Source organism: Lolium rigidum, chromosome 4 (assembly GCF_022539505.1).
Source record: "Lolium rigidum isolate FL_2022 chromosome 4, APGP_CSIRO_Lrig_0.1, whole genome shotgun sequence".
In the NCBI taxonomy this organism is placed as follows: domain Eukaryota; kingdom Viridiplantae; phylum Streptophyta; class Magnoliopsida; order Poales; family Poaceae; genus Lolium; species Lolium rigidum.
Window position 1 is genome coordinate 48190310 of NC_061511.1, and position 72089 is coordinate 48262398.

Here is a 72089-nt window from a genome sequence, read left to right on the forward strand (position 1 = left end):
GGCGGCGGCCGAGGCGGGCGCCGGCCAGCAGCGGGACGGGAAAGGCGGGCCGGGCGGCGACGGCCGGAGGCGGCGGCCGGCGACGGACGGGGGCAGGACGGGCGGCGGCCGGAGGGCGAGCGGCCGGGGCGGGCCGGCAGCGGGAGGGAGAGGCGGCGGCGGCGACCGGCGCGGCGGTACGAGACCGGGGCGGGCGGCTGCGAGGAGAGGAGCTAACCTACAGCTCTGATACCATGTTAGGGTAATAGACTTGTTGTATTACAAGGGGGCCAAAGGCCACAATATATAGTACATGTACAGGTGCAAATATGCAGGAAGCCCCCTAAGATATGGGAAAACTACAATATATAAATATATACATCTAACAACAATAACCCCGAAAAGATGAGATCATCCATCCTTGTGAGGCTACTCTTCTTGCTTTTGTTCTTAAGATACTCCTTAACCTTCTTGGTTTTGTCACACGTATCCTTCCCTGACAGGAAGCGCACAATCTTGTCGCTAGATGCAGAAATAGTGACCACCAAGCTGTTGAGAAGGTCGCATAAATCTTTTGCAAAGAAAACCTTATAGTCAACGAAGGCAAGCGACTGACTCAACTCTAGGATGGTGGCATGAAGACACCGCCGAGGGGGCAAGCGAGACCACCGCCAAATTGAACATCATGAATCTGCAACCCACCTTAACAGAAAAGGACCCACCTCGATAGAAAATATCTGCAGCCTCCTGCAATTCCACGAATGAACATGGGTTTCTAGTTATCTTTTACTAGTCAAAATCCTTAAAAATATAATTGATAAAGTTAAATGGAGTAAAGTTAGACGAACAATAATACCACTCATGCATGCATGTCATTGCCAGAAAATCATTTCTAAAAGACATAAACAAGTACATATTGACAAATATGTCTGAAACAAAACACCCTTGTAACTACTGGGTTGCTTCAAAACTAGGTGAACAGGTGATGAACATACATGCACGCAAATAATTCTATTATAGTACACATATGCGGGGCACAGTTGACTTCGAAGATATTATGAAATTGCCACTTTTGGTCTTACAACATGGCCTAGTCATATGATCCTATCATTGGTTTGAGATCACTGTTCCGCTTGTCGAAAGGATAGAAGAAGCAGATCAGAGAGAAGAGGGGCCCATCATGGATCTGTGGTAGGTCATCTTAGTAATATGCTAACGAACTTATTAGACAACATGTAAATAGCACTGAAGGACTTGTTCAAATTAATGATTCTTCAGCATTAGAAACAAGCTGGTAGCATTTCGGTGGTTGTCATATATTGGTTTACTTTGTAGGTTATGGTATCAAAAAAAATTGTGATTTAGAGGGGTGTGAAACCTTTGCTAATTAACATGGTTTGGATTTGTAACTGAATTTAACATCGTGTTAGCAATCTTGAATACGGCAATAGACCGCAAAAGTCTATCAGGGTCTATATATGGCTCAAGTTTGCTAACGTTAATATGAGTGGAAGCTTCCTTAGCTTGCACCATATATATACTGCAGTCATCGCTCATTAGAACATGTCAAAGTGGTACAAAGTCGTGGCTATATCATTACGGTATTTCCAATTAATTGACAAGTTCAATGTTGTGCCACCTAGCCCATGTCTACAACGTACGTCTATTTTATAAAAGTATAGAAATGAAGTAGAAGTCACGGTGCATATTTTCAAAAATAAATCTAAATGTGCATATGGGTATATATATGTGTTGCCAAAGCTTTTGAAGACTTCAATGCTATGATATGAAGGTCGTCGATCTGCATCCTACGATTTTGTTAAGAATATGGTACTCTATAGGGCTCGGTCTACTGAGAATTAGCTTAGTACTCAATAGAATGATGTTAGCACCTTTTATGGTTGTTTCTTTTATGTTTTATTTTTGCTTTTTCCAATCTTTTTTTAAAAGACAAACAAGTTAAATTGTCTCTCTCTCATATTCGGTAAAATAATATCACGCGATAGGTAGCATTCTCATAATTTGTATTTTTTTAAAAATTCTCGGTTGCAACTCCGTTTGCAACTGAAAAATTATCAGTTGCAAGCACACTTGCAACTGGAGAAAATCTCGTGACAAATCTTAGTTGCAACCACACTTACAACTAGCGAAAGTCTCAATTGCAACCACACTTACAACTGGAGAAAATCTCAGGAAAATCTTAGTTGCAACCACACTTGCAACTGAAGAAAAATATCGGGATAAATTTTAGTTGCAACAGACACTTGCAACTGAAGCAAGTCCCACTTGTGACTGCACTTGCAACTAGAGAAAATCTCGGTTACAGCCACACTAGCAACTCTACTTGCAACTGCAAAAAAAATCTCAGTTGAAACCATACTTACAATTGGAAAATATTTCAGCTACAATACAAAAAATCTCAGTGGCAACCTCACACAACTGGAAAAATCTCTATTGCAACCATAATTGCAACTATAATAAAATAATGATAGAACTACCGTATGTGCTCTCTGTAATAACCAGATCAACGGTAGGCCTCGGGGTTCGCGGTTTACTGGTCAGACCAGTGGTTCAACTACTGGTATCTAAAAGGTACAAAAAACAAGACAAATTTTATAGCTAGCCTACATTAGTACAAAAACAGTTAGTATCCAGTTCTTACACCAAGCGATATTGGATGAGTTGGTTAGTTTGTGTTGTCTGCTATGCAACTTGCGTCAGACGCAGGGTTTGAATGCCGCCGGCGCGTATTTAGTAGCTTTTTTGCAGCACCAAAAAAGGTGCACGAATCTCTGTGTAGTATCTAACGGTTATGTAAAATCTACTGAGCTCTAAGCTTTTCGTTAGTATACTGAGAACTGGAGGATGACATAATATCCCTGTAATTTTGTGTTGCCTACTTTGGGCATCCACATATCTAGACGTGGAGTTGATTTCCTAGATCCGTTTGTGTTTTCCTTTTTCTTTTGCAGGTTTATTTCGTATTACCGGCTGTCAATCGGTTGCCTCTTTATTTCTCCCACATCGTTTCCGGTTATTGTGGGTCCTTCCGTTTCTTAGATGGTTGCTGCCTTCCAGTTACCGGTTATTTCGGTCAAAGCGGTGGCCAAATTTCCACCATCGAGAGTAGATCTGCTGCATTGGTTTCCACAAAACGTGAACGAAGTGGTTACTTCGCCCCCGAGCCTCTCTCAACCTCTCCGTCGTCATCCTCACAGGGGGCAACCGCTCTTCTCCTACCTCCTGGCCGCCGTTCTGCTTATCAACGTAGATTGCCGAATGGCATGCCTCCAATCTGGTTTTCGACCACGACGGTTGTTGTGCCTCCTTTTCCTCCGCCGTCAGCCATCTCTCTGTTGGGTGTAGGATGGCGGCCGGTGACGACCGCAACGCCAGTTCTGCCTCCTTTTCGTCCGTCCTCTACCCATGATTCTCCTAGCGTCTACCACCGTCGATCTGGTTCCCCACATCGGGGACGATTTGTTGGCCCTGCGTGCCTGCCCGGCCTCTCCACTCCATGTTGTACTCCGGATTTAAGTGGAGAAGAGGAGGGCTACTGGATTGGAGGGGTGCCCGTGCCTCACCGCCTTGGTTCCCGTCTCCACCGTTCAGACGAGGTCCTGGTTCCCGTGCCGGAGTCACCATCGACCTTGATTCTATGCTGACTTTTTATATCTCTGTACTGCGTCGGCGTTGCCTCAAGCAGGGGAGAAAGGGGCATGACACAGGTGCACAACCAACCGTACTACAGTCTTGCTGTTGTAGACCTTCAACACGTTTGATGGAATGTCCTACAGGTAGTAAGGTTCAATTTTTTTGGGTTGCTCTTTTCCCTTTTTATTGTTGCAGCTAAATTACTCATCTTCAGTTTGCCATGCACGAGTGTACGCTGCAGCTGGCAATGGTGTGCTTGGTGCAACAGAGTGGTGTTAATATTACCAGCAAATAGGCCTTATGTAAATTGTTCTTCAGGTCTATTTTCAAAGGGAGATCCTATGTACAGAAGGTGAGTTATGAGAAACCATGGTCACTATAAGTTTACAGTATTTGAGTTACATGTGAGGTCCCTAAATTTAACTTTTGGCCATGGTATTTGCAGACTAACATTTACTCAAAAGCATGCTTTTGTTGTACCTTTTCTTCTTTTGTTCAGATTTATTTGATGACCCAATGCTATATACTATGTGCAGATGCTCCTCTCTTGATAAGCGCGGCGTGTTGCCACAACTTATTTACTTCGCTTTCTACACACTATTTTAGCTTCCAATATTGTCAGCAAATAACTGTCACAAATGCTCATCCAGCAATGTTTCCAGCTTCTTAAATTACACGTTGCTCAGAGCGTATGTTTCCCATTCATACAGATTACTTTCAGTACAATATTGTTAAAAAATGATTCTCACATACAAGATAATGTTTACATCTTTGCTTCTCCTAAAATGTGGATTATTTTAGCTCCAAATACTATCAGAACATGATCATCACACTTTCTGATTTAATGATGCTTCCATCTTTCTGGACCACATGTTGTTCAGATACACTTTCAGATATATATGTATTAAGATGACCAGCGCTAATTAAAATCATTCAGTTTTCTTTGTATACATTTCTTCTGGCGAATCTTGGTTGCATTTTTGGTACAGGTAACTTTCAATACCATTTCAGGGTCATGTCTACTTCATACACTTCGTGTACTTCCTTACATACTAAGATTGTCTTTTGTTCACATGTTGTTACTGTTACTGCCGCTTAATAATGCATTTTTGCTAATATTATTCTTCCCTAAAAGTTCTTCATCCGTGTTGATATTCTCTGGTATCAACATTAAATCGCATAAAAATGACCTTCCTTCTTTCACGCAATTATTTGCTTTTCACCTCTGCATTATCTAGGAGGTATATGTTACTGCTGCTTCAAATATGTTCATATCTGTTTGATGCTCTACAAGGTTGAGGAGATACGGCCCTTCAGGGCTGCTTGCTTCTCCAGCTAATGGTTTTTTTTTTTTTGTGGGGAGTATTCTTGATGGAACACTTTATGCTTCCTGCTTATAATGCTTGGAACCAACATTTAATTGATGCTAGCAATATCTATGTGCACATGAATTTATTTACTTTGGATTTCCTCTATCAACATTATCATTTTCGATTATGACTAACCGTTATATTTTGCCTCTTTCAGGTTGGGTTGCCTTCCCTCATTGATTTCTACTTCTCTCTTTTGCCCAGATATTCAGGTCTATTTAAAGAGACCGATACCAGAAATCTATGTATTTTCAATACATTTGGTAGACACGTGTGGCAATGAATGAGGCCATAGAGCATTTTCACAGCATCTTCAGGGTGAAGCTTTGTTCCCGTGTTGTGTTCTTCCATTTACCCCGATAAGCATTGCAAGCAACATTCTATGAACAAGTTATGTGGGCTGGAGCTCCTGTGTGCACACAACAATAGCTTTTTTGTTCTCTTCATATTGGTTGCCACATCCACTTATCTGCTTAGGAAATGCATGAACCTGAGCAGTGACGTGATAGGGTAAGTTAGCCTATAGAAACTATAATTCAGCACGTGAATTCTCAGTAGCTAATTAGGTGTATTCTTCTACATGGATTTAGATCTTGGAAAGGTGCTCATGAAAGCAAATGTTCAGAGTAAATTTCGTTTGCGGGTTTACCAAGAAAAAACTACAGCGATTAATCATAAGGCATACTCCCTCCGTTCTTCTTTAATCGACGCAGAGTGGCGCACTTCTGAGAAGCAAACAGGTATGTACGGGCGTCGATTAAAACGGTACAGAGGTAGTACTTTTGATCCTAGAACAGGAAGCGTATTTAGGATATAACTCACCAGTTTGTTCATAATTGCCTCTAGAAGGACTATTAGCTAATCAGAATTGTACGTATTGTACTTAAAGTTCAGTGTTGTTGATGCTAAATCGATCAGATGAACTGACGAAGTAATTGCATATCATCCGTTTTACGATTTGGAGCCCTAAAAATCTATTGAAGGAATTTATATGGAAAGAAGAAAACGTTTCTGCATTTAGGGCTATGTGTTTCTCCTCTTCTCTTCCATTGAGTTTGTTGACCATATGAATGAGGTCCACATGATACACATTCGGGATATGGATGCAGTACCCATGAAGTACTCTCAGATTACGAAGGAGTGATTTGAAAGGTGAGTTTTTTCTCCGTTCTGCTTCGATTGGTGTGGATAGACAGATTCGTACAAACATAAGTTCAGATCATCATTGCCAACTGTAGTAATTTTTCTCTAGAATGATGTAATTGCTAGACTTGATCTACTTCTAATTTCGTTGAATTCAGTTCTTACAGTTCGCCTACTTTTTAACCATGACTGCAAACCTAGATTTCTAACGAAAAAAATACTGTTTGTGTACCGACCAGCGAGCAGGTATGGACGAGTCAAGTAGGAAAGTGTCAGTGAGTCAAGGAAATTTTTCTGACCAACAGTCTGATTTTTTTTTAGCATAGAATAAGTGAGTAATTCTGCATCTTGAAGAATGAGATAGGACGCTCACCCCTATCCTTTATGCTTACTTTTTATCTACAATTTTTTCCACTGTAACGATTCTTCTCTCTACAGATTCAAAATTCTCCAGATTTTGGGGACTGTAAATTCCCTATGTTCAGAGGACAATAGTAGGAAAATTATGTTGTTTGGTCACAAAATATGTCATGCAGTGCAAGTTCCTGCATAATGTGTTCAGCAAGATGGTCTATGTGGTACATGTGGCCCATTCTGAGGGGTATTTAGTGGGACTTAATTGTGTTTCTCTTATAGATATTGGCATGACCGGTGCAGGTATGATTAGTATCTATGTCCCACGTACGACTTTGTTTCTACTATTTGGATCAAAACATTCGACTGATGTGCATTCTCTAATTCTGTCTACATGTTATAATATGCACAGATACATTGTGTGTATGCTCAGAAAGGGCAGGCTTCGATGAGCTAAAGCCAAACTAGGGGACATCTAAGGGGAAGAAAAAGATGCACCTGATGGAGATGGTGACCTGGTATAGCAGCACCGCAGTTACGTTGGAAGCCGTCATCGACATCTTCAGCCTAGAATGTCACCTCGCCACCGGCGTTGCTAGCGACCCAGTTGCTGCAGCCTTGCAGGTGGATCACGGAGCAGGGCGAGCGACCGCGCCCTTGTGACCCACACGCTCTTGCCCGAAGGCCGAAGCTGGGTCGACTCCTACTTTAAGCCATCTCCACACCGATGCGGCGTTTGTACCCGTGTTCTAATGGCAGCATGAACCACCTCAACCAGCACAGTAGATGTCTCGGCGCGCTGCCTTCGGTTGCTTGCATCAACAGAACTGGCACATACCAGCGTCGAGACCATCATATGGGGAACCACCACCGGTGAACAGCGGCAATGCCATCATTCATGGACTGTTCGGTCTTCGATTCACCATGTGCAGAGCAGGAGTAGAGTGCAACCGGTGGTGATTGTTGATTTGGTTGGGTGAGAGGACGAGAAACCACTCGGCAACATCGATTTCTGGAGGAGATGGTGAATAATCAGCAAGATGCTGACAATGGAGGAAGTGAAGAAAAAGGGGATCGGAGGAGAAAGCAAGACGGTCTACAAAGGCATGGACGCTGGAGAGATAAGCATCAGCCACTGCAGTACGCGTGTGGTCAGTTATCTAAGATGGGCCCAACATTGTATTTCTTTAGTACTACATACAATGAGATAGGTCCTACCTAGATGTGTGCATCGGTATGTGGAGAGAAACAATAATCCATACACTACGGAACAATGAATTGACTGAGACACACCGTTACTTAATTGTTATATTTGTTAGTTGTTGCAAGGAATATATTGCATCCACATCCTCCTCCTCACACATGCATACTTTATTCGTATTTTTGTAATTCGTGGCTAACCAAGCTCAGTCCCAAACTTTTCTTTACTTCACCGACACAAGATTCTTGCAGCTATATATGAATGTTTCCAGGCTTGAGGTGTCTATAGTGACAGTCAAGCAAGGAGACGAGGGAGGCTACGAGCCAGTCCCAAGAGATACGTTTTCTTGCGAAGTAGTAGATCAATCGATGTCAGTATCCATCTACCAAGTCTTTTTGTTTCGCTGACACACTTTTTTATCATTTTATAACTAGGGGTTGTACTAGCTTGACATCCATACCCAGAGAAGAGAGGGCCAATGAAGCATCATAGTCTGCATTGAAAGGTGCGTTTAGCGGTGAAGACCATGCTATTCGACAGGACAGCTGTCGAAAAATACTTCTTTTGTTGTCGTTTTCATCACAGACGGTGAATATTACTTTTCCACCCTTGCTGATATCATTGCACACAGCGAGAGACACATACACATTTGCTTGCGCGCAAAACTACTGAAACCAAGATAATACCTCCTCTACTTTGGTCAGTCTCAGCCATCAACCTCACTATACACCGTACTACCCCTCCACTTTAGCCAATTGATAAATATAGAAACGCTGGATCTGAGGCTCTTTCACTGACATCCACCTTCAGCGCAATGGAATGCAGCATCACCCAAATAATTCAGCTGAAAATAAAGGGCATGCCAGTGCCATGCAACCTACCAGAGGATACCAGGCACACTCAACATCAAAGCAACTCCTAGCATACCTAACTGATCTGACTGAAATATCCAGCGACCCCAACCATGAACGCCCACTGTTTGAGGTTTCGGTGATAGTCGAGCAAGAAGCCGTTTAGAATGCAACAAGAAGAGAACCATCTTTCCAGAAATACTACCGCAACTGTTTTACCCTCCCATGTAAAAGGTACCTCCTCTCATGTATCACACTTTATTGTACTTGCTCCTATGTGCAACTTCGCCTCGCACATAAATCTTTTGTAAACAAATCAATTCCTCTGTGATATAAATAAATCTGCCGCAAGCAACAGTCTCTTCTTTCTTAAACTTATTTATGCTTTATCTTCATATCACCATCAGCGTTCCTCTTGAAACGATAAAAGCCATCAACAATAAAATCTCCCGCACCGCCCTCCCCCTAAGACACACGGGGCGCGGCGTGCGCCGCGCCGCACACTTCCTAGTATCTTATATACACCACCGTTGGCTCCCTTGTATGAGCCATTGACGGGGCTTTTCCCATCACACTATAAACACATAACCGAGCTCCCCAAGCCAGGGCATCGTTTCCTCCAACAGCCACAGCTCTCGCGGCACCCTTTTCTCACAAAGTGCCCCTTGGACATGCCCTCGGACCACGCCCCTGCCCCGGACGGCCATGAGCAATATGTCATCGTCATCATCGGACAACGTAACAATGAATTTTTGAAGAAAAACACTTCAAGCTCGTCTGTCGTCATCTACAAAGCAAAACAATGGAAAACCAATCATCACCAAAGTTATCGGATAGAGTTTGCGATATGATTTTACCTAAGGCTGGTGCCAATGGGGGCGGTATCGCCCGACGCGGGGCGGGAGGCGGGCGGGAGAGGGGCGGGAGGACAGCGCGGGGCGGTGGCGCCGGGCGGTATCGCCCGCTCCCGCCCGGCTACCGCCCGCGCTGGGGGTGATAGGGGGGCGGGAGCGAGGCGAGAGGCGGGGCGGCGCGCTGGCAGAGGGGGGTGAGAAGCGGGGCGAGAGGGAAGGGCTGAGGTGGCGCGTTCTGATTGGTCGTTGGGGTAGCCGTTGCTTGTTCAAAAAATCCGAAGAAAAAAACCCCAAAAATTCATCCCCACCCCCTATAAATACCCCCATATGGTTTCACTCATTCCACACCTCACTTCATCTCCTCCACTCTCCATTTTAACTCCTCTCAACGCCATGTCTTTGTCTAGCAGCAGTTCGAGCGACAAAATAGAGGGTGATCTGATCGATGCATTCCAGGCGGAGTATGAGGAGGAGATGCTGAACGAGGAGGAGGAGGAGCCAAGACGGCCGCGACGCCGCCGAGAGTTCATCAGACGTGATCGTCTGGGTGCAAGCGATCGGCTCTTCGAGGACTACTTCGCCGACGACTGCAATTATCCTCCGAGCTTCTTTCGGCGAAGGTATCGGATGAGGCGATCCCTTTTTCTACGCATTGTGGATAGATTGGGTGAATACTCTCCGTATTTCACCCAAAGAGTTGATGCTCTCAACCGTCCTGGTCATTCTCCCCTACAAAAGTGTACTCGCGGCTTTGCGTCCGTTAGCTTATGGAGCCTCTGCAGAATACGATAGATGAGTGGCTTAAAGTTAGCTAGACAAACTACATCAGATTGTCTAGATAGATTCCGTGAAGGCATCATTGTCCGTTACGGGAGACGTTCCGCCGTCGACCTACTCGTCGAGGATACTCGCGTCGTTAGCGAAAGCCGAGGAGCGTGGCTTTCCGGGCATGTTAGGGAGCATCGATTGCATGCATTGGCAATGGAGGAACTGCCCAGTGGCTTATGCTGGTCAATTCACAAGGGGAGACATCAAACACCCTACCATAATCTTAGAAGTCGTTGCGTCGTATGATCGTTGGATCTGGCATGCCTTTTTTGGAGTGGCCGGGTCCAACAACGACCTCAATGTACTCAACCAGTCGCCGTTGTTCACCGATGTGCTTAGGGGAGAAGCACCCGTAGTGAACTTCACGGTGAATGGACACGAGTACAACTATGGTTACTACCTTGCCGACGGCATCTACCCCTCCTGGCCGGTGTTCATGAAAGGTGTTACTCTTCCACAAAGTGAAAAGCAGCGAGTGTTCACTGCTGCTCAATCAGCTTGGCGCAAAGATGTCGAGTGTGCCTTTAGAGTGCTGAAGGCTAGGTTCAGCATTCTAGAAGTTCCGGGACGTCCTACTCGAGGCGTACTCTTGGGTTGATCATGCGTGCATGTGTCATTCTGCACAACATGATCATCGACGATGAGCGTGGTACAAATTTGGAGAACATCTATGAGACCGTTGATTCCAATGTTGGCCCTGCAATACACAACCATGCACCACCAAGCCTAGCAGCCAGGATTCAGATGGACAACGAAATGAGGGACTCACCGATGTATACACAGCTCCAGCATGATTTGATTGAGCATGTGTGGGCTAATGCCTAGATTATGTAATTTTTTCAAATTTTTATGTAATTTTTCAAATTTTTATGTAATTTTTTTATGATGTAATCGGTAACAACTTTAGTTCAATAAAATAATTTCCTTGCATTATTTTTAATGTTGTAATCTGAAAAAGAAATGCTCATGTCGAGGAGAGAGAAAAGCTGATGTGGAGGAGAGAGAAGTGAGAGCTGGCACTATAGCCCGTGCATTGGCACCGTGAGGTGAGAATGAGGTGAGAGTGGGATGAGAGTGAGGGAAAAAAGCTGACGTGGCGGGTGAGAGTGGTGTGGTGCATTAGCACCAGCCTAAAAATGTTGCTCAAACAAAAGGACGAAGATGTGGGCGGAGCTCGAGGAACTGAAAGGCCTCGGAAAGTGCTGGGGAGGTTGAGGTCGAGGAGTTGGAGCTTGCGGCGGTCGAAAATCCTTGGTAGGGGCGACAAGAGGTGGAGCTTTACTCCCCGGGCCAGAGCTCCTACCTCCTACGCGGCTGCAAAATGGGGGAACTATGGCTTTCCGGCATTGGCGAGGGGCTAACTAGTCATATCCCAGGGAGAGAAAGAATTTATGTATTTGTGTGCATGAACACTACACTGGTGTTTCTTCTAGAATTAATACCCTTGTTCTACATTAGTGAGGCAGGATTTCAGATGATGAGCCATCTTCTGTTATTCACGTTAAGCAGAGAATGTGAACTTCATTGTGTATGCAGCAGAAAACGGATCCTGTTTGCGATTCAATTCATGTTGTTCCTTGCATCTCAAACAAATCACTTATGAAATTATGATACTCCCTCCATCCAATGGAATGTCTTAATACATGTTCTGTTCATATCTGAGTGCTTTTCATGAACCTAAGTAAAGCTGTAGCCAGAAGAGCTCTATCCATATCGTCAATTTTTTGAGGCAAAGCAACAGCCATGGAGCCTGCTAGTGCTGCTAGTTTGGTCTAACTAAGAGCATCCCACACCTTCACACGACACCCAGGATCATGACAACGCATCCACCAATGGCGTCCAATTCTGGAGTGTAACTGGTAGGATCACCTCACAGATCTTCAGTTTCTTCATCCTCTTGGCAGCCCGTCACTATTGCAAGAGAGAACTATTGAAAACATACACATTCCTCATGTCGCGCAAGGGTCATAAGAACAAGACTAGTGTGGCGTTCTGTCGCATGATCAATTACAACAATAACAACAACGACAAAAAGGGGGAACGGAACCGTCCATTATCGACATGGAAACAAACCTAGGTCGGTTCCACTACAAGTACCCCAAAACTGAACAGAGATCATCTAGCTAGTTAGCTCGACACCATGATCTGATCGCACGCCTGGAGGGCCTGCTTCGCGTAGTACCTCACGTCCACGTCAGGGTCCTCGCTGAGCTCCACAAGGCAGGGCTTCAAAGTCTTCTCAGCCAAGGACTGATCGAGGATCGGTACAAGCGACTGCAGGACCTTGGCCACGTTAAACTTGATGTTGGGCACCCTGGAAGTTCAAAGATACATGTCAGTGTCTCGGCAAAGAAGCCTTGGAGATATGAGTTTATCACTACTATGGTATTTATCAGTCACCTGTCCTTTGAGGAATTAACAACGACGGGGAGCAGCGTTTGGCATGTTATCTCTGGGCCCATGACAGGGGCTAGCAATGAGATGGCTTGCAGAATGGTCATGCGGTACAGGTAATGCGGGTTGTTTATCTTCTCCAGCACCTACACAACGGAATGTGTGAGTTTTTGAGACTGGTAGCAGAAATTACATGCCATCACGGCAAGGAGAATGTGTACATGCTACTACGGTAGACAATGGTACAAAAGGGTCCAACCTGAGGAATTATATGCTGCATTGCCCACTCAGGACCAAACTCCTCCGCCAGGCGCTTCAAGTTGTTCGCAGCAGCTTCTCTAATAGAGTACACCTGAAATTCAAACTCTGGTTAACAAGCTTTGCATAAATAGCAGCAGCTTTTTTGTAAGAATTTTGGAAATCCTCTTGAGAGATGCAAGCTCTGTCACTAAACTATACATCAGATTTGCGCAGTACATTCCATTACAGTTCTTGCAATCAAAGAGGCACATACTTATATAAGATGGGCACAGATATATAAAAAACAACGCAAATATTTTTATGACATAAGGTAATCATGAAAAGGCAATGCTGATGCGACTTTTCTAGTTGTTCTGAATTGTCATGGTAAAATTGAACTGGTAAAATAAATGTGAGGCAAACAAGACAGTAGCAGCTTTATAAAGTCCAAACCTCAGCTCTAGTGAACACTTAGCTGCCAACTTTCTAGGCATAATGCTATTTGAATAGAACAGTGGCAACATTTTGTTCATAATGCAACTAGAGAAAACATGCAAGACAACTAAACATAGGGGTCAGGTTGCACTGCTGGTAAATAAGATGAACATGAAAGTGCTAATTATCAGAGCTCTTATATAAACTTCAAGGCTGAAAGAATATCTTTGAGATGTGATACGCCAAAGTCACACGAATACCACATACCTTATCCTCCAACCATTGCATGCAAAGTGCTCCTAGCTTGTCATCAAAAAATCCAACACCTAACTGCCTGGCCAACAGAGGGATGTACTCAATTATTGCAAGCCGGACCCTCCAGTGCCTATCCTCTGCTAGTTCTACAATGGCCGGCAATAAAGATTGTGACAGCAAGTCAATGCCAATGACCTGAAAGATTGCAATGGTGTCAGTTAATGTAGAAAAAACACATGCCACAGGAGAATAAACGTTGAAGGGAATAGCTGCTAGCCTGCCACTCCCTCCAGAAAATTACACTTCATCTGAGATACAGGTAAAACAGATTGCATTACACATCTTTGTTATGCCGCTAATTACCTTCAGAGAATATTATCTTAACTTTAGGACATATTAATAAATGATGCTGGATACAGAGAGACGGAGGCTATCACGAAATGGTAGAAACAGAATAACATGTATTTTAAGAATTGAGGGCGTACGTAATGGCCAAGTGGGCAAACACTGACCTATCCAACCCAATTAGTTCCATTTTTGCACAAGGCCCTCATACTTGTGGTAAATCAAAATGAGAATTCATCCTACTTAAACTTGTGGTAAAGCAAAAAAAAAAAGTAAAGCCTATGAAAGAACTTTGAAAGACAGTTAACATATGATTGAGGACTTCAAAGAGAAGGCAAACTAACTCTAACAACAAACAATTGCACCAACCTGATTCACTTCATCAAGTTTGCTGATTATGTTGAGTCGAACATCAGGAAATTCATCCTTGAGCAAAGAAAGAAAAATAGGAAGAAGTTGCTCAATGGTTGCATCCTGCAGGAAGCCAGAAATGAGGCTGATAAGATTACCGAGGGTGCTGAGTTGCTGATAGTAAATGTATGAACAGCAGGAGCTAGTAAACAACTAACTGCAGTATCATACAGGTAAACAAAATATTAAATTGTACTTGTGTTGATAGACAAGGTTAGGAAACATAGTTGCATCCTGGCCCAACATATCAACTGAAAATATCTAGCTGGCAAATAGACCATGCTATGGAACACAAACAGAAATCAATTAAAAACATCCGAATTTCGCACAGATACCTCTCAGCCCGTTTTCAAGTTTCACTTAAGTTTCAGCATAAATTATGAATACCAACATTTTTTTTTGACAAAGTAATGGTGGACCTCCAGGTACAGTGACAATTATATGGTAATGGGAACATATATTTTATGAACTAGTCATAGAAATAATCATAGGACTGAAGCTCTTCAAACAACGATACAGACATTCATTCATATAGGTAAAAGCAATTCAATAAAAAAACATGGTTGCATCATTGCTTGCACCTTCCCCAAAACAGGGGCCATTCCCATAATGACTGAAGCCAAAGCTGAGCGAACATGCTGAGACGAATCTGATGATAAATCCTGCAAATGCAATTTCTCACAAGTTAGTTTGTTGATAAAACAGTAGCGAAAAACAGATGATGTTCAGTTACTCCGATGCCCCCACCTTAACACATGGTAGGATGTGCTGAATTGCAACTTGCGGGCTTAATATCCTGCAGAACTTAGTAACTTTTCCAGCAGCTGCGATCCGTACTTCAGCCTCATTATCACGAAGAAGGCGAACATATGCAGGCACCAGGTCCGCTCTATAAACAAATATACAAATGCATGAATCAATCAGGCTCAAGTTTATGTATTATGTGTACATAACAACCTAGGCTACGTATGTCTGAGTACCCATTACGGGTATGAAAAGGCCAAGTATGCTACAGCCAAAGAAAGAGAGCGCTAACCTTGTAGGCTCAGGGCCAGCAGCCTCGCAGAGTTCGTACAATTGATTGGCAACCATATAACGGACACGCCAAGATTTATCCTATCAAAGGAATTATGAGAAAAACATATAAGTAGTAGCACAACCGTAATTCACAACAACTATAGTAAGTCAGAGAAATTTTGAGTAGCATGAACCTTAGCAATCATAAAAGTATATATCCCAATAACCTATCAAGACCTATCACAATTGAAGTAATGTACCTGGGAGAAATTGACAATGACCGGAAGTATATGTGCAACACAATCTTGGGGTTCCAACAATTTCCCTAGGGCGGCACAGCCTTCAACTGCCAACAAACGTACTGAATCTTGATCTGCAAATGAAGGGCAGTAACATTCTTAGAGCAATGTTCATAATGAGCAAAATGTGCATATGACAATATGCAAACTATGTTTCAATTAATCAAGTTTTATATAAAATGCTGCACAATAAAAGTCAGAATCCATTTTTAAGGCTTATTTATTGACCTTTTGTACATTCAAGCATAAAAGAATGGCATCTGAGCTTTAAGAGTTTATGTTGACATTTGAAGCATAGAGAAATTGTTACCATGGTCACAGTGAACAAGATAATATAATAACATGAACTTGTGTAACGAAAGTGAATATACAGAAAAAATTATCTCGGAGCAAAATGGAAGGATATAAGCTACAATCCTGGCATACAGGACTACTATGATCCTGCTTAAAATCGTAAACAATGAAAAGGCAAAATTTAAGGACTTGAAATATAAGATACCAAATTAGTACTGATAGACAAACTACTTTATGGTACGCTGAAAAAATATGCCAAATTAGTAACTGTAATGAATCTACGATAAGCCACATGCAAGCACTAAGAAGCAAGATACTTGTTTATTTCGTACTAGATCTAAGGCATCTCTCATACAAACTGCAAGCCAACATGTAAGTGGGCAGAACATTCCAACAATTACAACCGTCATACTTAGTTCAACCAATAGAAAATGGATAGCATCTAAATTGGTTGATTGCGAAGTCCCCTAAAACGGCTATAACTACTGATGAGTTTTGATGTATCAGAACAAGCAATTGAAAATCCAAACCAACAGTAGCAAAGCATCTCAATGACAAAATACATTAGGAAGGGACCACAACAAAATAATGACTTTCTGATATTGAATTCAGCAATTCTAGTAAAAAATATTCCAGTTTTGAGCCTTTACTGAATAGATTTACAGATATTAAATAATACATACCATCTTGGGTTAAATTATCAAATATCGAGACGATTTCCTTCTTTAAATGGCTCTGTTCAACTGTTGCAGCAAACTTCCCAAGATTTGATGCTGCTGCCCTTCTGACCATAGGCATGTCATCTTGGCATAAATGGCCATAAACGATTCTCAGCTCTGATTTCAACTGGTCGGCGGCACTTGGATAGGCTATATGGAAAAGACCACAGGATGATACTCTAGCCGTAAACCACTCACCAGATGCTAGCCTCTGAAATGAGTAAAGACTAGTAAATTGGACAGATGCTAGCCTCTGAGGCTGAGGAGCAGCAGCCACAATAAGAAACAAGATACTAACTATTGGCAGCATTCTTGACATTTTTTTCAAACAACCAAGAGAGTATTTCAGTATTTACCGTCACCACTGGAACGAAATAGTCAACGACGTCCTTCTCCTTCATCTGCGCACCGATACGGCACAGCGACTCGACCGCTTTGTCCCGGACACAAGTTTCCTCCACCGTAGCCAACGTTTCCAACGGTGGGAGCAGAACATGAGCATGCTCTACACCCCCGACATAAGGAACGAACACGCCCAACTCTTCAGCCATCGCCTGAAGCACCTCGTCCTCGTCATCGTTGTTCTCGCTGAGGAAAGGGATCAGCTCCTTCCTGGTCCTTTCCTCCCCGAGCGCCCTCGCGATCGTGGAGAGCTTCCTGATGGAGTTCAGACGCAGCGGGATCTCCTCATTCTTGAGCTCGTCTATCAGCACCGCGATCGGATACAGCGACTGGTCCACCGTAGCCATCGGGCTTATCACAGATTTCTACAGCTGCACAATAAGACACAACATTAGGACAATGTGATGGTTACATACTGCGCTGGTGCGGAGAAAGATAGAGAGAGGACCCTTTAGTGAAACATTGAAGGCACAATGAAACCAGATTTCCCCAAATCTTCAGATGCTAGATATAATGTACCAGACTATTAGGTCGGTTTTGAAATAGGCGCCAATACACACATTTTATAACCGTTAGTTTCACAGTGATATGTTGACGCACATAAAAATTTGTGAAGAAACATCATGTCTGGTGAGGATTTGAGAAATATGTTGTGTGACTGCAAATATTCTCACGCATATGGTCAATACATCTATCTGAAAATGGACGCTGAAATGCATCTGGTCCAATTTTCCTGGTGAAGATAAAATGTAGAGACCATTTCGTGCTGGACATGATCATCAAAGAGAACGAGATCGTAGACCCATAGCAGACATTTGATGCACATAACTTAAGAAAGCGACGCTAATCTATTCCATTAGTCTAGAATATGCTCCAATCAGATCCAAATAGACGAGATGGTTAACAATTCCCATCCTGTGAATAACACTCTCAAAGGCATTCGAGAACCTCTGCCCCGTTCGGTCTCAATCGTTTGTGATTTTTTTTTCAGCTTCCTTGGTGCAGATAACAAGAGAAGGAACTCACGGCCGCGCACCGTCCGCGAGTGATTCGTCGAGATTAATTAACAGTAGCAAACCGATAGGACCGAAGCAGGCACAGCGGGACGATCCCGGGCCGGCAGCACGGCAGAAACGTATCACGATCCCCAACACCTGCCCCGCGGGTAATCCCTATCCCGGAGCGAATCAACCCAAACCCGCGATGGAATCCCCCAGACGGGCGGGAGCAGGCGCGGATCTGGGCGGGGAGACACGGATACGTACATAAAAAAGAAGTAATGCGGAGGGGAGCAGAGGGAGGGGCGTAACCTGATGGGGTCAGATCGGGCTTCGTCGTCGTCGGCGGCGGCGGCAGAGGTGTGGGGGAGGTCGCCGGTGAATTGGGTCGGGGAGCGAGAGAGAGAGAGACGCGGAGAGGGGATCCAGAGGAGGAGGACGAACAAGGCAAGGCACCACCTTGGAGGTTCCGTGCTGGGCTGGGCCGGTAACCATGTTGGTTGGGCCGCGCTGGACCGGGAAAATAGACAGCCTCCTTAAAATAATTGGCCAACTTTTTCAAACAAAATTTTTTGAAAGGCGTCACCTCTTCTTTTGCATGTTTTATGGGACTATAAATAACTTCTCATCGCCCGCCATTCTATAGTTAGGGTTAGCTTTTGTCTGCTGTGGTTCATCCATATGCTGGTGGGAGCGGCGTCCGGGCGAATAAATCCGCCTCAACTCTACTCTCACACCGGCAACGACCTTCACGGCGACATCTCGGAGTTGATGGCAACATGTGCTTGTTGATTCTTCAGATCGGGAGCTTAGTCTTCTCGTTGTTCTTCAGATCTGGCAAAATCTGTTTCTCGATGTGTCGTTGGCGTTCGTCGTTGTCCACGACGACGCTGGGGATTATGGCGAGGTGGATGCTCTGGAGCGAGTATATTGGTCCGGAGGTGGTGCATCTGTGGTTCTTCCCCGACTTCATCAACGTGCCATAGCGACATATGCCTCACTGGTTGCCAGCGGGCTTGTTCATTCACTCACAAATTAAGCATCATTGGTGATGGTGCTTCTTCGGATCTAGCAATGGTGGAGGTTCAGCGTCTCCTCAAATGTCTGCCTAGGCGGCGTTGGACTTTGGTAAAAAAAAGGTGGCCGCTAGTTTCAGCGAGTGCATGAAAACCCTAAGGATAGTTCTGTATTTTTGTATCTTTTAGGGTTCTATCTGCAAAGTTTCCAACAAATATGTTTTCTCCTGCTCCGTTTTTCGGATTCCGTATTTGTTGGTTCTTGTAACTTGATTTCTATTAATAAAATGAGTACATGGTTACTCTCCAAAAAAAGAGCAAACGTTTTATCCCTATCCTCATCATACGGCCACAACAGCGCCTCACACACAGCACAAGATTTTTTTTTCATGTGGCTCCAAGCCCGCCAACGATCCCTATCTTTCTCTGTCTCTTCTTCCAGAGGCTTCAGCCAGATGGGTGCTTCTTCTTCTCGGCACTCTGGGAACAAACAGTTGCCTGTAGCATTGACACGCAACGGACGAGCAACAGCCATGGAGCCTGCTGCAATTAGCCTCGTCTCCCTGAGAGCATCGTCCACCGCCGCCACTGCGAACCACGGCTTCTCGTGGCGCCGGCAGCTAGGGCCGTCCAGGATGAGCAGGACGCATCCGGCCATGGCGTCACCCAAACCTGGAGCGAGATTGGTATGACAATCTCACCAAACGTACTACATATTATGCCTCCTGTTTCTTCTTCCCATTCTTGGCAGGAGGTGTCGACTGGCTATTTTAGTACGAGCGCCAGGTCTCAAATCTGGAGTGACACACATGTTGCTTATTTGGGTGTGCATGCAGGTGTCTGCCGCTGCAGGCTGCAAGGAGTGCAGAGGGAAGGGCGCGGTGGAATGTGAAGGGTGCAAGGTATGAATGAGACCAGAATGTCAAGTTTCTTCTCAAGGCCATATCGCCGTATCTGCATACTAACTGACTGACTGGGTCATCGGTCGCAGGGGACCGGCAAGAACAAGAAGAACGGCAACATCTTCGAGAGATGGAAGTAGGTTTCATCATCATCAACAAAGATACATGTCATCTACTGCACATATAATGTGTGGCAGTGCTAGTGTGAACAACTAACTGATGGCATTATGGCTCCTGCAGGTGCTTCGACTGCCAGGGGTTCGGGATGCGGAAATGCCCCAGCTGCGGCAAGAAAGGCCTCACGCCCGAGCAGAGAGGAGAGAGGTAGATAGTATACTCCAAGGATGCATGTATCCTTCAATGCCAATGGCATATAAAATACACTATTATATGCTCTGCAGTAATCATATACCACTCTGAACCAAGGCGAATGCCGCACTTGGTACTTGTATAGAGACTGGCATTGAACAATGTCTACACACTGTTAATGCGGATGAGCAGCGTGTAACTATAAGTAACCGAAGTCTCTCATCATGTGGCATAGATACTCTGAGACAAACGGACTAACATATGCAACACTTGAAAAACTCTGTTTATTATTCTCTGTTGAAAAGCACTTGCAACACTTAAAAAATACACTAGAAAAACAAAAGGTGTAACAGGGGAACCGACAGAATTCCTCTAGTTTCTCTGTTTATTATCTATACTTTTTTTTCTATATAATATACCAGTTGTGTACTATGCTTGAAGAATGAATCTTAACCATTGGACTGCTACATCTAACGGTTGAAGAGAGCCGGATTCGTATAAACAGTATATCGCAGCTGCTCGGCACTAGTCTAGAACCTTCGCGTGCCCTTCTCTGACAAAAGTAGACGTGTGCATGCCTAATACCCTGTGGGTCATGTTGCAGCTACGAAGATAGATCACAAAAACAAACACAAAGTACAAGATTACTCTCCCGGCATTATTTCCCCTAAACGTTTAGCTCCCGCGGTAACCCACAAACGGGCCTCTCTCTTGATCTTGTCAAAGATAACACAAGGTGGAGCTTGTTTGCTGTGGAAGACCCTCGCGTTACTCTCGCCCCAAATTTCCCATGTGACGAGCAAAGATAGGGAGGCGATGGCTCTCCGGTTTGGTGTAGCGTCACTTATCATGGAGTTCCACCAATTGTTGATAGAAAGATGCGCCCATTGGTTAGGTAGGATTCTAGGGATGCACATCCAATCACCAATGAGGTTCCAAAGGTGCACCACATAACCACAATGCACGAAAAGGTGGCAAACCGATTCTGTTTCTTGCTTGCAAAGAGGACATAAGCCACAATTTTGCCACTCACATTTCTGTAAACGGTCTGCGGTCCAAATTCTATTTTGCGTTAGAAGCCAAGTAAAGAACTTTGCCTTTGGAGGGGCCCAAACCTTTCACACCGTCTTGTATAAATTGGAGGTAATTGAGCCAAGGAATTGCAACTCATAAGTCAACTTGGCTGAGTGTTGCCCATTAGTCGTGAGCGTCCATGAGATATCATCTTCAATCTCCTCATTTAGGTGCACCTCTTACAACTTGGCCCAAAGATCAATTAATTGGGAGAGGTGGTCTAAGGTGAAGTCGTCATCCAAAGTGATTTTCCCGACCCAAGCGTTGGCCTCCAAAGCTTTGTGCACCTTCCAAGATTTCCTTTTGAAACTAGCGAAGATAAGAGGCGCGATCTCTTTTGGTTTCTTTTCATCGAGCCAAGGAGCCTCCCAAAAAGGAGTCTTGCACTCGTTGATCTTGGTGACAGAGTAGAAGATATCCATGTCCGCCTCGAAGCCTGGGTTAGCGGATACATCCCAAATCTTAGTGATATCCTTCCATTCTAGCCACCACCAACGAAGGTAGCGAGTTGCCGCAAATTTGTCCAAGCACATGACCCCAAGCCCTCCAAGCTTCTTAGGGCAGCAAACCGCTTTCCAATTATCTTTGCATTTCGCCCTGGTTCGTTGTGTTCTTTGCCGACCAAAGGAAGGCCTTCTTGATTTTATTGATGAACTTAATAGTGCACAGCGAAACGATAAGCGGCGTGAAGTAATAGGTGGCTAGGTGATCACCGACTTGACAAGAGCTATATGGCCCGCCGTGGTGATATATTTACCACTCTAAGAAGGAAGCTTCCCAGCGTATTTGTCCTCAAGGTGTTGAAAATCGACTCGCTTAAGTGCCGACACTGAGAGAAGGAGCCCAAGGTATTTAAGGGGAAGGATGTTTTCGTCGCCAGTATCCCCTCAAGGATGTTGAAAAGATTGATATCGTTCCAACGAATGGGAACCACTAGTAGGAAAACCATTATAGGTGGAAACCACCTCTGTGGCGCACCAAACAGCCCATGCGCCACAAAAATATTTCTCTGGCGCACCACTATAATGCGCCATAAAAATGGATGTTTCTGTGGTGCATGTGCCAGCATATGCGCCACAGAAGATAGAGATTTTGTGGCGCACCCTGGGCAGTGCGCCATAGAAAGTTTGTGGGACCCACGCTGGGTCCACCACTGCACATGGCCGAAGGATATTCTGTGGCGCATGGTCCAATGTGCGCCATAGAAAGTTAAGGTTCTGTGGCGAACGTGGATCCATGCGCCACAGAATATCCTGCGGGGACCACCCGCCGGCTCATGCCACCATGGTTTTGTGGCGCATATGCTGATATGCGCCACAGAAGTTCATGTTTCTGTGGCGCATATCAGCATATGCGCCACAGAAAGTGAATAGTAGATCTCACTTTGGAGACAGCTTTCCCCTCTTTTCTTTCACCCACCACCCTTTCCATTCTTGTCTCCTCCAACCAGCTCGTGTTGCTCCTCTCTCCAACTCCATTTTGGTCATACTTTTCTCCATTGTTGATAGCTCTAAGCCTATTTTGTTGGCATATTTGTGAGGGGAAGCCACTCCAACTTGTAGAGGGGTACTAAAAACCACAATTCTCTTTCCCTCCTCCTCCACTTTCCCTCTTGCATGGTCCATTGTTTTCTCTCCACCACCCCATCCTCTTGCTCCACCATGATCTTGGTAGATTTGTGAGAGGTTGAGTACTATTGGATGCATGTTTTGTGTGTATGGATGTTTTGTAGGTGAAGATTATCGCGCTCCCGGACGGTTTGTGGTGGCGAGACGATGATGTTTATATGTGTTGAGCTTTGTGTTGTGGTTGAATGTTTGCTTGCGAAGAAGCTTATTTGTGTTGTTGGTTTGTGCCGGCGTGTGGTGCATGGATATTTGCCGAAATGTTGATTCATTTACATTTCGGCAAATTCTTGCACTAGCCATATGTGTCCTACTTTTAGGATAGGTCATGCCGAAATTTTCCGGCAATCATGCATGCATGTGTGTTTGTGCATGGTGTGTGTGGTTCTAATTAACTCTCTTTTGCTTTATATATGCATGATGCAGTCAACCATGGTCGTACATATGAGGGAAGGACAAGTGGTTAGATACAAGGTGAACGCGAAGGCCGACATGGTTAGGAATGGAGGAGGAAGAGAGGGGGCGGTAAGGGTTTCTGGATTGGTGTGGTGGCCGGCCACCCCCTCCCCTCTTTATATAGGGGGAGGGGTCGGCCTAGGGTTCCCCTTGGGCCCCACCTATCCCTTGGCCGGCCATGGGGGGAGAATTTTCTTCCCCCTCAAGCCTTCCCCTTATCTCTCCGTTTAAACATTTTATTTTAGAGATAGATCTTATCTCTAGATTTAAACCATTTAAATTAAGAGATAGATCTTATCTCTAAGGGGTAGGCCGGCCTGGGCCCACATGTCATAGTGGGCAGGCCCCACCATGCCATGTGGCGCCTACATGGCCTCTCCCGGGGTGGTGGGCCCACTGGTGACCATCTAGAACCTTCTAGAAGCTCCGGTCAAAACACCGGACTTTTTCCCGAACCCCGGAAAATGACTTCCCTTATATGAATCTTATTCTCCGGACCATTCCGGACCTCCTCGTGATGTCTTGGATCCCATCCGAGACTCCGAACAAAAACTTCGGACTCCATCTCATATTCTAAATCTACTTATGCGACATCGAACCATAAGCTCGTCACCCTACGGTTCGTGAACTATGTAGACATTGTCGAGACTCCTCTCCGAGCAATAACCAATAGCGGGATCTGGAGATCCATAATGGCTCCCACATATTCAACGATGACTTAGTGATCGATTGAACCATTTACATACGATGTCGATTCCCTTTGTCACATGATATTTTACTTGTCCGAGGTTCGATCGTCGGTATCTCCATACCTTGTTCAACCTCGTTATCGACAAGTACTCTTTAATCGTACCGTGGTATGTCATCTCTTATGATCCAATCATATGCTTGCAAACTAATCAGACGACATTCCACCGTGAGGGCCCAGAGTATATCTATCTGTCATCAGGATGGACAAATCCCACTATTGATTTGTATGCTTCAACTCACACTTTCCGAATACTTACTCCCATCTTTATCACCACCCATTTACGCAATGGAGTTTGATGTAATCAAAGTACCCTTCCGGTGTAAGTGATTTACATGATCTCATGGTCGAAGGACTTAGGCAACTATGTATCGAAAGCTTATAGCAAATTGAACTTAATGACTTGATCTTATGCTACGCTCATTTGGGTGTGTGTCCATTATATCATTCACCTAATGACATAACCTTGTTATTAATAACATCCAATGTTGATGATCACGAAACCATGACCATCCATTAATCAACAAGCTAGTTATACAAGAGGCTTACTAGGGACTCCTTGTTGTTTACATAACACACATGTATCAATGTTTCGGTTGATACAATTATAGCATGAGATGTAAACATTTATCATGAACACTAAGATATAACAATAACTAATTTATTATTGCATCTTGGGCATATCTCCAACAGGGACTTCCTCCCAAGTTTCCCCCATTAATTTTAGGGATTTGGCCTTATCCCTTTAGGGGGGCGCATGGGCCACGGTGGGCTGCATCCCCAGCCCATGTGGACATGGTGCACCACCCATTTATCCCATGTGGTCCCTCCAGGACAGGTGGGCCCCACCGTGGGACCCCTGGAACCTTCTAGAAGATTCCCGGTATGATACCGAAAAAATCTCGAACTTTTCTGGAACCCTAAAATCAACTTCCCTTATATGAATCTTATTCTACGGACCATTCCAGACCTTCTCGTGATGTCCTAGATCCCATCCGAGACTCCGAAAAAGTATTCGGTCTCCAACTCATATTCTGAATCTAGTTATACGACATCGAACCTTAAGCGCGTCACCCTACGGTTCATGAACTATGCGGACATGATCGAGACTCCTCTCCGATTAATAACCAATAGCAGGACCTGGAGATCCATAATGACTCCCACACATTCAGCGATAACTTAGTGATCGATTGAACCATTAACATACTATACCAATTCCCTTTGTCGCGCAATACTTTACTTGTCCGAGGTTTGATCATCGGTATCTCCATACCTAGTTCAACCTCGTTACTGACAAGTACTCTTTACTCGTACCGTGGTATGTCATCTCTTGTGATATTGTCACATGTTTGCAAGCTAATTAGATGACATTCCACTGAGAGGGTCCAGAGTATATCTATCTGTCATCGGGATGGACAAATCTCACTCTTGATCCATATGCCTTAACTCATACTTTCTGAATACTCAATTGCACTAGAGTCAATAATCTAGTTTACATTTGAAAAGATATAACACCTTGGCCTTCTGGTGCTTATCATGTTTTGCTCACGGGAGAGGTTTTCAGTCAACGGATCCGACTGTTCAGAAACGTATGTATTTTGCAATTCATTTGCGTCTCTACGCATCACTCATTTTCCAAATAAGTCGGCATTAATTGTATATGCTTAGTCCTTTGGTGGAACCTTAATTCCGCGGTCTGAAATAAGTCACTAATATTGTCACACAATATAGCTTCAAAGTTCTCACACTTTCGGAACTACACCAAGTTCTCAAAGAACTCCTCGACTTAACATCCTCAGTCATTGACGTGGGCATTACCCTTCGGGTAACCAGTATTACCCTATCTGGTATTGACAAGTTGGAAGCCCATGAAGCTACCAGAAGGCGAGATGGGCCACTAGGTCGGTGCATCAGAAGATTCCTTGACGGGCAAGACGAGGAAGCGAGCAAACAAGGAAAGATTGGATCTAAACTATTGTAAACTTAGTCGTCCTCGGTTAGGACCCTTGAGACCTGGCCTCCTATATAAAGGCCAGGAGAGGGGCTGCCGAAGGACACAATCAATCTTAGTAACAATAGCCAGCAGAAGTTTAGAACTAGGTTACCCTAGCAACTAGCATCTCGGCGAGATCTCAACCGAACTATTCGGCACCCCATTGTAACCTGTTTTCATCATAATCAAAGAACAGACAGGCAGGACGTAAGGGTTTTACCTCATCGAGGGCCCCGAACCTGGGTAAATCGCTTTCCCCGCTTGTCTGTGTACCGATGTCTCGTGTCAGCCTGCAGGATTCCATCAACCCTAAGCCCCTATCGGAGGGCATTGCCGAGGAGCACCCTCGACAATTGGCGCCGTCTGTGGGAAGCCTGTCGGCGCAAGGCAGGGCATCGGCAGATCCGATCATGACATCAGCAGCTTCATCGGCAAACTCGCCGGCAATTTCGCCAGCAAATTCGCAGCAACGTCATCAGCGACCTCGTCGGCACCATCGTCGCCCATCCTGGGAAGTCCAATTCGATTCGGCTCCTACGAGTTTACTCCACACAGCGATTCCTCCCGTTCAAAGTTTTCAGGTCTACAAGGGAACGTGGAGATGACCTTCGGCAGCGTCCACTACAACGTCAACGCAGAAGGAATCCTTCAACTGCTGGAATCCCCGCTTCGGATCGACGAGTTCAAGCGCATCATCTTCACTCGATGCGTCGGTTGACTCGACGGGATCAACGTGCTCCCCCGTGCCATCAGCTCCTCGTTCAGTATCCTCTATGTCAGTAGGGTCGGATGACTCCTCGTCTTCGAAACTGACCTCGTACTATTGCCTGAACTGCGACACCAGACACGGACTGGGATCCACCGACACGCCGTTCATCTGCAACGCCCAGTATTCGTCGGGAGAAGATAGTATCGACAGCACCATCCAACGAACCACCCAAAGGGCGGCACGCCATCAGGTCTATGTCGCCAACAACACGGGGAACACAAGGCTCAGAGGAGACGAGGACCATACCCCCCGATCCAGCAGAAGGGCAAGTTTTGAGAACAGCGCCAGCAACCGCGATAGTGATTATACCATCGCAGACGAGGAGTGGGCGGCAGCAAGGGCAGCAGTACTCAACAACGCACCGCTCCCCGCAGGGACTTCGGTCGGAACCCTCAATGCTTACCGCTCCATACTGGAGAAAAACCGAGAGCACTTGTCAAAAGAACAAGCCACCCTCGAAAGGCGCTTATCTGCGGCAGATCGATCCAGTGAAAGGCGAAGGGGTTCGCAAGGGAGCGCCTCCCGAAACACTCAGGGAGCGGGCAAGCATCGGTCAAGGATGTCCAGGCTTTCAGAAGATGACGCCAGAGAGATAACATCGAATCTGACTAAATCCTTTATGACCACGGATACTGCGGGCATGCCACGGCCAAAAACCGTTGCAGCAGCAACGACCAACCTCGCCGCTTACCTCATCAATCAGCGCCCCGAAGGATCTATGGCTCAAGCTCACCAAGGTGCTCTCGAAAGTCTCGCGATATTAGGAAACAACCTGGTCCCGCAGAAGGAAAAAACTATGGTCCAAGGCAGTGGGTCAAAACATCATGCAAGAGATGCTCGGGACGAGATCACCCAGAGCAGGATCGACAAAGCAAGGCGACGACGCGCCGCTAGGAAAGACGACGATAGCGATTCTTCGGATGAAGACCAGGAGTACGATGGCGAACTCAGAGGAGCCGACTGTCTAAGTTACAAGATACGCGAAGCAATGCCGCCTAAAAAGTTTAAACCTACCCCTACCGACGCTGCCAAGTACGATGGGCAGCAAGAACCAAGATCTTGGATAGATGACTACCTGCAGACAGTGATCTTGCACAAAGGAAACCAGATAGCGGCAATGCAATGCTTACAACTTTACTAGAAGGATTCAGCACGGGCCTGGTTACGGGGGCTGCCGAAAGGTTCTGTCAAATCATGGGACGACCTAGTAGACGCCTTCGTCGCCAACTTCCAAGCAACATACAAAAGGCCCGTTGGAATCGAAGAGCTACAAAGTTGTCGGCAGAAGCAGAAGGAGTCGATGCGTTCGTATATCGGGAGATTCACAAAGCTTTTGAATGTTGCTGAAGACGTATCTGTCGACAGAGCAATCGACGCTTTCAGCGACGGCGTCCAACGGGAAAGTTACATAGAAGAACTCGGGCGCAAAAAGCCAAAAACCATAACCAAGTTAATGGAAATTGCCAACAGCTGGGCTGATGGTGAAGACAACGTACGAAGGCCATGGCAGCGCAGTGATGATGAAGACGATGACCAGCCGAAGCACGACTCGGGTGGCCGAAGGGATCGCCACAAGAGGAGGAAAAACCGCAACTACGATGATAACAATCTGGTAGCAGCAGGGTATGCCGATCGGCAAGACGATCGAGATGACAGGCACGATGGTAACCGGAACAACTCTGGGAACAGTGGTAATTATAAACCACGACAGCAGAGGACTCCCGAACTACCCTACGCCGAGCAGGTCAACGCCCCTTGTTACCTGCATTCGTATGTTGACTCCAAAGATGGCAAAACGAAGTCGAGTCACCTGCTCAGGGACTGTCGGCAGTTCCTTGACATGCACAAACTCATCCAGCAGTCAGGCCAGCAACAGCTACCACCACCACCCCCACCTCCACCGCAGCATCAAGTACAGCAGGCTCAACCCAACGAGGCATTCCCACCACCACGTGGGCAGATGAGCATGATCCACAGGACATGTGTTTCAAGAAGAGAGATGAAGAAGCTCACCCGAGAGATCAATTTGGCAGAAAGCATCATGGCAAACATCCCCGAGTACGTCGACTGGTCTTCTCAGAGCATCACGTTCAGCCGAGCAGATCATCCGATGACCATACCAAAACCAGGACATGCTGCCCTGGTAGTCGAAGCACAAATTGGGGGGTTCAATATGAGCAAAGTATTTATGGATGGCGGAAGCGGGCTAAACCTGATATTCGTCGACACAATCAGGAGTATGGGGATCACCATGAGCATGCTTTGGAAGAAACGGACACTCGCTTCCACGGGATCCTCCCAACCGCACCGGGCCACTCTCTTGGCAAAGCTTACTCGAATGTTATCTTCGGTAAAGCCGATAATTTCAGGAAGGAGAAAATCGAGTTTGAAGTGGTGAACTGGGAATCACAGTATCACGCTATACTCGGGAGACCAGCTTATGCCAAGTTCATGGCTGTGCCGCATTATGCATACCTCAAGCTGAAAATGCCTGGGAACAATGGGACAAACATCACAGTCTATGGAAGTTTTTCACGCTCGGACAATTGTGATCGCGACTTCCAGAGGATTGCTGCAAAATTTGGGCCACAGCGAGAAATTGTCGGCCCTCCACCTAAGCTGTCCTTACGGGAGATCAAGGAAGAAAAAGATGGAAGGGGAACCAAGAAGAAGCCAGCCGCTCTCGCCCTTAAAGCATCGGCAGCTGAGGCTTCTGCAGCAGAAGCTTCGGCAGCAAAGGGCTCGGCAGTTGACGGCACAGGAGCCCTAGTAGATGGCAAGACGATGGCAATCACCGCTCAAACACTTGATGAAACCAGCAACGCTGATGCAACTACTAACGCGGTGAAGAAGCCAGAAGAAGAGAAGAACCCCTTCCTTGCCTAAGCAGTTTACTAGCCTTTGCTATGTTTTTTCTTTCATTATAAACAGGGCCTTCCTCTTTTCGCCCTCTAGCATCGTGCTTACTTTATTAATAACAACTTAAAGCTTCGATTCTTGTTAAGCATTGCAGTAACTACAAACTTCTAAACCCCATCACTATGCAAACATAGTACAGGGCAGAAGATCGTGCTCCAAAAAAGCCTCTACGAGTGCTAAAACGACGTCACCTTTCCCTCTGCTTTAGATGCCTCTACGAGTGCGCGTGCCGAAGAAAGCAAGAGTTTGGAAAAACTTACACACAACCCACGCTCGATATTTCACTTATGGAAATATCAAAGAGCAACGGGCTCATCGGCAGAATCATTACACCCGAAAAATTCGGGAATGACTGTCGAAATTTACAAACGGTTGAAAGCAAAGTTGCGCATACAACAGGTTTAGCAAAACCTGCAACACGAGCTGATCACTCATAATGATTAGCTAACCAACTAATACTCATACATCCAACGGGCAATTAAGCTTCGTCCCTTTAATATTTGCCAACGGCATGGTGAAAGTACACATTCATGTACCAACCAGATAAGAAGTTTTTGGCCCAAAAAACCCGAACACTCGGACGAATTAGCCGATACAATTTACAAAAGTAACCTTACACCTTTATATCACCCTTGCGGAGTTTCCTTTTTCCCCAGGTACCTCTGACATCTCCTCAAGTCTGTCAACAATTACATGAGCAGGAGCCAAAACCTTCGGGTACAGCTCCTCGAAATCACCAGTTGCGCTGGCAATAGACTGCAAGTGAACTGAAGGATAACAAGCAAGCACAAGGGCAAGCGTGCATTTGGCCCCTGCAAAGACTTGAGATCTTACTAGCTCCCGAACTTTCTTGGCACTTCCAAATTCAGACATCAAAGTCAAAAGGGTAGGGGGAACTGCATTCAAAGGAAACATTGTTTTCCAAACTACCCTCATGGCCTTGTAGCACTTGTCGAAGAACCGGTGGACCTGTTGCACTCGATCCTGGAATTTGACGACAGCCGAGGTCTTCGTATGGTCCCGCCAGAAAATTTCTTTGGATGAGGACAGCTGAGTCAAAGCGCGCACCCGCTCGTGTATCTGCTTGTTCTCTTCCGCAGGGTTCAACGCTATGACTGCCAAAAGAATCAGTAAAAGACTCGGACAAGAAGTTGCTAGCAAGCAGGCAAAGGGATCAAGAAACTTACAGTTTAAAACTTTCGGTAGCCTTATGCAGCTCGCCAAGAATGTATCGCTCCACGCTGGCTGCAGTCTCGCTCTTTTTATTGATGATGGCTGATGCGCGTAAATGTACACGTCCGTTGGGAACCCCAAGAGGAAGGTATGATGCGCACAGTGGCAAGTTTTCCCTCAGAAAGAAACCAAGGTTGAATCGAACCAGGAGGAGCCAAGAAGCACGTTGAAGGTTGATGGTCGCGAAATGTGATGCGGCGCAACACCGGGGATTCCGGCGCCAACGCGGAATCCGCACAACAAAACCAAAGTACTTTGCCCCAACGAAACAAGTGAGGTTGTCAATCTCACCGGCTTGCTCGTAACAAAGGATTAAACGTATCGAGTGGAAGATGTTTGCAAAGAAAACGAGTAAACACAATTGCGATAGATTGTATGCTATGTAAAGAATAGGACCGGGGTCCACAGTTCACTAGAGGTGTCTCTCCCATAAGATAAAAGCATGTTGGGTGAACAAATTACAGTCGGGCAATTGACAAATAGAGAAAGGCATAACAATGCATATACATGATATGATAAATATAGTGAGATTTAATCCGGGCATTACGACAAAGTACATAGACCGCCATCCAACCGCATCTATGCCTAAAAAGTCCACCTTCAGAGTTATCATCCGAACCCCATTCAGTATTAAGTTGCTAAGCAACGAGACAATTGCATTAAGTATGGTGCGTAATGTAATCGACAACTACATCCTTAGACATAGCATCAATGTTTTATCCCTAGTGGCAACAAGCACATCACAACCTTAGAACCTACTCGTCACGATCCCGTGTGTCAATGAAGGCATGAACCCACTATCGAGCATAAATACTCCCTCTTGGAGTTAAGAGCAAAAACTTGGCCAGAGCCTCTACTAATAACGGAGAGCATGCAAGATCATAAACAACACATAAACAATAGATTGATAATCACCATAACATAGTATTCTCTATCCATCGGATCCCGACAAACACAACATATAGTATTATAGATAGATGATCTTGATCATGTTAGGCAGCTCACAAGATCCAACAATGAAGCACAACAAGGAGAAGACGACCATCTAGCTACTGCTATGGACCCATGGTCCAGGGTGAACTACTCACTCATCACTCCGGAGGCGATCATGGCGATGAAGAGTCCTCCGGGAGATGAATCCCCTCTCCGGCAGGGTGCCGGAGGCGATCTCCCGAATCCCCCGAGATGGGATTCGCGGCGGCGCGTCTCGGAAGGTTTTCCGTATCGTGGCTCTCGGTACCGGGGTTTTCGCGACGGAGGCTTTAAGTAGGCGGAAGGGCAACGCGGGGGCCACACGAGGGCCCCACACCCTAGGTCGGCGCGGCCGGGGCCCGGGCCGCGCCGCCCTATGGTGTCGGCGCCTCGTGGCCCCACTTCCTTCCCTCTTCGGTCTTCTGGAAGCTCCGTGCAAAAATAGGACCCTGGGCGAAGATTTCGTCCAATTCCGAGAATATTTCCTTACTAGGATTTCTGAAACCAAAAACAGTAGAAAACAGCAACTGGCTCTTCGGCATCTTGTTAATAGGTTAGTTCCATAAAATGCATAAATATGACATATAATGTGCATAAAACATGTAGGTATCATCAATAAAGTGGCATGGAACATAAGAAATTATCGATACGTTGGAGACGTATCAGCATCCCCAAGCTTAGATTCTGCTCGTCCCGAGCAGGTAAAACGATAACAAAGATAATTTCTGAAGTGACATGCCATCATAATCTTGATCATACTATTTGTAAACATATGTAATGAATGCAGCGATCAAAGCAAAGGTAATGACATGAGTAAACAAGTGAATCATATGACAAAGACTTTTCATGAATAGTACTTCAAGACAAGCATCAATAAGTCTTGCATAAGAGTTAACTCATAAAGCAATAAATCAAAGTAAAGGTGTTGAAGCAACACATAGGAAGATTAAGTTTCAGCGGTTGCTTTCAACTTATAACATGTATATCTCATGGATATTGTCAACATAAAGTAATATAACAAGTGCAATATGCAAGTATGTAGGAATCAATGCACAGTTCACACAAGTGTTTGCTTCTTAAGGTGGAGGGAGATAGGTAAACTGACTCAACATAAAAGTAAAAGAAAGGTCCTTCAAAGAGGAAAGCATCGATTGCTGTATTTGTGCTAGAGCTTTTATTTTGAAAACATGAAACAATTTTGTCAACGGTAGTAATAAAGCATATGAGTTATGTAAATTATATCTTACAAGTTGCAAGCCTCATGCATAGTATACTAATAGTGCCCGCACCTCGTCCTACTTAGCTTGGACTACCGGATCTTTGCATGCCATGTTTCAACCAAGTGTCACAAAGGGGTACCTCCATGCCGCCTGTTGTTATCACCAGAATTTGACCAAGTCAGAGGTGGGCCGCGATCAAGACGAGCTTGAAGATATATGCGTGGAGACACATAGAGAATCGGCCTTGTGTATCAAGTTGGGCTAGTTAGCCCATGTATCTTTGTATAGTAGGTTACGTAAAAGTTAGAATCTATCTCGTGCACGGTTTGGTGCACGTCCACATTAGAAAGTCCGTCTGGACTATAAATATGTACCTAGGGTTTATGGAATAAACAACAACCAACGTTCAACACAAACCAATCTCGGCGCATCGCCAACTCCTTCGTCTCGAGGGTTCCTCCGGTAAGCACCATGCTGCCTAGATCGCATCTCGCGATCTAGGCAGCACGAGCCTGCCTAGTTGTTCATGCGTTGCTCGTACTGAAGCCTTTTTGATGGCGAGCGACGTAGTTATCGTAGACGCGTTAGGGTTAGCATCGTTCTTAGCATCATATGCTTGCGTAGTGCAATCCTAACGCGTCTAGCCATCCTTGTGCCTCATCATGGGTGCGGGGGCGGCACCCCGCTGATCTTTATTTAGTAGATCTGATCCGTTATGGTCGATCCTTGATTCATCAAGGATTAGTTTAATATCTGCAATAGTTAGGCCTTACAAAGGGTTGGAGGATCCAGCGGCATGCGGGGTGTAGTTTGCTGCCCCTAGACAGGACGTTCCGAGGATCAACCTAGTGTTGGTTTTTAGGCCTTGTCTAGGGCTGGCTTACGTTTACCGTGCGTGAGCGCGAGGCCCAATCGTGAGTAGGATGATCCGATTATGCGGTGAAAACCCTAGATCGTCGTGGATCTCATACGCTTTATATTGATCAAGCAGGACCACCATATATTCGGCCACCTTGGACGAATCATGGGTGAATCGGCTCCCGAGCCGATTCACGAGACAACTCGAGAGCCGATCGAGGCTCGTATTTAACGTGTACGTGTGTGCCCCGCGGGAAACTAAGCGAGGCATCATCCACACCTTCCCGACCGGGTATAGGTCGGGTGGCACGCCCTTGCGACCCGAGCATCGGCGCGCGACCGGGGAGGCTTTGCGGGCCGTCGCTCCGAGGGACTGGGGCCAGCCGCAGCCCTAGTCATTCCCGGCTCTACCGTGTTGGCCAGTCGCTGCCCGCCGGTGGGTTTCTGACGCCAACACATTCTGGCACGCCCGGTGGGACAATCTTCAGCGACAACCATCTCACCATCCACATCAGAGATGGCGAAAAACACCCCGGTCGAGTACGAGGATCGGAATGGCAAAGTCAAGGCCCTCCGTGAAGCCGACCTCATCGGCTCTTCCTACGACGCCCGCTCCCATGGCGTCAACACGGTCGATCTCAGCCACTCCATAAGGGAACCAGGGTTCTCTGTCGATGCCAATATGGCAGGGTTCGTGATTCGCCACGACGCAGACAAAGCAAAGGGCAGCCACGCTCGTGGCAAAGAAAAGGACGAGGCCATTCCACGTGACCGGCCCCAGGACGACGATAAACGGTACCTGGCCGAGGAGGAGGTGGGAAACATAAGGCATCCACGCCCGTCGCCCGAGCATCTCCTCAGCAAATATGAACAGCCATATGACCGACATCGCCGCTACGATGACGACGATGAAGGATATCGTCGGTTCGGTGCAAACAGGAGGTATCGTCAAAACAGCGGCCACGACGACGGGTCCGAACGTCGCGCCAGAGGGAGGTCTGAGGAGCCGGACAACGTGGATAGGCACTGGGACTGCCCCTTCTTCAGACACTGCCGGGATTCCGGAATGAGCCGATTGCCAACAATCGGCAATTGCCCAGAATGTAAACAAAAGGAGAAGGGTACAGCTAAGGTGTCTGTGTTCGAGCGTCTAGGGCCTCTCCCGCCTCGGAGCAAGCGTACCGAGTCCGTTCAGGAAGAGGATCACGAGGAACTAGAGGACGGTGATGAAGACGACAAGTATCATCGCCCAAGATGGTGTCCTGACGGACTCAGCCGCTCCCAGAAACGAAGGGTTCAGCGATTACGTGCGTTGGAAGAAGCCGAAAGGGTATATCTGCACGCGTTGAGGAAGGCGCGGCCTGACCTGGCCGCCAAAATTCAGCGAACCCTGGATGAAGAGGGTCTGCCACAAAGGAAAGAGTGGCGCCCTAGGCAAAGGAAAGCCGATGATGAAACATCGGCTGGGACCAACATGGTTTTTATCCTTCCTGCGGAATTTAGCGCTCCAAGGTTATATGAAGCACCTGTGGCACAATCGGATCTGCGGCCCACGGCCGGTCATCTTCGAGAAGCCGCGAGAAAGGAGTTACGAGGCATCTAAAGGCCCCGTATTTACGAGGTTACATCAATGGGCAGCTTGTCAATAAGATGTTGGTAGACACCGGAGCGGCGATCAACATTATGCCATACTCCATGCTACGGCGGTTGGGACGCTCCAGCTCGGATTTGATCAAAACCAATGTAACGTTGAGCGATTTCAATGGCCAAGCATCTGACGCGCAAGGTGTTCTGAATGTGGATCTGACCGTAGGAAGGAAGACTATCCCTACAACGTTCTTTGTTGTCGACAGCAAAAGTACCTATGCTGTAATATTAGGGAGGGATTGGATCCACGCCAATTGTTGCATCCCATCCACAATGCACCAATGCCTGATACAGTGGGATGGAGATGAAGTGGAGGTCGTCCACGCCGATGACTCAGCCGAGATTTCAACAGCCGGCATGGGTATTTGGGAGGCATCAGGTCAAGAACCGCTCTCGGGCATCAATTTGGACGACTGCGAACGCATCGATGTGACAAAGAACGGGGTAAGATTAGTTCTATCCACCGGGCTGACCGTATAACGGGAACAACATCGATGGACAAATGTGTCGAGGCTGATCCTTGCGATCGGCCCCAAGGGTTTGTGGAAGAACATCATAAAACCTTCACTGGGCAAGCGATGTGGAGGCCGATTCCAGCAATCGGCCAAAATTATCCCCACCACCTATTTGGCCTGGGATTGATATTTGACCCAGCAGGGACTGCCTGAAGAGCCGATACCATCAATTACTTGACAAAATCGGCTCGGGGGGGCACACAGAGGGATGGTACGGAGTTGGGGACGGATGTCAAGTTTCCAGCAGAACAGCTCAAGTGTGGGGGCCGATACATAAACAAATCGGCCACAAAAAATCGAAGACATCAAAACTTCTGAGCACAGCCGATGCACGGCCATCGGGCAGTCATCAGGCAGCGAGGCTCCACTGAGGGCTCTTCTCAATAGAATGATTGATACCCCAAGCGGATCATGGTGTTGACAATGTCGGGTCGCAGCCCCGTGAAGCAGTATGTCTCTTCTGGAATCAGGAGAATAGTCAATGATGGGGCGATTGGCTGCGGCATGTCACGGCCGAAAGGGGGGAAAACGTTGGGAAACATCTTCACCAAGGGTTGCATCAGCCTGTCAAAGACGCGGGACTTGAACGGAAGAAGCTCAGGGAGACAGTTGACCCTGAAGGGTCCTTCATTATAGGAAGCCGATTTTTTCCCAGGCGGCTAGCCCTACATCTCAGCTTGCCTGAAGAATGATGCTGTGGTCACCAGAAACATCAGTGTCTACATACAAACCAATTGAGCGACACGCACGGGGCTTTGTGATGGGCACCTACCGGAACCAGATGGCCAGCCCGCTGGATTGGCTAGTAGGGCTCGTAATCTTGTTGAGGACTCATGGGGCAAAGCCGACGCTTGGCCAACGACTCAAGGGGTTTGGTGAGTTTCACAGAGCATCCATCACCAAATCGGCAGTGTTAGCGCAAGCTTGCGGATCAGTCTAGGGTCATGAGAACAGCCGATGATCTTGAAGAGCCGAATCATTCTAGCCGAGCTATTCGCACCAGAAGCTGCATCAGTTCGCCCAAGAGGATGAGCTAATTAAGACAGCAAGGTGGATCCTCGGTTCAAGGGAACTGCTGACCCTTCCAAAATTTGCCAAAGGCTGGCTCCTTGAGCCTAACACAGTGATACAGTTGGGAAACCGATAATGGCTCAATCAGCTTGTCTGCTTTTATCCTCGCCTGAGCTAAGGCTCGGGGGGCAGCTCGTCCTTTAAGGATTCCTTGTTCTATGGAGCCGATTTGGTTAAAATCGGTTTGCTCTGCATCGTAACTCGTCAAGAGGTGGTGAGTTATTGCAGACGGGAAGGGCTGGAGGTAATGGGAGGAGGAAGCAACGATCGCTGACGGACTTTGGACCAGGCGAGACTACGAAGAGATGAGGCATTATTAGGACAGTGGCGAAAAGGTTCTGGTAGATGAGAATGCCGCTGAGGTCCATTAGTCCGTGTGGTTGAGTTTGCATTTCCAGGATCTAGGATTTGCGCGATTGCGGCTCGTCCTAGGGGTGGAGGTCTGGATGGATCTACCCCGAGTTTATCATGAGAGTCCGATGCGTTGCCATCGGCTCCTTAAAGCGCCGACCAGTTTGGCAATCGGCAAGTACGGTATAAAGAGCAATCGGCTAAATCATCATAAAAAAGGACGACAGGATCGAGTTGGGGAAGTTCTCCATTGATTAACTAGAGTTCTTACATAAAGAGCTGATTGCTCTCAAAAGAAGATCCTAGGGGCTACATTGCCCATCTACTACTGATGGCCCTGAGCTAAGATCCTATCTAGGGGCCGTTGCTGCCTTCGTCGTCGTCGCCATCATCACCGTCGTCGGCGCTGCTCCCAGCCGGCTCGTCGTCGCTGCTGTAGCGACCGCCGGCAGGACCTTCGTTGTCCTCGTCTTCTTCATCAGCGCCGTCGTCGTCGCTGTCAAAATCGCTGAGATTGCCGGGCCGAGGGCGGTGGCGCTTGGCCGGCGGCTCGTCGGAGGAGTCGTCATCTTCTTCCTCCTCCTCCGGCCTCTCCTCTTCGGAGGAGGGGGCCCCGTCCCAGGGAAGGTGGTCGTCGTCGCTTTCCTCCACCGCCTCCTCCCCGGCAAGGAAGGAGAGAGTCGCTCTCCCGGTCGGTCGAGGACCGGTCGTCCTCTCGACCAGGTGGAGAAGTCGTGGCTTGGCTCATCCCCGGCCTCGATGGCGCGGCGAATGTTGGCCGCGTGAGCTTCCTCCGGATTCCATTCCGGCGTCGGCTCGCGGGAAGAGGAATACTCGATGGGAGAGCCCGATGAGGCAGAGGAAGAAGAGGACATGGTGGCGCAGGAGGGTTTTTTGGGGCTGATGCGAAGGAGATGCAGGAATAAACTGTGCGGAGTGGTTAAATAACGGGGATATAGTGGGAGTTTAATGCCCAAGCAGTTTCCAAGGACGTGGTGCCCGAACCGTCAAATCGTGCAGAGAAGGTGTGGAGGCAAGACGTCATCATGAGGTATACTGCGGCAGTTCTGCTCTGCCACGACGTGACCCGGCGAGGAAAAAAGCGTAATGATTTTGGAAATGTCATTTCCAAAACCAGGGGGGCATGTGTTATCACCAGAATTTGACCAAGTCAGAGGTGGGCCGCGATCAAGACGAGCTTGAAGATATATGCGTGGAGACACATAGAGAATCGGCCTTGTGTATCAAGTTGGGCTAGTTAGCCCATGTATCTTTGTATAGTAGGTTACGTAAAAGTTAGAATCTATCTCGTGCACGGTTTGGTGCACGTCCACATTAGAAAGTCCGCTGGACTATAAATATGTACCTAGGGTTTATGGAATAAACAACAACCAACGTTCAACACAAACCAATCTCGGCGCATCGCCAACTCCTTCGTCTCGAGGGTTCCTCCGGTAAGCACCATGCTGCCTAGATCGCATCTCACGATCTAGGCAGCACGAGCCTGCCTAGTTGTTCATGCGTTGCTCGTACTGAAGCCTTTTTGATGGCGAGCGACGTAGTTATCGTAGACGCGTTAGGGTTAGCATCGTTCTTAGCATCATATGCTTGCGTAGTGCAATCCTAACGCGTCTAGCCGTCCTTGTGCCTCATCATGGGTGCAGGGGCGGCACCCCGCTGATCTTTATTTAGTAGATCCGATCCGTTATGGTCGATCCTTGATTCATCAAGGATTAGTTTAATATCTCGCAATAGTTAGGCCTTACAAAGGGTTGGAGGATCCAGCGGCATGCGGTGGTGTAGTTTGCTGCCCCTAGACGGGACGTTCCGAGGATCAACCTAGTGTTGGTTTTTAGGCCTTGTCTAGGGCTGGCTTACGTTTACCGTGCGTGAGCGCGAGGCCCAATCGTGAGTAGGATGATCCGATTATGCGGTGAAAACCCTAGATCGTCGTGGATCTCATACGCTTTATATTGATCAAGCAGGACCACCATATATTCGGCCACCTTGGACGAATCATGGGTGAATCGGCTCCCTGAGCCGATTCACAAGACAACCCGAGAGCCGATCGAGGCTCGTATTTAACGTGTACGTGTGTGCCCTGCAGAAACTAAGCGAGGCATCATCCACACCTTCCCGACTGGTATAGGTCAGTGGCACGCCCTTGCGACCCGAGCATCGGCGCGCGACCGAGGAGGCTTTGCGGGCCGTCGCTCCGAGGGACCGGGCCAGCCGCAGCCCTAGTCATTCCCGGCTCTACCGTGTTGGCCGGTCGCTGCCCGCCGGTGGGTTTCGACGCCAACACTCGTACAAAGGTCTAAGGAGAATGCTCGCATTTTGGATTTCTCGCTTTTGATTATTCTCAACTTAGACATCCATACCGGGACAACATGGACAACGAGATAATGGACTCCTCTTAAATGCATAAGCATGTAGCAATGATTATTATTCTCATATGAGATTGAGGATATATGTCCAAACTGAAACTTCCACCATGATTCATGGCTTTAGTTAGCGGCCCAATGTTCTTCTCTAACAATTTTGCATGCTCCAACCACTAAAATGATAGATCCTTCGGACAAGACGGACATGCATAGCAACTCACATGATATTCAACAATAGTTGATGGCGTTCCCCGAAGCATGGTTATCGCACAACAAGCAACTTAATAAAAGATAAAGTGCATAAGTACATATTCAATACTACGATAGTTTTTAAGGCTATTTTGTCCCATGAGCTATATATTGCAAAGGTGAATGATGGAATTTTAAAGGTAGCACTCAAGCAATTTACTTTGGAATGACGGAGAAATACCATGTAGTAGGTAGGTATGGTGGACACAAATGGCATAGTAGTTGGCTCAAAGATTTTGGATGCATGAGAAGTATTCCCTCTCGATACAAGGTTTAGGCTAGCAAGGTTATTTGAAGCAAACTCAAGGATGAACAGGTGCAGCAAAACTCACATAAAAGACATATTGTAAACATTATAAGACTCTACACTGTCTTCCTTGTTGTTTAAAACTCAATACTAGATATTATCTAGACCTTAGAGAGACCAAATATGAAATCAAATTTTAGCATGCTCTATGCATTTCTTCATTAATGGGTGCAAAGCATATGATGCAAGAGCTTAAACATGAGCACAACAATTGCAAAGTATCACATTATCCAAGACATTTTAGAATTACTACATGTAGCATTTTCCAATTCCAACCATATAACAATTTAACGAAGAAGAAACTTCGCCTTGAACATTATGAGTAAAGCCTAAGGACATATTTGTCCATATGCAACAGCGGAGCGTGTCTCTCTCCCAGAAAGTGAATGCTAGGATCCATTTTATTCAAACAAAAACAAAAACAAAAACAAACCGACGCTCCAAGTAAAGAACACAAGATGTGACTGAATAAAAATATAGTTTCAGGGGAGGAACCTAATGATGTTATCGATGAAGAAGGGGATGCCTTGGGCATCCCCAAGCTTAGACGCTTGAGTCTTCTTAGAATATGCAGGGGTGAACCACGGAGGCATCCCCAAGCTTAGAGCTTTCACTCCTCTTGATCATAGTATATCATTCTCCTCTCTTGACCCTTGAAAACTTCCTTCACACCAAACTTCAAGCAAACTCATTAGAGGGTTAGTGCACAATTAATAATTCACATGTTCAGAGGTGGCACAATCATTCTTTACACTTCTGGACATTGCATAAAGCTACTGGACATTAATGGATCAAAGAAATAAATCCAACATAGCAAAAGAGGCAATGCGAAATAAAAGGCAGAATCTGTCAAAAACAGAACAGTCCGTAAAGACGAATTTAAAGCTGGCACCAGACTTGCTCAAATGGAAAAACTCAAAACTAATGAAAGTTGCGTACATATCTGAGGATCACGCTCGTAAATTGGCAGATTTTTTCGAATTTTCTACAGAGAACTGTGCCCAGATTCGTGACAGACAGCAATGCTGTTTCTGCGCAGCGATCCCAAATATAACATCAACTTTAACATGGAAACTTTACTTGGCACAAAAACATGATAAGGAGAGGTTGATACAGTAGTAAACAACTTCCAAGACTCAACAAAACAAAAAATTGCTGTAGTAAAAACATGGGTTGTCTCCCATAAGCGCTTTTCTTTAACGCCTTTCAGCTAGGCGCGGAAAGTGCAAATCAAGTATTATCGAGAGATGGAGCATCAACATTCTTACCGGAGGCTTTGAGCCTACTCTTCTTACTTTTTGGTTTAGGGAATACATGACCGCATCCTGGTGTAGAGGTAAAATTTAGGGTGCCCTTCCCCATATCTATGATTGCTCCCATGAGTTTCAGCGAGGGATCTTCCAAGCGTAATTTGTCCTGTCCCTACACATTCAATAACAAGATAATCAGTGGATACCGTTCTTCCAAGAAAAGTTGTGAAAACACCTTCAGCTATTCCCTTAGGAATTATAACAGAATTATCAGTAAGAGTTATTCCTTCTCCTCCTTTAGTAAGTTCCCAAAGTGGCAAAGATTCATAAATGCTTTTAGGCATAAGACAGAACTCAGACATAATATCACAGCGGGCATAAAAAATTTCATCACAAATGGTAACTTTTATAGTAGGCACCCACATTGAAGGTTCAAAGCTTAGTGGAACATAATCATAAAATTCGCGAATATGGTTGTACCCTTCTTTTAAACAAGATATATTTGTTTCGAGAGTGTTCAATCTATCAAGAATGCTAGCAAGGGATAAATCAAAGTTATTAGCAGAGCTAGATGATGTGACTAATTTTTTATGGCATTAAAAGCTTGATCTCCATCACAATGGAGGAAATCTCCTCCTACTACAGCATCTAAGGCGTATCTATAACGAAGAGTAAGACCAAAATAAAAGTTACTAAGAAGCAAACTTAGAGGCATTTTAGGTTCAGTTCTACTATAAGAATCAAAAATTCTAGACCAGGCTTTCTCAAAACTCTCCTCACCCCCTTGTTTAAAGGTAAAGATCGATTCCTCAGGTGATAGAGCAACAACTACAGGACTAGTCATGATAATAAAATAAATGCAAGTAACTAATTTTTTTGTATTTTTGATATAGAGAGCAAGACAGTAAATAAAGTAAAACTAGCAACTAATTTTTTTGTATTTTGATTTAGTGCAGCAAACAAAGTAGTAAATAAAATAAAGCAAGACAAAAACAAAGTAAAGAGATTGAGAAGCGGAGACTCCCCTTGCAGCGTGTCTTGATCTCCCCGGCAACGGCGCCAGAAAACAGGCTTGATGCGCGTATATGTACACGTCCGTTGGGAACCCCAAGAGGAAGGTATGATGCGCACGAGTGGCAAGTTTTCTCTCGTAAAGAAACCAAGGTTGAATCGAACCAGGAGGAGCCAAGAAGCACGTTGAAGGTTGATGGTCGCGAAATGTGATGCGGCGCAACACCGGGATTCCGGCGCCAACGCGGAATCCGCACAACAAAACCAAAGTACTTTGCCCCAACGAAACAGTGAGGTTGTCAATCTCACCGGCTTGCTGTAACAAAGGATTAAACGTATCGAGTGGAAGATGTTTGCAAAGAAAACGAGTAAACACAATTGCGATAGATTGTATGCTATGTAAAGAATAGGACCGGGGTCCACAGTTCACTAGAGGTGTCTCTCCCATAAGATAAAAGCATGTTGGGTGAACAAATTACGGTCGGGCAATTGACAAATAGAGAAAGGCATAACAATGCATATACATGATATGATAAATATAGTGAGATTTAATCCGGGCATTACGACAAAGTACATAGACCGCCATCCAACCGCATCTATGCCTAAAAAGTCCACCTTCGGGTTATCATCCGAACCCCATTCGGTATTAAGTTGCTAAGCAACAGACAATTGCATTAAGTATGGTGCGTAATGTAATCGACAACTACATCCTTAGACATAGCATCAATGTTTTATCCCTAGTGGCAACAAGACATCACAACCTTAGAACCTACCGTCACGATCCCGGTGTCAATGAAGGCATGAACCCACTATCGAGCATAAATACTCCCTCTTGGAGTTAAGAGCAAAAACTTGGCCGAGCCTCTACTAATAACGGAGAGCATGCAAGATCATAAACAACACATAAACAATAGATTGATAATCACCATAACATAGTATTCTCTATCCATCGGATCCCGACAAACACAACATATAGTATTACGTATAGATGATCTTGATTATGTTAGGCAGCTCACAAGATCCAACAATGAAGCACAACAAGGAGAAGACGACCATCTAGCTACCGCTATGGACCCATGGTCCAGGGGTGAACTACTCACTCATCACTCCGGAGGCGATCATGGCGATGAAGAGTCCTCCCGGGAGATGAATCCCCTCTCCGGCAGGGTGCCGGAGGCGATCTCCTGAATCCCCCGAGATGGGATTCGCGGCGGCGGCGTCTCCGGAAGGTTTTCCGTATCGTGGCTTTCGGTATCGGGGTTTTCGCGACGGAGGCTTTAAGTAGGCGGAAGGGCAACGCGGGGGCCACACGAGGGCCCCACACCCTAGGTCGGCGCGGCCGGGGCACGGGCCGCGCCGCCCTATGGTGTCGGCGCCTCGTGGCCCCACTTCCTTCCCTCTTCGGTCTTCTGGAAGCTCCGTGCAAAAATAGGACCCTGGGCGAAGATTTCGTCCAATTCCGAGAATATTTCCTTACTAGTATTTCTGAAACCAAAAACAGCGAGAAAACAAGAATCGGCTCTTCGGCATCTTGTTAATAGGTTAGTTCCAGAAAATGCATAAATATGACATATAATGTGCATAAAACATGTAGGTATCATCAATAAAGTGGCATGGAACATAAGAAATTATCGATACGTTGGAGACGTATCAATGGCAGCTAAGGCATAAGTGCTGCGTAAATCCTTCTTCATCTGCGTCATTCGATCTTTCATACGCTGGATTCGATCGTTTTCAGGAAGCGCACCCGACGAGTCGTCTGCGAACGAGGGTACTGGGAAGACCTGCAGAAAGTGCTGGTTATAAAAAAGTAATGGATATGGTACAACCCAACGTCCAAAATAACTCCCATCGGGAGAAGTGCAAGAAAGTGATATCATAAGCAAAAGTGTGCCTACAACAATGATAGCACGAAGTTTATTACAAAGCATGAGTTTGACGGCAGAGCAATGTCTTGCATCGGCTCAAGACACAAGTTTGTTACAAGAATAAAGGAAGCTGAGTTTGAGTAGATGAACTAGGGCCAGTCGATGATTTCCTTGATGAAACCAGTTCAAGGAGCTGAAGGGCACAAGTAAGAGCAGACGCCTTAAAGGTGCTCAAATCAACAGACTGCCCGTCTTGCCCTTTTGGAAGCCCTTTAGTCATTTCCTCAATGTCACCCTTAAAGCCGTAACCCATCATAAGCTGGAAGGCAATGACAGCACCAAAAGTGCGCGATGTACGCTTGAATACCTCAATGGCCTCCTTGGTGTCAACCGCGAAGGTATCGATCAGCTGTCCTAGGGTTTTTTCTTGCTTGATCTTGGGGAAGATCATCGAGTGTATCTGCGCCAGAACACTCTTCCCCTTCACGAGAAGCTCTTGTGTAAGCTGGTGAGAAGCGAGAATCGTTGACACAGCGTTCGCTGGGGAGTTATTTGGAACCCTTTCTAGGGCATCGACAGGGATGTTTGCTGCCTCTACAATAAGAAAGGAATGAAGAAATTCAGTCATTGACATAAAGTTTAAATCCTTAAGAACGTCTTTCGACAAAAGTATGTTGAAGATTACCAAGCAAGGCCAAAGAAGATTGGCGAAGGACTTCATCCTTTTCGGCTGCTCGAGCCTCAGCCACCAGCCTGGATGCTTCCTCCTCCTTCAGCTTCCCTTTCAGCCTGCCAGCTCCTCCTTCAGAGAATCAATCTCTTGGCGAGCCGCAGCAGCTATCTTGACTGCGCCATCCAGTTTTGAGGAGGAAGATTCGACTTCCTTTTGCAGCCGAACTTTGTCAGCTTCTAGAGAGGTGAATCGGGAGGCGAAAATCTCCAGAGAAGAAATAACGCCACGCAGGTCCTTAAGAAAAAAAAATTAAACAAGGCACGCTCCAAGAAATTCGTATTAAGACCAGAAGAGGACTTACAGAAAAAGGAGCCGCAGTAGCAGCAGTTGGAGAAATATCTTTCCCTTTAGAGAGGGAAGACGCAGTCGATGCTTGAGCCATGGGGGCAGCCTTAGGAGCCGAAGCTTCGGAAGCTACCACGACCGGCGAAACGGCATCAGACTTGGCCTTTTTAAGGGGAGGCTCGACAAAGCCTTCGTCACTGCAAAAGTAAACCGTCGACTGTGATTATAACAGGAGAATGAAAGGTAAAAAAAGGCACAGTATAGGAGGGAACTACTTACATGTCGAAGAGATCATCTTCATCGGCAAAGCCGCCGGTTGATCTCTTCGCAGGAGAAGCTTTGACCCCATCCGCAGCTGCATCAACAAAAGCATCACGATCAGCGTTGATGTTGCGCACTGATCCATCTGCGATACAAGTGTTATCGGCTAAGGAGGGAAGATCAGCATGGGCAACTTCAAGATTCATTGGATCATTATGATTATCCTCTAAACCTGTTTGATCGATGGTATGAGAATCTATGGGGATTGAGGAGCCTTTCCCCTCAGAAGTATCATCCGGTGAATCGTGTGTATTTTCAGAAGCCATAGGGATCTGGCAAAGAAGAATGACAAGTAAGAACAAAGATAATCATGTCGGCTAAGCAAGGAACTATAATAAGAGATGTGAAAAAGGGAAAATACCCCTGATGGTGGGTGATCAACGTAAAGGGGAGCATAAGAAGAGATCAGCGGAATCGAATCTTCCTGGTTGAAGGAAGTAAGACGACGAACTTCATCAAGCAACTCTTTTTCTGATAAATCGGCAGCATTAATCCTGGTCTCGTCCTTTGGACCTGAGTACAACCACATCGGGTGAACTCTGGCCATGGCTGGTTGGATTCGGCGCTTCAGGAAAACTGCCGCCACCTCCGTACCGATCATAGTTTGGCCGTCAGCTTCTTTGATCCGAAGGAATTTGGCAAACAATTCTTTGGTTGAGGCCTTTTCGTCGGTTGAGAGGATGTTCTTCCAAGAGTCCTTGGGCTTGGCTTCAGAAACGTCGGCATAACAGGGGAGTCGACATTCGGGTGACGATGAATCTCTAACGTAAAAACATTTCAACCTCCATCCTTGCATGGACTCTCTCATTGGGAAATTGAAGTAATTAACTTCTGAGCGAGCAACGAAACCTACTCCTCCAGTGACAAAGTATCCATTACTACTGCTGTATCTTTTCACATAGAAGATCTTCTTCCACAGCCCGAAATGAGGTTCAATACCCAAGAACGCCTCGCAAAGGGTGATGAACACAGCAACATGGAGGATTGAATTGGGGGTAAGTTGCCATAATTGAATTTCATACGTCCGCAAGAGATGGAGGAGGAATCCATGAGTGGGGAGCGAAAGGCCTCGATGAAGAAAAGATAAGAATATCACAGAAAATCCAGCGAGGAGGATCAGGCCGAGAGATCGCACAGGGAAGAATCACATCTCCCGCGTCGGAGGATATCAATCCTAAGCTTCGAGACCTCTTTTCATCACGCTTGGTGACGGTTGAAGCCACCCAATCCCCAGGTTTGACTATCGAGCCCGACGGCGCTGGCGGCGCCAGAGTTGGGGGAGGGGCGTAAGGAGCGCTCTCCTTCGGAAGGGAAGAAGAGGACTTGGCGGCGGCGCCCTCGCTGGTAGAGCTAGCAGCGGCGGTGGTATTCCTCTTCTTCACCATCGCGAGATCTGAGGAAGATTGAAGCTGTGGCGGCGGCGCAACAATGGCGAAAGAAGGAAGAAGAGGGAGAATGAGGAGATGCTACGATAACTGTGGAGAAGATTGGGAACTTTGAGGAAAAGTAGGAGTAAGCACGTGGCGCTTAAGGAAGGGAAAGAACTGACGGCCCACTACGCCCACGATTGCGCGAGAATCGAGGAACCACCTCAATCGTTACACAGTCAAGCCCTAAAACATTGATTGGGCAGGGCTAGGACTAGCTCGTCATGATGGACTCGTCAAATCAACCTACAGCAGTTACACGTCATCAATGACGTCATGATTTGAAAGCATTCGAAGGAAGCGTAAAAAGTCATCGGATGAAAGACTTGAGTCTATGCACGAATTGCAAGCATCCGTACCTAGACTCGGGGGCTACTCCCATCGGGAGCGCTGACGCGCACCCGATAAAATGAGGACTCGACAGAAATGAGCATTCGAAGCACTCGGTTGCAAAGCGCTCGCACCCAGATACTCGGGGGCTGTTACTCCCATCGGGAGCTCGTGATGCATACCTGATAGAAATTTTTTGCACTCCAGGATCATGCCCGGGGACTTGATTCTGTGTAGGGTAACGGTGTTTTGCCATCGGCAGTTAACCAAACAACAGTTGGGCACGTTACTCATTATCCTTTGCATAAAGAAAATATATCGGATGATTTATGAAGACTTCGGCAGAGGAAAGTTTTCGAGTAGTACAACTTGAGTCTATGCATGGATTGCGAGCATCCGTACCTAGACTCGGGGGCTACTCCCATCGGGAGCGCTAACGCGCACCCGATAAAAAGAAGACGAAGCATAATCAAGATGAACGAAAGCAGTGGAGGAGAAAACATGTATTAGTATCTACCCGAATTATTTTCGGCTAGACACTCGGGGGCTACTGACGTGGGCATTACCCTTCGGGTAACCAGTATTACCCTATCTGGTATTGACAAGTTGGAAGCCCATGAAGCTACCAGAAGGCAAGATGGGCCACTAGGTCGGTGCATCAGAAGATTCCTTGACGGGCAAGACGAGGAAGCGAGCAAACAAGGAAAGATTGGATCTAAACTATTGTAAACTTAGTCGTCATCGGTTAGGACCCTTGAGACCTGGCCTCCTATATAAAGGCCAGGAGAGGGGCTGCCGAAGGACACAATCAATCTTAGTAACAATAGCCAGCAGAAGTTTAGAACTAGGTTACCCTAGCAACTAGCATCTCGGCGAGATCTCAGCCGAACTATTCGACACCCCATTGTAACCTGTTTTCATCATAATCAAAGAACAGACAGGCAGGACGTAAGGGTTTTACCTCATCGAGGGCCCCGAACCTGGGTAAATCGCTTTCCCCGCTTGTCTATGTACCGATGTCTCGTGTCAGCCTGCAGGATTCCATCAACCCTAAGCCCCTATCGGAGGGCATTGCCGAGGAGCACCCTCGACAGTCATTGTCAAAACAATGACATACTCTGCCTTCGTTTGTAGAATCTGTCACAATATTTAGAACTCATCTAAATCTAGCATAAACATATTCTAGCTCATTGTGCTACCTTTTCAAATAACACTTAGCCTAATTGAGATTGAAATTCTATTTTTATATGTGACCAAACTAATATTGGTGCAACACTTTACAATGATTTTTTTGTCATTACCCATATAAAACTATATATATATATATATATATAGGTAAATTAATCCTTGGTTCTTCTAAAGCATTCAGGGATATTCTTACTGTTGTCCAATGATCATTATATGAATCATTCCGGTATATGCTCGTAACAATTTAGAGCACAGGACATCTGACTTTGTACATATTATTCGTGATCTAAAATCACTCATGTGTTTTTACTCATCGAGCGTCAAATACACTCAAGTCTTGTCAAACCTTCACATGGAAAAGAACACCTTCTTAACATTTTTATATTGAACCACTTCAATATCCATTCTATGTACTTTGACTTAAACTTATTATGTGTTTCAATCTATCTTCATAGATCTTGACACTAAATATGTTTCAGTCCACATCCTTTCACTGAAATTAATTCTCAATGAAACATTTTAATCGCATCAAGTACATGATTACATTATTTTTAATCAACGATATGTCATCTACATAAAGTATTATAAATATGTCTCAGCGCTCCCACTTAATTTCTTGCAAATGCAAGCATCTTCATCGTTTCTGATGAAATCAAAACTCTTTGATTATTTCATCCGGTGAAGATTCCAACTCCGCGATACTCACTTCATCCAATTGAAGTTTGTATACCTATCTAGTATTTCAAGGACTAGCAAAACTCTTTGGTTTGTATCTAGTACATCCTTCATACATACTTCTGGTAAGGAATGTATTTCTGCCATCCTACTATCATATCTCATAAAAGAAATATGTTGCGATTACTAGAATAATCCATATAGACTACAAGCATCGCTACGGAAGATCTAATCTTATCGTAGTCAACTCTTTGAACTTTGTCGTAAACAACTTTTCGACAAGTCAAGCTTCTTCAAGGATATTACATCCAAATCCATCAATTTTATAGATCCATTTACTTTCAAAAAGTATTCACCTATCTTGGATTTCATGGCGCATAGCCATTTTAACGGAGTCAGGGCCCATCATAACTTCTTTGTATGTAGTTGGTTTATCATTGTTCAAAAACAATCCTTTGTCCACAAATCATTTATTTGATCACAAAATAAACCACATCTACAAGGTTCAATAAGTACTTTGATCTCCATGACTATAACACTTTGTAGACATGGGAGCCATGATCTTCGTAGCTACTTCCGGAACCATTTCCGACGCTGCGCTACTCTGATCATCATGCTCAGGTTCATGAACCTTATCAAGTTCCATTGTCCTCCAACTCAAATACTTCGCTAGAAACAATTTCTTTGAAATAAGTAAGAAACATCGACAAACACTTTTGTCTTTGACTTTATAGTGAAAAGAATTCCCAATCAATTTTATGGGATAATCAACAAAGACATTTATCTGATTTTGGTTGTAAACTCATTTACTTATGCTATGCATACCAAAATTTAAGAAAGGACTATTTAGGGTTTATACCCATGCCATAACTCGTATGGCGTCATTTCAATGGATCATGATGATGCTCTATTCAGTGTAAAAGCGGTGGTCTCTAAAGCATAATCCACAAAAATATAATGGCGTCCTTTTATTTTATCTCATCATTAATCCAACAGGTTTGGATACGTCTCTTGGATACTCCATCATCATTATGATACTCCAAGAAACGTGAGTTGTAGAACAATTCCATAAATCTCTTAGATGTTCGCTAAAACTCGTAATTCAAATATTTCCACCATGATCCAATCATAGATATTTGATTTTTCTATTACGATGATTTCCACTTCATGCTGAAATTTATTTGAATCCATTCAAATGTTTCAAACTTCTTCCTTATCGAATATATCCACATATATATACTTAATTCATTGTTAGAAGTTTTCATGAAGTAGAAGAATCTCCCGCACACAACTATGCCCAGTGAATGCTGGCGTGTAGTCGACACGTCCGTTGGGAACCCCAAGAGGAAGGTGTGATGCGCACAGCAGTAAGTTTTCCCTCAGTAAGAAACCAATGTTATCGAACCAGTAGGAGCCAAGAAGCACGTGAAGGTTGTTGGTGGCGGAGTGTAGTGCGGCGCAACACCAGTGAAACCGGCGCCAACGTGGAACCTGCACAACACAATCAAGATACTTTGCCCCAACGTAACAGTGAGGTTGTCAATCTCACCGGCTTGGTGAAAACAAATGATTAAGCGTATCGAGTGGAAGATGGTGTTTGTTTGCAAAGAACAGTAAACAACAATGATTGCAGTAGAATGTACTCAGATGTAAAAGAATGGACCGGGGTCCACAGTTCACTAGTGGTGTCTCTCCAATAAAATAACTAACATGCTGGGTGAACAAATTACAGGTGGGCAATTGACAAATAAAGATTCAATACATATCAACGATGATTACTATGTGATTTAATCAGGGCATTACGACAAAGTACATAGACCGCTATCCAGCATGCATCTATGCCTAAATAATCCACCTTCGAGGTTATCATCCGAACCCCCTCCAGTATTAAGTTGTAAACAACAGATAATTGCATTAAGTATGGTGCGTAATGTAATCAACACAAATATCCTTAGACAAAGCATCAATGTTTTATCCCTAGTAGCAACAACACATCCACAACCTTAGAACTTTCTGTCACTGTCCCACATTCAATGGAGGCATGAACCCACTATCGAGCATAAATACCCCCTCTTGGAGTTACAAGTATCAACTTGGCCGTAGCCTCTACTAGCAACGGAGAGCATGCAAGAACATAAACAACACATATATGATAGATTGATAATCAACTTAACATAGTATTCTAGATTTATCGGATCCCACCAAACACAACATGTAGCACTACAAATAGATGATCTTAATCATGTTAGGCAGCTCACAAGATCTATAACAATGATAGCACATGCGGAGAAGACAACCATCTAGCTACTGCTATGGACCCATAGTCCAAGGATGAACTACTCACGCATCAATCCGGAGGCGGGCATGATGATGTAGAGCCCCTCCGGTGATGATTCCCCTCTCCGGCGGGGTGCCGGAGGCGATCTCCTGAATCCCCCGAGATGGGATTGGCGGCGGCGGCGTCTCTGGAAGGTTTTCCGTATCGTGGCTCTCGGTACAGGGGTATTCGCGACGAAGGCTTTAAGTAGGCGGAAGGGCAACGCGGGGGGCCACACGAGGGCCCCACATGCTAGGGCCGCGCGGCCAGGGCCTGGTCCGCGCCGCCCTAGTGTGGCGGCGCCTCGTGGCCCCACTTCCTTTCCCCCTCGGTCTTTTGGAAGCTTCGTGTAAAAATAGGACCCTGGGCGTTGATTTCGTCCAATTTCGAGAATATTTCCTTACTAGGATTTCTGAAACCAAAAACAGCAGAAAACAGCAACTGGCGCTTCGGCATCTTGTTAATAGGTTAGTGCCGGAAAATGTACAATAATGTTGTAAAGTATGTATAAAACATTCAAGTATTGTTATAAAAGTAGCATGGAACATAAGAAATTATAGATACGTTTGAGACGTATCAAGCATCCCCAAGCTTAGTTCCTATTCGTCCTCGAGTAGGTAAACGATAACACAAATAATTTCTGAAGTGACATGGTACCAACATAATCTTGATCAACATTATTGTAAAGCATATGAGATGAATGAAGTGATCTGAACAAAAGATTGCTAACTAATATAATGACTAAACAAATGAATCATATAGCAAAACTTTTCATGAATAGTACTTTCAAGACAAGTATCAATAAGTCTTGCATAAGAGCTAACTCATAAGCAATACATTCTAAGTAGAATGCATTGAAGCAACACAAAGGATGATTAAGTTTCAGCAATTGCTTTCAACTTATAACATGTATATCTCATGGATATTTGTCAACATATAGTAATATAACAAGTGCAATAAGTAAACATGTAAGAATCAATGCACACAGTTAACACAAGTGTTTGCTTCTAAGATAGAAAGAAGTGGGTAAACTGACTCAACATAAAGTAAAAGAATGGCCCTTCGCAGAGGAAGCATGGATTACTATTTTTGTGCTAGAGCTTTTTTTTTGAAAACATAGAAACAATTTTGTCAACGGTAGTAATAATTCATATGTGCTATGCATAATACTTCCTACAAGTTGCAAGTCTCATGCATAGAGTACTAATAGTGCTCGCACCTTGTCCTAATCAGCTCGGAAAACACGGATTATCATCACATGACATATGTTTCAACCAAGTGTCACAAAGGGGTACCTCTATGCCGCCTGTACAAAGGTCTAAGGAGAAAGCACGCATTGGATTTCTCGCTTTTGATTATTCTCAACTTAGACATCCATACCGGGACAACATAGACAACAGATAATGGACTCCTCTTTTAATGCTTAAGCATTCAACAACAAATAATATTCTCATAAGAGATTGAGGTTGTATGTCCAAACCGAAACTTCCACCATGATACATGGCTTTAGTTGGCTTCCCAATGTTCTTCTCTAACATATGCATACTCAAACCATTTGATAATGAAATCGCACTTACTTCAGACAAGACGAACATGCATAGCATCTCACATGATATCCAACAAAGGTAAAAAGTTGATGGCGTCCCCGAAACATGGTTACCGCTCAACAAGCAACTTATAAGAATTAAGACACATAACTACATATTCATTACCACAATAGTTTTTAAGCTATTTGTCCCATGAGCTATATATTGCAAAGATAAAGGAATGAAATTTTAAAGGTAGCACTCAAGTAATTTACTTTGGAATGGCAGAAAAATACCACATAGTAGGTAGATATGGTGGACACAAATGGCATGGGTTTTGGCTCAAGGTGTTTGGATGCACGAGAAGCATTTTATCTCAGTACAAGGTTTGGGCTAGCAAGGTGGTTTGAAGCAAACACAAGTATGAACAGGTACAGCAAAACTTACACAAGAACATATTGCAAACATTATAAGGCTCTACACTGTCTTCCTTGTTGTTCAAACACTTTACCAGAAAATATCTAGACTTAGAGAGACCAATCATGCAAACCAAATTAAACAAGCTCTACGGTAGTTCTTCATTAATAGATTAAACTACATGATGCAAGAGCTTAAACATGATCTATGAGAGCTCAAACAATTGCCAAGTTATTCCAAACCATATGCAGCATTTTCTGATTCCAACCAAATAGCAATTTAACGAAGCAATTTCAGCCTTCGCCATGAACATTAAAGCACAATTAAGAACACAAGTATTCCATATGAAAAAGCGGAGCGTAATATCTCCAATATAAGTATGATGGGATCCAACTTTATTCAAACCAAAACGAAAATAAAAGCAAACCGACGCTCCAAGTAAAGAACATAAAATGTGATGGAATAAAAATATAGTTTCACTAGAAGTGACCTGATAATGTTGTCGATGAAGAAGGGGATGCCTTGGGCATCCCCAAGCTTAGATGCTTGAGTCTTCTTAAAATATGCAGGGATGAACCACCGGGGCATCCCCAAGCTTAGACTTTTCACTCTTCTTGATCATAGTATATCATCCTCTTCTCTTGACCCTTGAAAACTTCCTCCACACCAAACTAAAAGCAAACTCATTAGAGGGTTAGTGCATAATCAAAAATTCACACATTCAGCGATGACACAATCATTCTTAACACTTCTGTACATTGCACAAAGCTTCTGAAAGTTAATGGAACAAAGAAACTCATTCAACATAGCAAAAGCAGCAATGCGAAATAAAAGGCAGAATCTGTCAAAAACGTAACGATCCGTAAAGACGAATCTGGCAGGGGCACTTAACTTGCTCAAATGGAAAACTCAAAACTAATGAAAGTTGCGTACATATATGAGGATCACGCTCGTAAATTTGCAGATTTTTTTGATTTTTTTACAGAGAGCTCTGCGAGAATTCGTGACAGACAGCAATGCTTGTTTCGCGCAGCGATCCAAATCTAGCATCAACTTTAGCATAGAAACTTTACTTGGCACAAAAACATGATAAGGAAAGGTTGCTACAGTAGTAAACAACTTCCAAGACTCAACAATACAGTAAATAAAATGAAACTTGGGTTATCTCCCAAGAAGTGCTTTTCTTTAACGCCTTTTAGCTAGGCGCAAAAAGTGCAAATCAAGTAACATCAAGAGAAGAAGCATCAACATCATAACTTGTTCTAATAATAGAATCAAAAGGCAACTTCATTCTATTTCTAGGGAAGTGTTCCATACCTTTCTTGAGAGGAAATTGATACTTAATATTACCTTCCTTCATATCAATAACAGCACCAACGGTTCGATGAAAAGGTCTTCCCAACACAATAGGACAAGATGCATTGCATTCGATATCCAAGACAACAAAATCAACGGGGAAAAGGTTATTGTTAACCGTAATATGAACATTATCAATCCTCCCCAAAGGTTTCTTTTTAACATTATCAGCAAGATTAACATCCAAATAACAATTCTTCAATGGTGGCAAGTCAAGCATATCATAAATTTTCTTAGGCATAACAGAAATACTTGCACCAAGATCACATAAAGCATTACATTCAAAGTCATTGAATTTCATTTTAATGATGGGCTCCCAACCATCTTCTAATTTCCTAGGAATAGAAGCTTTAAGTTTTAATTTCTCTTCCCTAGCTTTAATGAGAGCATTTGTAATATGTTTTGTAAAGGCTAAATTTATAGCACTAGCATTGGGACTTCTAGCAAGTTTTTGTAAGAACTTTATAACTTTAGTAATACGACAATCATCAAAATCTAAACCATTATGTTCTACAGCAATGGAATCATTGTCACCAATATTTTGAAAAATTTCAGCAGTTTTATCACAAGTAGTTTCAGCAGTTTCAGGCAATTTTGCACGCTTTGTACTAGAGGTGTAGCAACATGTTTAGAATCAACATTACTAGTGGTGGTAATAGTCCATACTTTAGCTACATTATTTTCTTTAGCAAGTTTTTCTTTTTCTTCTCTATCCCACCTAGCATGCAATTCAGCCAACATCCTAATATTATCATTAATTCGAACTTGGATGGCATTTGTTTTAGCAAACCTAGCATCTTTAACTTCCTCAGGCATAACTTTCAATTTTAAAAGATCAACATCAAGAGCAAGACTATCAACCTTAGAAGCAAGAACATCAATTTTACCAAGCTTTTCTTCAACAGTTTTATTAAAAGCGAGTTTGTGTACTAATAAATTCTTTAAGCATCACTTCAAGACCAGAGGGTACACTCTTATTATTGTTGTAATAATTACCATAAGAATTACCATAACCACTACCATTATTAGAAGGATATGGCCTATAGTTGTTGTTACCATAATTATTCCTATAAGCATTGTTGTTGAAATTATTACTCTTAATGAAATTCACATCAATATTTTCTTCTTGAGCAACCAATGAAGCTAAAGGAACATTATTAGGATCAATATGAGATCTATCATTTGCAAGCATAGACATAATAGCATCAATCTTATCACCCAAAGAAGATGTTTCTTCAACAGAATTTACCTTCTTACCTTCAGGAGTTCTTTCAGTGTGCCATTCAGAGTAATTGATAATCATATCATAAAGTAATTTAGTTGCGGCGCCCAGGGTGATGGACATAAAAGTACCTCCAGCAGCTGAATCCAATAGGTTCCTCGAGGAAAAATTCAATCTTGCATAAAAGTTTTGGATGATCATCCAAGTAGTCAGTCCATGGGTTGGGCAATTCTTTACCAAAGATTTCATTCTCTCCCATGCTTGAGCAACATGTTCATTATCAAATTGTTTAAAGTTCATAATGCTACTTCTCAAAGATATAATCTTAGCAGGAGGATAATATTTACTAATAAAAGCATCTTTACATTTAGTCCATGAATCAATACTATTCTTAGGCAAAGAAAGCAACCAATCTTTAGCTGTTCCTCTTAATGAGAAAGGAAACAATTTCAGTTTTATAATATCACCATCTATATCCTTATACTTTTGCATTTCACAAAGTTCAACAAAATTATTAAGATGGGCAGCAGCATCATCATTACTAACACCAGAAAATTGCTCTCTCATAACAAGATTCAGTAAAGCAGGTTTAATTTCATAGAATTCTGCTGTAGTAGCAGGTGGAGCAATAGGAGTACATATAAAATCATTATTATTTGTGTTAGTGAAATCACACAACTTAGTATTTTCAGGAGTACCCATTATAGCAGTAATAAAAGTAAACTAAATGCAAGTAGAATAAAGACAAGTAACTAATTTTTTTGTGTTTTTGATATAGAGCTAGTAAACAATACAGAAAGTAAAGTAACTATTTTTTTGTGTTTTTGATATGAAGCAAACAAGACAGTAAATAAAAATAAATTAAAGCAAGACAAAAACAAAGTAAAGAGATTGGAAGTGGAGACTCCCCTTGCAGCGTGTCTTGATCTCCCCGGCAACGGCGCCAGAAAAAGTCTTGCTGGCGTGTAGTCGACACGTCCGGTGGGAACCCCAAGAGGAAGGTGTGATGCGCACAGCAGCAAGTTTTCCCTCAGTAAGAAACCAAGGTTATCGAACCAGTAGGAGCCAAGAAGCACGTGAAGGTTGTTGGTGGCGGAGTGTAGTGCGGCGCAACACCAGTGAAACCGGCGCCAACGTGGAACCTGCACAACACAATCAAGATACTTTGCCCCAACGTAACAGTGAGGTTGTCAATCTCACCGGCTTGCTGAAAACAAAGGATTAAGCGTATCGAGTGGAAGATGGTGTTTGTTTGCAAAAAACAGTAAAGAACAATGATTGCAGTAGAATGTATTCAGATGTAAAAGAATGGACCGGGGTCCACAGTTCACTAGTGGTGTCTCTCCAATAAGATAACTAACATGTTGGGTGAACAAATTACAGGTGGGCAATTGACAAATAAAGATTCAATACATATCAACGATGATTACTATGTGATTTAATCAGGGCATTACGACAAAGTACATAGACCGCCATCCAGCATGCATCTATGCCTAAATAATCCACCTTCGGGTTATCATCCGAACCCCCTCCAGTATTAAGTTGTAAACAACAGATAATTGCATTAAGTATGGTGTGTAATGTAATCAACACAAATATCCTTAGACAAAGCATCAATGTTTTATTCCTAGTAGCAACAGCACATCCACAACCTTAGAACTTTCTATCACTGTCCCAGATTCAATGGAGGCATGAACCCACTATCGAGCATAAATACCCCCTCTTGGAGTTACAAGTATCAACTTGGCCGAGCCTCTACTAGCAACGGAGAGCATGCAAGAACATAAACAACACATATATGATAGATTGATAATCAACTTAACATAGTATTCTAGATTCATCGGATCCCACCAAACACAACATGTAGCATTACAAATAGATGATCTTGATCATGTTAGGCAGCTCACAAGATCGATAACAATGATAACACATGCGGAGAAGACAACCATCTAGCTACTGCTATGGACCCATAGTCCAAGGATGAACTACTCACGCATCAATCCGGAGGCGGGCATGATGATGTAGAGCCCCTCCGGTGATGATTCCCCTCTCCGGCAGGGTGCCAGAGGCGATCTCCTGAATCCCCCGAGATGGGATTGGCGGCGGCGGCGTCTCTGGAAGGTTTTCCGTATCGTGGCTCTCGGTGCAGGGGTATTCGCGACGAAGGCTTTAAGTAGGCGGAAGGGAAACGCGGGGGGCCACACGAGGGCCCCACACGCTAGGGCCGCGCGGCCAGGGCCAGGGCCGCGCCGGCCTAGTGTGGCGGCGCCTCGTGGCCCCACTTCCTTTCCCCCTCGGTCTTCTGGAAGCTTCGTGTAAAAATAGGACCCTGGGCGTTGATTTTGTCCAATTCCGAGAATATTTCCTTACTAGGATTTCTGAAACCAAAAACAGCGAGAAAACAACAAGCGGCGCTTCGGCATCTTGTTAATAGGTTAGTGCCGGAAAATGTATAATAATGTTGTAAAGTATGTATAAAACATTCAAGTATTGTTATAAAAGTAGCATGGAACATAAGAAATTATAGATACGTTTGAGACGTATCAGTGAACCATATACATCACCATGTATGTTTCCACTAAGTTAGTTGCCCGTTCAACTCTTGGCCTATGAACGGTATTTAAGTCATTCTCTTTAGAAGAGATTTGCAAGCGCCAAATGATTCGAAAATCATATGACTCCAAAAATCCATTCAAATGGAGTTCCTTCATGCGTTACTTTCTAACATGACCTAAATGGCGGTTGCACTAATGAGTGAAATTCACATCATTTGCCTTATGGCATTTTAGCGTCAGTGTTATGTATGTGTGCTTCACCATAAAGATTTATAATAACTTATCCATCGTACATGGAATGCTGTTACAATTTGAACAACTCATTATTTTCATTTGACCAGAACAAAACAACAATTATAAAGTTCTTTATTATAAATCTGAAGGGCTAGGTAAAATGCCAACGACGAACACAATAACACTTTATTTTGTTCCAGACGTGCATTTCTACCATATTTCTTGTCAGTCACTTAGGCCATTGTATTATTGTATTGCGTTGTTTTGTATGACACCTCATACCAACCAATATGGTACAATTACCCAAGAATTTCATCGTGTGACAAAAACAAGGAGTACATTCATAACATGTATATCATCTATATACACCTAAACTAGACTTTCTAGTCTTTTCTTTCTTTCTGCCAAAATCTTTTGTAGTTTCTCTTTTAGTTTTCCTCATTCTCAGAAAACACTTCACCTTCATTAACTTCTAGGTCCATTGGTCAAATACCAATAACCTTGAGGTTCTTACTTTGAAGTTGATCATCACATGACAAATGTTCCAGATTTCACTATTAGTAACCTTTTAATGTGATGAACAATTTCACTCATAATTTTATCCATCAAATCATGACGACTTTCCGAGACCATGTCTGTACATGCTAGGCTCGTAAAGTTTAACCTTAGTATTCGCATGTTGATGTCTACGGGTGCTTCTATTCTTGTAGACAGTGTTGGGCCCCCAAGAGCAGAGGTTTGTAGAACAGCAGCAAGTTTCCCTTAAGTGGATCACCCAAGGTTTATCGAACTCAGGGAGGAAGAGGTCAAAGATATCCCTCTCAAGCAACCCCGTAATCACAAAGCAAGAAGTCTCTTGTGTCCCCAACACACCAAATACACTTGTCGGGTGTATAGGTGTACTAGTTCGGCGAAGAGATAGTGAAATACAAGTAATATGGATGTATATGAGTGGTAATAGCAATCTGAATAAAATATGGCAGCGAGTAAACATGCAACAAAACAGTAAACAAACGGAGATTCGATGCTTGGAAGCAAGGCCTAGGGATCCTGCTTTCACTAGCGGACACTCTCAACAATGATCACATAATAGGACTACTCTACACCCTTTTGTTGGATGATGAACACATTGCGTAGGATTACACGAACCCTCAATGCCGGAGTTAACAAGCTCCACAATGCACCTGTTCATATTTAAATAACCTTAGAGTGAAAGATAGATCAACATAATTACACCAAGAACTAACATAGCATGCACACTATCACCTTCATGCTTATGTAGGAGGAATAATACACATCAATACTTATCATAGCAATAGTTAACTTCGCAATCTACAAGAGATCATGATCATAGCCTATGCCAAGTACTCACACGGTGCACACACTATCACCATTACACGCGTGGAGGAGGAATAGAGTACTTTAATAACATTACTAGAGTAGCACATAGATGATATTCAACTAGATCACATAAAGAGAGAGATGAACCACATAGCTACAGCGGAGCCCTCAGCCCCGGGGGTGAATTACTCCCTCCTCATCGTGGAGACAGCGATGGCGGTGAAGATGGCGGTGGAGACGGCGGTGGAGATGACTCCGGGGGCAATTCCCCGTCCGGCAGGGTGCCGGAACAGAGACTTCTGTCCCCCGAATCTTGATTTCGCGATGGCGGCGGCTCTAGAAGGTTTTCTCGGGTCTCGTCTTCCGTCCCGGTGTTTTTAGGTCAGGGACGACTAAATAGGCGAAGAGAGGGAGTCGGAGGGGCCACGGGCTGCCCACACCACAGGGGGGCGCCCCCCCCTAGGCCGCGCCGGGGTGTGGTGTGGGGCCCCCTGGCTCCCCTCTCATCCTTCTCCGGTGCTCTGGAAGCTTCCGGGAATTATAAGGTCTTCGGTCTTTATTTCGTCCGATTCCGAAAATATTTCTTTACTAGGATTTCGAAACCAAAAACAGCGAGAAAACAGCAACCGGCCTTTCGGCATCTCGTCAATAGGTTAGTTCCGGAAAACGCATAATAATGACATATAATGTGTATAAAACATGTAGATATCATCAATAAAGTGGCATGGAACATAAGAAATTATCGATACGACGGAGACGTATCGGCATCCCCAAGCTTAGTTCTCGCTCGTCCCGAGCAGGTAAAACGATAACAAAGATAATTTCTGAAGTGACATGCCATCATAACCTTGATCATACTATTGTAAAGCACATGAGATAAATGCGAGAGATTCGAAGCAATGATGAAGACAATGAGTAAGCAAATGAATCATATAACAAAGACTTTTCATGAATAATACTTTCAAGACAAGCATCAATGAGTCTTGCATAAGAGTTAACTCATAAGCAATAAATTCTTAGTAGAAAGCTTTGAAACAACACAAAGGAAGATATAAGTTTCAGCGGTTGCTTTCAACTTTAACATGTATATCTCATGGATAATTGTCAACACAAAGTAATATAACAAGTGCAATAGGTAAACATGTAAGAATCAATGCACACAATTTACACAAGTGTTTGCTTCTAAGATAGAAAGAATAGGTAAACTGACTCAACAATAAAGTAAAAGAATGGTCCTTCAAAGAGGAAAGCATCGATTGCTATATTTGTGCTAGAGCTTTGGTTTTGAAAACATAAAGAGAGCATAAAAATAAAGTTTTGAGAGGTGTTTGTTGTTGTCAACGAATGGTAATGGGCACTCTAACCCCCTTGCCAGACAAACCTTCAAAGAGCGGCTCCCATTTTATTTTATTTTTGGGTGGCACTCCTTCCAACCTTTTCTTTCACAAACCATGGCTAACCGAATCCTCGGGTGCCTGCCAACAATCTCATACCATGAAGGAGTGCCTTTTTATTTTAGTTTTATTATGATGACACTCCTCCCCACCTTTGCTTTCTCAAGCCATGGCTAACCGAATCCTTCGGGTGCCGTCCAACAATCACATACCATGGAGGAGTGTCTATTTTTGTTAATTAATTTGGGACTGGGAATCCCATTGCCGGCTCTTTTTGCAAAATTATTGGATAAGCGGATGAAGCCACTAGTCCATTGGTGAAAGTTGCCCAACAAGATTGAAAGATAAACACCACATACTTCCTCATGAGCTATAAAACATTGACACAAATCAGAGGTGATAAATTTTGAATGGTTTAAAGGTAGCACTCAAGCAATTTACTTTGGAATGGCGGAGAAATACCATGTAGTAGGTAGGTATGGTGGACACAAATGGCATGAATATTGGCTCAAGTATTTGGATGCATGAGAAGTATTCCCTCTCGATACAAGGTTTAGGCTAGCAAGGTTATTTGAAGCAAACTCAAGTATAAAATGGTGCAGCAGGACTCACATATAAACATATTGTAAGCATTATAAGACTTTACATTGTCTCCTTGTTGTTCAAACACCTCAACCAGAAAATATCTAGACTTAGAGAGACCAATCATGCAAACCAAATTTTAACGAGCTCTATGTAATTATTCATTAATGGGTACAAGGTACATGATGCAAGAGCTTAAACAAGATCTATATGAGCACAACAATTGCCAAGTATCACATTATTCAACACCAATTACTACATGTAGCATTTCCCGTTTCCAACCATATAACAATTAACGAAGCAATTTCAACCTTCGCCATGAAAATTAAAAGCTAAGAACACATGTGTTCATACGAACCAGCGGAGCGTGTCTCTCTCCCAAACAATCATTTATTCAAACAAAAACAAAAACAAAAACATACAGACGCTCCAAGTAAAGAACACAAGATGTGACTGAATAAAAATATAGTTTCAAGAGAAGGAACTCGATACTTTGTCGATGAAGAAGGGGATGCCTTGGGCATCCCCAAGCTTAGATGCTTGAGTCTTCTTGAAATATGCAGGGATGAACCACCGGGGCATCCCCAAGCTTAGACTTTTCATTCTTCTTGATCGTAGTATATCATCCTCCTCTCTTGACCCTTGAAAACTTCCTTCACACCAAACTTCAAGCAAACTCATTAGAGGGTTAGTGCATAATCAAAAATTCACATGTTCAGAGGTGACACAAACATTCTTTTCACTTCTGGACATTGCATAAAGCTACTGGACATTAATGGATCAAAGAAATGAATCCAACATAGCAAAAGAGGCAATGCGAAATAAAAGGCAGAATCTGTCAAAAACAGAACAGTCCGTAAAGACGAATTTAAAGCTGGCACCAGACTTGCTCAAATGGAAAAACTCAAAACTAATGAAAGTTGCGTACATATCTGAGGATCACGCTCGTAAATTGGCAGATTTTTTCGAATTTTCTACAGAGGCCTGTGCCCAGATTCGTGACAGACAGCAATGCTGTTTCTGCGCAGCGATCCCAAATATAACATCAACTTTAGCATAGAAACTTTACTTGGCACAAAAACATGATAAGGAGAGGTTGCTACAGTAGTAAACAACTTCCAAGACACAAATATAAAACAGAGTACTGTAGCAAAATAACACATGGGTTATCTCCCAAGAAGTTCTTTCTTTATAGCCATTAAGATGGGCTCAGCAATTTTGGTGATGCACCCACAAGAAATAGTATTTGAAGCAAAAGAGAGCTTCAAGAGGAAATTCGAAACACATTTAAGCCTAACATGCTTCCTATGCAGAAGAATCTTATACACAAATGAATTCATGAAGAGCAAAGTGACAAGCATAAGAGGATAAAACACGAGTAACTTAAAGATTCTCAACATAAAGAGGGGAAACTTAATATTATTAAGATGCATATAACCATATTTCCCTCTCTCATAATAACTTTCAGTAGCATCATTGATGAAATCCACAATATACCCATCACTTAAAGCATTCTTATCATGGTTCATATGCATAGAAGTATCATTAATTTTGGCATAAGAAGAGTTATTCTCATTAATAGTAATTGGAGCAAGATTATTATCAAGAATTTGAACATGGTAAACAAGTTGCATACTAAGGGAATGGTTTTTGGCAAGCCCATCATAACTATGACAAGTTTCATAAGGATAATTGTAACATGTGTCATATACATCTCTATAGCAATTATCTAAACCAGAATATGTAATATCATCATTTTCACTAAAAGTAGAAGTCTCAAATATAGGATCTTCAAGCACAACATCCCCAAGCTTAGAGCTTTCAATATCATCGTTTAAGGGAACATGAATAATGCTATCATCATTACTTTCATAATCAGTACCAAAGAGATTTTCAATATCAAAGGCAGTGTGCTCATCCAAATCATGATCACTAATATGGGTAAAGGGTATAGGAAGATCATCGTACTCAGATTCATTATCATAATAATCATTAGGAGCAACATACTTACGGTTACCTAGCGTTATCTCATTCACGCGGGGATACGCCGTTACCTCTTTCTTTTTATTCTCCTTCTTCTTCTTCTTCTTCTTCTTCTTCTTCTTCGTTCCCTTCTTCTTCTCCTTCTTCTTCTTCTTCTCTTCCTTCTCCTCATTCCCTTCTTTAGGAGGAAGAGGCTTGAAGGGTGGCTTGTCCGCATAACCTGATTTACTTTTAGAAACAATAGAAGAAACTTGGGAGGATCCCTCCTTTTCATTAATTAGTTGAAAACACACAGCGGTCCTATCATATTTTGGCAAGGTGTCATCTTCTAAAATATTTTGTATGTAAGTATTTGTATGGCTATTATCAATGCAATAAGAAAGACAACCATGCAGGACATCATCAATATCAAGATCGTTAATATTTAACAAAGAAATTTTTCTTGATAACTCTTCACACTTCAAAAATAAGGTAAGTTCATCATGCTGATTAGGAATAATTTCATCATCACAATACAAATTTGCAGCACTCATGGGGTTTGAATTATCATTGGAGGAACATTGAAAATTAAAATGACCAACTCTATGGCAAAGTTCACAAATAAAAGGATAGAGGGCACACACTTTTTCTCCAAGATCATCAAGAGCCCTAGACCACTTTCTAGTTTTTTCATTCCTATGATGGATACAATATTCTTCCTCAATTTGATTAATTCCACAAGGTCTATGTATTCCACAAAAATTAACATGCTTATAGGAAATAGCATTAGCTTAGGAGTTTGAGCATGCTTATTGCAATCATTAACAACAATTTCATTCTTCATGCAAGCCTCTTTAAAAGGTTCATGATACTTATCAAAATTCTTCCTAGGCAATTCAATGTGAGAAGAAAAAGCTTTATAAAGATTTGCAATAACTTGAGAGTCAAGACCATAAGTAGCACTCATATTTCGAAATTTATCAGTATTCATAAAAGTTTCAATGCATTCATAATCATAGTTTATACCTGATTCTTTACCTTTGTCATTCTCCCAATCTTCAGCGTTCTCCTTAATCCGATCAAGAAGGTCCCTTTTAAACTCTTCTTTGTTGCGCGTGAATGATCCGGAACAAGTAGTATCCAGACAAGGTCTTATCTTGAAAAGAAAGTCTTGCATAGAAATTATCAATGATGATATTACCTGGAAGCTCATGATTGGGGCATTTGAGCATTAAAGTCTTCAATCTCTCCCATGCTTGGGCAATACTCTCTCCATCATGAGGCCAAAAATTATATATATGGTTTCGATCTTTGTGAATTTCACTTGGAGGATAGAACTTAGAACAAAATAGAGGCATAATATCCTTCCAATCAAGAGAGTGCCCGTCCTTCAGCAATTTATACCAATGCGCCGCTTTACCAGACAACGACATAGAGAATAGTTTCTTCTTCACTTCATCCATAGAGATACCTGCACACTTGAATAACCCGCATAATTCATGCAAAAACAGTAAATGATTTCCGGGATGGACAGTTCCATCCCCTTCATAGCGGTTATCCATAACACGTTCAATAATTTTCATAGGTATTTTATACGGAATACTTTCAGCAGGTGGATTTAAAATATCGAAGCATCATTAGAGTTATCGCATATGGGAGATAAAGCATTATCGAGCAAAATATTTCTTCCAAAGCGGAGGAGCTAAAAAGATTGTTTTTATGTAAACTAGCTTCCCCAAGCTTAGACTTCTTCATAGCATTAGCAGTAATTGCATTCATACTAATAACATTGCTATTATAAGGTTCCATAGGTTTTTTAATTTTCGCATCAAACCATCCATGTCTTAAATCAGGAAATAGAATAAGAAGCTCATTGTTGTCCATTATGCCTAACTAGTGTAAATAAAAACAAGAAACAAAAAGATGCAATTGCAGGATCTAAAGGAAATAGCTTCGAGCACTCACACAACGGCGCGAGAAAAGTACTGTTACCTGGAACCGGAGTATGAGTGCCTTTTACCTTTCCTCCCCGGCAACGGCGCCAGAAAAGTGCTTGATGTCTACGGGTGCTTCTATTCTTGTAGACAGTGTTGGGCCCCCAAGAGGAGAGGTTTGTAGAACAGCAGCAAGTTTCCCTTAAGTGGATCACCCAAGGTTTATCGAACTCGGGGAGGAAGAGGTCAAAGATATCCCTCTCAAGCAACCCTGTAATCACAAAGCAAGAAGTCTCTTGTGTCCCCAACACACCAAATACACTTGTCAGGTGTATAGGTGTACTAGTTCGGCGAAGAGATAGTGAAATACAAGTAATATGGATGTATATGAGTGGTAATAGCAATCTGAATAAAATATGGCAGCGAGTAAACATGCAACAAAACAAGTAAACAAACGGAGATTCGATGCTTGGAAGCAAGGCCTAGGGATCCTGCTTTCACTAGCGGACACTCTCAACAATGATCACATAATAGGACTACTCTACACCCTTTTGTTGGATGATGAACACATTGCGTAGGATTACACGAACCCTCAATGCCGGAGTTAACAAGCTCCACAATGCACTGTTCATATTTAAATAACCTTAGAGTGCAAGATAGATCAACATAATTACACCAAGAACTAACATAGCATGCACACTATCACCTTCATGCTTATGTAGGAGGAATAATACACATCAATACTTATCATAGCAATAGTTAACTTCGCAATCTACAAGAGATCATGATCATAGCCTATGCCAAGTACTCACACGGTGCACACACTATCACCATTACACGCGTGGAGGAGGAATAGAGTACTTTAATAACATTACTAGAGTAGCACATAGATGATATTCAACTAGATCACATAAAGAGAGAGATGAACCACATAGCTACAGCGGAGCCCTCAGCCCGGGGGTGAATTACTCCCTCCTCATCGTGGAGACAGCGATGGCGGTGAAGATGGCGGTGGAGACGGCGGTGGAGATGACTCCGGGGGCAATTCCCCGTCCGGCAGGGTGCCGGAACAGAGACTTCTGTCCCCCGAATCTTGATTTCGCGATGGCGGCGGCTCTGGAAGGGTTTTCTCGGGTCTCGTCTTCCGTCCCGGTGTTTTTAGGTCAGGGACGACTAAATAGGCGAAGAGAGGGAGTCGGAGGGGCCACGGGCTGCCCACACCACAGGGGGGCGCGCCCCCGGGCCGCGCCGGGTGTGGTGTGGGGCCCCCGGCTCCCCTCTCATCCTTCTCCGGTGCTCGGAAGCTTCCGGGAATTATAAGGTCTTCGGCCTTTATTTCGTCCGATTCCGAAAATATTTCTTTACTAGGATTTACGAAACCAAAAACAGCGAGAAAACAGACAACCGGCCTTTCGGCATCTCGTCAATAGGTTAGTTCCGGAAAACGCATAATAATGACATATAATGTGTATAAAACATGTAGATATCATCAATAAAGTGGCATGGAACATAAGAAATTATCGATACGACGGAGACGTATCACATGTGCAAATCTGGCTTGCACCCGTTGTATGCACACGTAGAATCCACAACACTCGATCATCACGTGATGCTTCGAAACAACGAGTCTTAACAACGGTGCATACTAAGGACGATCACTTCATGGATATGCGAATATCGTTAGTGCCCAACTAGTTGGAGGATCGGGACGCCTAGCGTCTTCAACCTTCGTACATTCCCATAAAACTTATGAGTTTATGTAGTCTCACTAGATTATATTCTATCATCTTGCAATCAGGTCTTAGATATCACATATATCTCATACCTTGCTTATTTCTGAAAACGAAATTTCCAGCTCCTTACTTTGCAAACGGATTTGAACTACAAGTTTTCTCTGGGACAAGATGATATTAGGTACTAATTGAAACCATTGTTCTTTGAATCATCAATGTGAGGTTTACTAAAAGTTTGCAATAGAACTTAATCATTTCTTGATTCTTTAACAATACGGTACCAGTCCGTAAAGTTACTTGTCAGACTTAACAGTATTTCAATCTCAATTACAAGACTAGCGCATGGTAGAAAACGGATGCCAATTCTACAAATTTAATTCAAAATACTATTCAGACTATGTTCATGATAATTAGTTCAAATTTTAATCTAATTACTAATGAACTCCCAGTTAATACAACATCATCCCTCGTAGTTGTTAAGTGGCACACGATCCACATCCACTACACCAAAACCGATCATCACGTGAGATGATGTAGTTTCAATGGTGAACATCAACATGTTGATCATATCACCCATATGACTCGTGTTCAACCTTTCGGTTTCCGTTGTCCCGAGGCCATGTCTGTACATGCTAGGCTCGTCAATCAAACCCAAGTATTTCCGCGTGTGCAACATGGCTTACACTCGTTGTATGTGAACGTAGAATCTATCACATCCGATCATCACGAGATGCTTCAAAACGACGAACTGTAGCAACGGTGCATACGAGGGGAGAACATTTTATTATCTTGATATTAATGTGAGGGATCATCTTATAATGCTACCGTCGCGATCTAAGCAAGATAAGATGCACAAAGGATTAACATCACATGCAATTCATAATATGTGATATGATATGGCCTTTCTTCTTATGCTTTTGATCTCCATCTCCAAAGCACACGATCATGATCTCCATCATCACCAGCATTGCACCAAGGTCCATGGCGCCGCTTCATGGTTGTCCATCACTTATAGCTACTATGACAACTACTTGAAATAAAGCTATTACATGATGAATAGACACACATGTCTTTAACAAAAATTAAAGACAACCATTAGGCTCCTGCCGGTTGCCATAATACAATAATGAACATCTCATACATCAAATATAATCATCATCACATCATGGCCATATCACATCACCAAACCCTGCAAAAACAAGTTAGATGCCTCTAATTTGGTTTGCATATTTTACGTGATTTAGGGTTTTCGAGTAAGATCCAATCTACCTACGAACATGAACCACAACGGTGATACTAGTGTTGTCAATAGAAAGTGCAAATTGGAATCTCCACTATGGTGGAAGAAACAGACACCCGCAAAGCCACTTATGCAATACAAGTTGCATGTCAAGCGTGGAGCAAGTCTCATGAGACGTGGTCATGTAAAGTTAGCCCGGGCCGCTTCATCCCACCATCCCGCAAGATGCAAAGTACACAAACTAAAGCAACAAAAGAATCAACGCCCACAAAACCATTGTGTTCTACTCGTGCAACAGATCTATGCATAGACATGGCTCTGATACCACTGTTGGGGTTCGTTGCATAGAAAACAAAAAATTTCCTATCGCAAAGACGAATAAATCCAAGATCTAATCTATGGAACACCCAAGATCTAATCTACAAGATCGGAGCAACGAGATTGATGTGAGACTAACCCTCGAAGATTTCCAAAGCCTACGAGATTAGATCTCGTTGTTGGTGTAGACGATCGTCCCCAGTGCTGCAATCTGGCAGCACTTCCGTACTCGGTCGCGCGTACGGTGTCGATGAAACCCCTTCCTCTCCCCGTTCCAGCGGGCAGCAGAGGTGTGGTAGATCTCCACGGAATCCCAGCAGCACGACGGCGTGGTGGTGGTGGTGGAGAAGAATTACTGCAGGGCTTCGCCTAAGCATGCGCAGTATATGGAGGAGGAAGAGAGGGGGGCGGCCAGGGTTTCTGGATTGGTGTGGTGGCCGGCCACTCCCTCCCCTCTTTATATAGGGGGAGGGGTCGGCCTAGGGTTCCCCCTGGGCCCCACCTATCCCTTGGCCGGCCATAGGGGGGAGACTTTTCTTCCCCCTCAAGCCTTCCCCTTATCTCTTCGTTTAAACACTTTATTTTAGAGATAGATCTTATCTCTAGATTTAAACCATTTAAATTAAGAGATAGATCTTATCTCTAAGGGGTAGGCCGGCCTGGGCCCACATGTCATAGTGGGCAGGCCCCACCATGCCATGTGGCGCCTACATGGCCTCTCCTGGGGTGGTGGGCCCACTGGTGAACCTCTAGAACCTTCTAGAAGCTACGGTCAAAACACCGGACTTTTTCCCGAACCCCGGAAAATGACTTCCCTTATATGAATCTTATTCTCCGGACCATTCCGGACCTCCTCGTGATGTCCTGGATCCCATCCGAGACTCCTAACAAAAACTTCGGACTCCATCTCATATTCCGAATCTACTTATGCGACATCGAACCTTAAGCGCGTCACCCTACAGTTCGTGAGCTATGTAGACATGATCGAGACTCCTCTCCGAGCAATAACCAATAGCGGGATCTGGAGATCCATAATGGCTCCCACATATTCAACGATGACTTAGTGATCGATTGAACCATTTACATACGATGTCGATTCCCTTTGTCACACGATATTTTACTTGTCCGAGGTTGGATCATCGGTATCTCCATACCTTGTTCAACCTCGTTACCAACAAGTACTCTTTACTCGTACCGTGGTATGTCATCTCTTATGATCCAATCATATGCTTGCAAGCTAATCAGACGACATTCCACCGAGAGGGCCCAGAGTATATCTATTCGTCATCAGGATGGACAAATCCCACTATTGATCCATATGCTTCAACTCACACTTTCAGAATACTTAATCCCATCTTTATAACCACCCATTTACGCAATGGCGTTTGATGTAATCAAAGTACCCTTCCGGTGTAAGTGATTTACATGATCTCATGGTCGAAGGACTTAAGCAACTATGTATCGAAAGCTTATAGCAAATTGAACTTAATGACTTGATATTATGATATGCTCATTTGGGTGTGTGTCCATTATATCATTCACCTAATGACATAACCTTGTTATTAATAACACCCAATGTTCATGATCACGAAACCATGATCATCCATTAATCAACAAGCTAGTTATACAAGAGGCTTACTAGGGACTCCTTGTTGTTTACATAACGCACATGTATCAATGTTTCGGTTGATACAATTATAGCATGAGATGTAAACATTTATCATGAACACTAAGATATAACAATAACTAATTTATTATTGCCTCTTGGGCATATCTCCAACAGGGACTTCCTCCCAAGTTTCCCCCATTAATTTTAGGGATTTGGCCTTATCCCTTTAGGGGGGCGCATGGGCCACGGTGGGCTACATCCCCAGCCCATGTGGACATGGTGCACCACCCATTTAGCCCATGTGGTCCCTCCAGGATAGGTGGGCCCCACCGTGGGACCCCTGGAACCTTCTAGAAGATTCCCGGTACGATACCGAAAAAATCTCGAACTTTTCTGGAACCCTAAAATCAACTTCCCTTATATGAATCTTATTCTACGGACCATTCCGGACCTTCTCGTGATGTCCTAGATCCCATCCGAGACTCCGAAAAAAATATTCGGTCTCCAACTCATATTCTGAATCTACTTATACGACATCGAACCTTAAGCGCGTCACCCTACGGTTCGTGAACTATGCGGACATGATCGAGACTCCTCTCC

General features: G+C 44.1%; 1 protein-coding gene and 1 long non-coding RNA gene across 2 annotated transcripts; one reads left to right on the forward strand and one right to left on the reverse strand.

Annotated features, from left to right (window-relative positions):
* Positions 1–11811: 11811 nt before the first annotated feature.
* On the reverse strand, positions 11812–17413 carry LOC124708107 (serine/threonine-protein phosphatase 2A 65 kDa regulatory subunit A beta isoform-like). The gene is made up of 11 exons (XM_047239796.1): positions 17000–17413; positions 16608–16854; positions 15592–15704; positions 15351–15430; positions 15062–15203; positions 14896–14976; positions 14273–14377; positions 13571–13753; positions 12888–12980; positions 12635–12774; positions 11812–12548 (listed from the first exon to the last, which is right to left on the reverse strand). Exons 1-11 carry the CDS (start codon positions 17390–17392, stop codon positions 12362–12364), a joined length of 1764 nt encoding a protein of 587 aa, XP_047095752.1. The 5' UTR covers positions 17393–17413; the 3' UTR covers positions 11812–12361.
* Positions 17414–19894: 2481 nt separating this feature from the next.
* LOC124708108 lies at positions 19895–20479 on the forward strand. The gene is made up of 3 exons (XR_007005047.1): positions 19895–19961; positions 20051–20097; positions 20202–20479. It is a non-coding gene; the product is annotated as an uncharacterized LOC124708108 (long non-coding RNA).
* Positions 20480–72089: the final 51610 nt, after the last annotated feature.

Coding starts and splice junctions, on each gene's coding strand:
- LOC124708107 (XM_047239796.1), bottom strand. CDS start 17,392: ATGGCTACGGTGGACCAGTCGCTGTATCCGATCGCGGTGCTGATAGAC. Junction 15,431..15,591: donor TCATTGTCAATTTCTCCCAG/GTACATTACTTC, acceptor TTCCTTTGATAG/GATAAATCTTGGCGTGTCCG. Junction 15,204..15,350: donor GCTGGCCCTGAGCCTACAAG/GTTAGCGCTCTC, acceptor ATTTGTTTATAG/AGCGGACCTGGTGCCTGCAT.